We start from the raw sequence: 70,517 nt of genomic DNA on the forward strand, positions 1-70,517 counted from the left end.
ACTGATGACTGAATGGTTGAAGGAAAAGTACAAGGAGTCAGGTGCGTCTGGGGCAAGAGGAGGACCTGGTCATACCAAAGCAGCAGGTGATTCAAAATATCTGTTAGGGATCATACACGCGCACAAATGGCCTTTATCGCGATCCAGTGGACTCTTTTCTGTTGAAGAGAGACCACGATATTTTACGATATTGTCGTCTCAAATTGTTTGTTTATGACTGATTGAAGATTTCCCGAGGTAATTTACTTGATTCTTGCGATGAGAAACAAACATTCAACAAATTGTTCACAGGAAGGGCAAAGGGGTTGACTAAAACCCTAACTTTGAAAGGTAAGAGCGCAGTAATTTCATCGCAACAATCTCCTTTGGGGGTAAGTTTTCTTCAGTTTGAGGGTTAATAATTCTTACTTTTAAGGCGTTCGATTTCTTACGATTGGGGGTTAAGGATTCTTATGTTTAGGGGTTAGTTTTCCTAAGTTTGGGGTTAAGGATTCTTACATTTAGGGGTTAGTTTGGGGTTAGTAATTTTCAAGTTTGGGGGGTAGTTTTCTTACGTTTGGGGTGTTAAGGATTCTTACGCCGGTTTGGGTGTTAAGGATCCTTACGTTTAATGATTAGTTTTCTTACGTTTAAGAGTTTTTTTTTACGTTTGGGCGTTAGTTTTCTTAGCTTCGGGGGCTAAGGATTCTTACGTTTAGGGGTTAGCTTTCTTTCGTTTTGGGTGAAGGATTTTTACGTTTAGGGTTTAGTTTTCTTACGTTTAAGGGTTAGTAATTCTTACGTTTGGGGGTTAGTTTTTTTATGTTTAGGGGTTAGGGATTCTTACGTTCAGGGGACTGTTTTCTTACGTTTGGCGGTTAACTATGCTTACGTTTGGGAGTTAGTTTTTTATGTTTAATTGCTAAGGATTCCTACGTTTAAAGGGTTAGTTCTCTTACGTTTGGCGGCTAAGAATATTTACGTTTAGTTGTTAGTTTTTTTTTACTTTTAAGCATTAGCAATTCTTACTTTTGTGGGTTAGTTTTCTTTCGTTTGGGGGTTAATGATTCTCACGTTTGGGGGTTAAGGATTGAGACGTTTCGAGGTTAGTTTTATTACGTCTGGGAGTTATTAATTATTACGTTTGGGGGTTAGTTTTATTATGTTTGGGTGTTAAGGATTCTTACGTTTGGGGGTTAGTTTTCTTACGTGTGGGGGTTAGTATTTCTTACGTTTAGGGGTTAGTTTTCTTATGTTTGGGGGTTAAGGATTCTTACGTTTGGGGGTTAGTTTTCTTACGTTTGGAGGTTAAGGATTCTTACGTTGGGGGGTTAGTTTTCTTACGTTTGGAGGCTAGTGATTCTTACGTTTGGTGGTTAGTTTTCTGACGTTTGGAGGTTATGGATTCTTACGTTTGGCGGTTAGTTTTTTTACGTTTAGGGGTTAGTAATTATTACGTTTGGGGGTTAGTTTTCTTACGTTTAGGGGTTAGTAATTCTTAAGTTTGGGGGTTAGTTTTTTTACGTTTAGGGGTTAGTAGTGATTACGTTTGGCGGTTAGTTTTCTTACATTTGGGGGTTAAAAATTCTTACGTTTGAGGAATAAGTTTCTTACGTCTGGGGGTTAGTAATTAATACGTTTGGGGGTTAGTTTTCATACGTTAGGGAGTTAAGGATTCTTACGTTTGGGGGTTAGTTTTCTTACGTTTGGGGTTTAAGGATTCTTACGTTAAGGGGTTAGTTTTCTCACGTTTGGGCGCTAGTAATTCGTACGTTTGGCTTTTAGTTTTTTTACGTTTGGGGGTTAAGGTCTCTTACGTTTGGGGGTTAGTTTTCTTATGTTTGGGGCTAGTAATTCTTACGTTTGGCGGTTAGTTTTATTACGTTTGGGGGTTAGTTTTCTTACGTTTGGGGGCTAGTAATTCTTACGTTTGGTGGTTAAGGATTCTTAAGTTTCGGAGTTAGTGTTCTTACGTTTGGGGCTTAGTAATTCTTACGTTTAGCGATTAGTTTTCTTACGTTTAAGGGTTAAGAATTCTTACGTTTGGGGGTTAGTAATTATTACGTTTAAGGGTTATTTTTCTTACGTCTGGGGACTAGCAATTCTTATGTTTGGCGGTTAGTTTCCATACGTTTGGCGGTTAGTAATTCTTACGTTTGGGGGTTAGTTTTCTTACGTTTGGGGGTTTAGGATTGTTACGTTTGGGGGTTAGTTTTCTTACGTCTGGGGGTTAGTAATTATTACGTTTGGGGGTTAATTTCTTACGTTATTGCGTTCAGGATTCTTACGTTTGGGGGTTAGTTTTTTTTACTTTTGGGGGTTAGTAATTCTTATGTTTGAGAGTTTGTTGTCTTACGTTTGGGGATTAAGGATTCTCACGTTTGGCGGTTACTTTTCTTACGTTTGGGGGTTATGAGAGAATGTCCGTGAAGACCGCGTGATATCAGTAAAATGTGGCACATGCTGCAAAAATTCAAAATCTTCATATTTCGCTCAGAGATACCCTATGATAAGCCAACAAACGTGATATATTTTTTTTGTTCAAAGCTGGTTGTATTTTCAAGAAAATTCTCAAAAACTGTAACGGGCGCCGACCGTCATAAAATGGCGGAAATTAGTGCGTCGAGTAACAACACAAGAACTTCGCTCGTGCAAAGCGTAAAAGGAAGCACGGTTTTTTCAAATAGGTCTATTTGTGTAAGAGACATTGGCAAATGATTTAAGTCTAAAACCAGGATTGTTTACTTAACTGGGAATGCACGGCACGAGTTTGAAAATCACCAATATTTCATTGTTTAAAAATCTCATTTTGGAGCAGTTTTTCAATAAACGTTTTTTCCATGCGGTATAACTCAGAAGCGCTTGAGATTAAGATTGTCATTAGTGGACATGGTCTTCTTTTCAAGGATATAAAAATTAGTCTGGGGCTCTTAACTTTTGCATGGAAAAAACACGCTCTATGTCGAGAAAAATCACAAACTCCACTTGTCAACAAACACAAATCATCGAATTAGAGTCTGTTATCGAAGCCAATATTCCAAGCAAATCTTAGTGCTTAGCACCGTATTTGATTTGGAAGTCAACATTACAAGTTTACCTTGTAAAACTTGTGGCTGTAGATTGCTTTTCATCGCCACTCTCCCTTCAAAATTGTTATCTTCCCTTCGACCATGTTTACCAAAGCACAAGTAATCAACAACCATACGTATGACTCCTGCATGAAACATTACAGTTCCGATCCTGACAGATTCAACCATATTTGAGTCTCCACACGGCTCTGGCAAATAAGGTAACTCAATTGTACGATTAAGAACGATGATTCAATTATCTATAGCTACAGTCGCAGAAGAAGAAATTTTTCCGCCCGAAGACGCACACAAGAGGAATCGTCTGTAGAATGAGAATGTTTGTCACGCAATGAGACCGAGCGCGCAGGACACCCAATAAAACTAACAACCAGATTATATTTTTTCCGCGGCAGTTTGTCTGCGTCTACCGACTTCAAGCTTAAAATACCTTAGCTGACATGGTACTTAATCTGTTACCAGCTTTTTATCTTTTAGGATGGGATTTTTTTGTACAAATTTTTTACAAGCAGATGCTTTGTACATCGTGCACGTGCAGTGGACAGAATGGTACCACTGGTGTCAAATGGGCACACCATGTCCAGCTTAATAGCCCGGCCTTGCCTGACTTTATCGACGAGACTAAAACAACATAAGAGAACCGCATTTTAAGGCTGTGACAATTACTTCTTTAAGATAAGAAAGTTCGCGCCTTATGTAAGCTACGCTCAAATAAATCAATCATTTATTAAAATCATCTTTTACATTATTCAGATGTACACTACCCGCGTTTAGCGAAAGCTATTCAACGCGGGTAGAGTAACACGGGCCGGTGGTGTAAGTGTCGCCTGAAGGTTAGCCTAACAGTGGCATAAATGCCACCAATGCTTTTAGCACTCAGCTTGTAAGGCCAATGAAGAACATACTTAAAGCAAAAAGCAGATAAGAGCCCGGAAAACGAATCTTATTGCTGGCAGATGCAGCCTAGACAAAGTGACTGAATCTTTTTCATGTAAGGCTGTTTGCGATGAACTGATGTGTCAGTGACATGCTAAAAGACAAACAAATGTCCTTTAGAAGTACAACATTTTCAATGCCCTTTGTAACATCAGCTAGGCTTAGTTTGAGCTACACAGTCCCATATGGCCGATGAATCCGGATTAATTGCAATTTACAGTCACGGCATATTCCTACCCAAAGCAACGATAATTATTACACGTTATTAGGATAACTGTGCTCCTGAAAATAAAAAAAAACAAAAAGTTTCTAGAATAATATTAAGCACCGCAGGGTTCTAACCACGGCCGCACCCATACTCATGGTCAGAAATATTTAGAGAAGAAGGTTAGACCCTCAAATGGTTCGGATGGCCACGTTGAAATTTTTATGGCGGCCCCGTCTACGATTTGGAGATGTAAAATAACCACTGTAATGAGCCCTGAATATGACCACTCTCAGTACCAGCGATTAGTCTGAAGGGCTTCTGAGGGAATATAATGAGACTACAAAATTGTGTAACTGTCAGAGTTCAGTTTATTTGAGAGAACTTAACGGAGTTCTTCACAGATTAGTAGCTACAACTATAAAAAGTATCCATAATAATAATAATAATAATAATAATAATAATAATAATAATAATAATAATAAAAGCAGAAGCGTTGCATTTATAGTTGGGTTTCCAGGAAAATAAGCATGTTGGTTTCATTTACGGAAAAAAATTTAAGTTCGTGATAAACATTATAATTAAATTATCGCACACCAAAAACAGGCTAGTTTATTAAAAATGCGAGCTTCTTGTTGCAACTGTATGTTAATTTTGTTCCGACTTACGGCTTTTCGCTCAGTTTGAAAATAAGACACAACTCTTAAATTTCATATTGACCTTCCCCTAACATGAATTAGCAAAACTACGTTGCCTTACGGGAAAATTTGTACCTGTTGGCGCTGGTACGTCTTAGATAGTCTCCGAAAGCGCCTTGTTAATACCGCGGTCAGCCTTGCATGCGCGATTTCCCTTTGGCGTAGCTCGATAAGGTATCGTTGGGAACCTCTCCACCACCCAAAGCCCAAAGAGAAGGGATGAACTGGACAGATGGTCATGTCCGAAATGTCACAAGGTGCAGTGAAAATTGAAGCCCGTGCAAAAATTAAGTTTATCTCCGACTCAACATCACTTACGCCGACAGACTGTGTGTGTGCTGAGATGCTTTTTCCGCATGAAAGCAACGGGAGGATAAGGGCACTTTTTTTCTTTTGCTCGTCTTCGTTTATCTTGGGAGCACTGTCCCCCAGCTAACCTCTGAAAAGAGCAATTGATATCCATTTCATGTGTTATCCGGAAGGACAACGTGGCTGCGCGATCATCTGTTTGTTTAAAAATTTAGAATGACGCGATGGTCATTATATCATTAGGATTGGTTCACCTTATTAAATTTGGTTTTCTTTAGTGTTGAGCGCTCCCGCTTTTCCCTTCCCATTATTTTATTACTACTTTCCTTCTTCTAAATTTTACATTTGTTTATTTCCTTCATTTCTTCCTTTGTTTGCTTACAAGTTCGTTTTCTTTCTTTCTTTTTTCTTTCTATCGTTCGGGCTGCTTTTCTGTCTGTCGGTGGTTCTTTCTTCCTTAACCTATCTCGTTCTTTTTGGCGTTTTTTCCATTTGTTTTAAGAATTTTAGAGCACAGAGTGTCTTTTTTAACAAACCAAAATTATTTCCTTATCCGCAAAACTTGTGTAACACCTGAAGGAATATTGGTAACCAAGCCTTCCTTGTAAGGAGTGTGATATGTCATTGCGTGACATACAAATGATATGCATGGATTGAAGAAGTCAAAACGACAGTGTCGCTCAGTAATCGAAAATCTCGCTCAATGGTCATATTTTTACGATGAAACAAGCTCAGTTGTACGTTAGAGAAAGATAGCAGATATGGTGTATTTGAAACTGCGAAGAATAGCGCCGATGTTTGTACAAGAGCCACCCAGGTATCGTTCAGATAGTTGTTGATTTCGTAAACTCGCTGTCAGAGGGAAGATGGTAATTTTGAAGAGAAAGTAGGAATGAAAACCAATCTACAGCCACTGTTTTAGCAAGGTAAACTTGTAATGTTGACCTTCTAATCAAATAGGTGCTAAGCACTAAGATTTGCTTGGAATATTGGTTTCGATAACAGAGACTAATTCGATTATTTGTGTTTGTTGACAAGTGGAGTTTTCTCTACATAGAGCATGGTTTTTTCGTGCAGAAGTTAAAAGCCCCAGACTAATTTTTATATCCTTGAAAAGAAGACTATTTCCACTAATCACAACCTTAATCTCAAGCGCTTCTGAGTTATACCACATGGGAAAAACGTTTATTGAAAAACTGCTCCAAAATGAGATTTTTAAACAATGAAATATTGGTGATTTTCAAACTCGTGCCGTGCATTCCCAGTTAAGTAAACAATCCTTGTTTTAGACTTGAATCATTTGCCAATGACTCTTGCACAAATATACCAATTTGAAAAAACCGTGCTTCCTTTTGCGCTTTACACGAGCGAAGTTCTTGTGTTGTTACTCGACGCACTAATTTCCGCCATTTTGTGACGGTCAGCGCCCGTTACAGTTATTTGGTAAATTTCTGGAAAACAAAAGCAGAGCTGAACATAAGAAATACACCACGTTTATTAACATATGTCTGAGCAAAATATAAGGGTAGTCAATTTTTGAACCCTGTGCCATCACTCACTCGGTCATGAAAAAAAGGCGCTCTTAAGGATTCTCATGTTTGGAGGTTAAGTTTTTTACGATTGGGGGTTAAGGATTGTCACGTTTGGGGGTTATTTTTGTTACCTTTGGGGGCTAGTAATTCTTACGTTTGGGGGTTACTTCTCTTACGTTTGGGGATTAAAGATTTTTACGTTTAGGGGTTAGTTTTCTTGCGTTTGGAGGTTAAAAAATCTTACAATTGGTGGTTAGTTTTCTTGCCTTTAAAGGTTAAGGATTCTTACGTTTGGGGGTAAGTTTATTACTTTTGGGGGTTTGTAATTCTTACGTTGGGGGGTTAGATTTCTTACGTTTGGGGGTTAGTAATTCTTACTTTTGGGGGTTAGTTTTCTTACGTTTGGGGGTTAGATTTCTTACGTTTAAAAGTTAACAATTCTTATGTTTGGGGGTTAGCAATTCTTACGTTTGGAAGTTTGTTTTCTTATGTTTGAGGGTTACTTATTCTTACGTTTAGGGGTTAGCAATTTTTACGTTTGGCGGTTAGTTTAGTTAGGTTTGGGGATTAGTTTTTTACTTTTGGGGGTTAAAGATTCTTATCTTTAGGGGCAAGTTTTCTTCAGGTTTAGCGTTAATGATTCTTACGTTTGAGGGGTTCCTTTTCTTATGATTGGAGATTAAAGATCCTTATGTTTGGGAGCTAGTTTTTTTTAAGTTTGGGGGTTGAAAATTCTTATGTTCTGGGGTTAGTAATTCTTACGTTTGGAGGTTAATTTAGTTACGTTTGGGGTTTAGTTTTCTTTCTTTTGGAAGTTTATTATGCCTACTTTTAGGGGTAAGTTTTCTTCAGTTTGAGGGTTTATAATTCTTACATTTGAAGGGTTCGATTTCTTACCATTGGAGGTTAAGGATTCTTATGTTTGGTGGTTAGTTTTCTTACGTTTGAAGCCTATTAATTCTTACGTTTAGTCGTTAGTTTTCTTACGTTTGAAGGTTAAGGACTCTTACGTTTGGTGGTTAGTTTTCGTTTTTTTGGGGGTTAGTAAATATTACGTTTGGGGGTTAGTTTTCTTACGTTTGGGGGTTAGTAATTCTTGTGTTTGGTGGTTAGTTTTCTTACGTTTGGGGGTGAGTTTTCTTACGTTTGGGGGTTAGTTTTCTTACGTTTGGGGGCTAGTAATTCTAACGTTTGGTGGTTAATATTCTTAGTTTTGGGGATTAAGGATTCTTACGTTTGGGGGTTAGTTTTCTAACGTTCGAAGATTAAGGATCCTTACGTTTGGGGGTTAACTTTCTTACGTTTGGGGGTTAGTATTTCTTAAGTTTGGCGGTTAGTTTTCTTACGTGTTGGGGTTAGTATTTCTTACTTTTAAGGGTTAGTTATTATCACGTTTGGGGGTTAGTTATCTTACGGTTGGGAGCTAGTAATTCTTACGTTTGGCGGTAAGTTTTCTTATGTTTGGTAGTTAGGGATTCTTAAGTTCGGGGTTAGTTTTCTTACGTTTATGGGTTAGTAAATATTACGTTTGAGGGTTAGTTTTCTAACGTTTGGGGTTAAGGATTCTTACGTTTGGGGGTTACTTTTCTTACGTTTAGGGGTTAAGGAATTTTACGTTTCGGGGTTAGTAATTTTTACGTTTGGGGGTTAGTTTTCTTACGTTTAGGGGTTAGTTTTCTTGCGTTTAGGGGCTAGTAATTCTTTCGTTTGCGGGTTACCTTTCTTACGTTTGGGAGTTAAGGATTCTAACGTTGGGGGGTTAGTTTTCTTACGTTTGGGGGCTAGTAATTCTTACGTTTGGCGGTTAGTTTTCTGACGTTTGGGGCTTAAGGATTCTTACGTTTGACGGTTAGTTTTCTTACGTTTAAGGGTAGTTATTATTACGTTTGGGGGTTACTTATCTTACGTTAGGGGGTTAAAGATTCTTACGTTTGGGGGTTAGTTTTTTTACGTTTGGGGATTAGTTATTCTTAAGTTTGGGAGTTAGTTTTCTTACGTGTGGGGATAAGGATTCTTACGTTTAAGGATTAGTTTTCTTACGTTTGGGGGCTAGTAGTTCTTATGTTTGGCGGTTTGTTTTTTTACGTTTGGGGGTAAAGGATTCTTACGTTTGGGGGTTAAGGATTCTTACGTCTGGGGGTTAGTAATTCTTACGTTTTGGGGCTAGTAATTCTTACGTTTGGGGGTTATTTTTCTTACGTTTTGGGGCTAGTAATTCTTTCGTTTGGGGGTTACGGATTCTTACGTTTGGGGGTTAGTTTTCTAACGTTTTGGGGTTAAGGATTCTTACGTTTGGGGTTAGTTTTCTTGCGTTTAGGGGTTAGTTATTATTACTTTTGGAGGTTAGTTTTCTTACGTTTTGGGGTTAAGGATTCTTACGTTTGGGGGTTAGTGTTCTTACGTTTAGAAGTTAGAAACTCGTACGTTTGTGGGTTAGTTTTCTTATTTTTTGGGGTTAAGAATATTTACGTTCGGGGGTTAGTTTTCTTACGTTTGGGGGCTAGTAATTCTTACGTTTGGCAGTTAGTTTTCTTACGTTTGTTGGTTAGTAATTATTAGGTTTGGGGGTTAAGGATTCTTACGTTTGGGGGTTAGTAATTATTACGTTTGGGGGTTAATTTTTTTTTACGTTTGGGGTTTAAGGATTCTTACGTTTGGGGGTTAGATTTCTTTCGTTTAAAAGTTAGCAATTCTTATGTTTGGGGGTTAGCAATTCTTACGTTTGGAAGTTTGTTTTCTTATGTTTGAGGGTTATTTATTCTTCGGTTTAGGGGTTAGTAATTCTTACGTTTGGTGGTTAGTTTTCTTGCGTTTAAAGGTTAAGGATTCTTACGTTTGGGGGTTAGTTTATTACGTTTGGGGGTTTATAATTCTTACGTTAGGGGTTAGATTTCTTACGTTTGGGGGTTAGTAATTCTTAATTTTAGGGGTTAATTCTTTTACGTTTTGGGGTTAGATTTCTTACGTTTAAAAGTTAGGAATTCTTATGTTTGAGAGCTAACAATTATTACGTTTGGAAGTTTGTGTTCTTATGTTTGAGGGTTAATTATTGTTACGTTTAGGGATTAGTAATTCTTACGTGTGGCGGTTAGTCTAGTTACGTTTAGGGATTAGTTTTTTTACTTTTGGGGGTTAAAGATTCTTACCTTTGGAGGAAGTTTTCTTCAGTTTGAGAGTTAATAAATCTAACGTTTGAGGGGTTCGTTTTCTTAAGATTGGGGATTAAGGATTCTTATGTTTGGGGGCTACTTTTCATAAGTTTTGGGGTTAAAAATTCTTATGTTTGGGTGTTAGTAATTCTTACGTTTGAAGGTTAATTTAGTTATGTTTGGGGTTTAGTTTTCTTACTTTTGGGGGTTTATTATTCCTACGTTTGGGGGTAAGTTTTCTTCAGTTTGGGGTTAGTAATTTCTACGTTTGGGGGATAACGATTCTTACGTTTCATGGTTAGTTTTCTTACGTTTAAGGGTTAGTAATTTTTACGTTTGGGGGTTAATTGTCCTACGTTTGGGGTTAGTTTTTTTATGTTTAGGGGTTAAGGATTCTTACGTTTAGGGGTTAGTTTTCTTACATTTGGCGGTTAACTATAGTTACTTTTGGGGGATAGTAATACTTACGTTTGGGGTTAGTTTTTTTACGTTTGGCGGTTAAGAATACTTATGTTTAGTTGTTAATTTTTTTTTTCTTTTGGGCATTAGTAATTCTTACGTTTGTGGGTTAGTTTAATTTCGCTTGGGGGTTAAGGATTCTCACGTTTGTCGGTTTTTTTTTACGTTTGGGGGTTAAGGGTTGAGACGTTTGGGGGTTAGTTTTCTTACGTTTGGGGGTTAAGGATTCTTGCGTTGGGGGGTTAGTTTTTTTACGTTTGGGGGCTAGTAATTCTTACGTTTGACGGTTAGTTTTTTGACGTTTGGGGGTTAAGGATTCTTACGTTTGGCTGTTAGTTTTCTTACGTTTACGGGTTAGTTATTATTACGTTTGGGGGTTAGTTTTCTTACGTTAGGGGGTTAAGGATTCTTACGTTTGGGGGTTAGTTTTCTTACGTTTAGGGGTTAGTAATTCTTACGTTTGCGAGTTTGTTTTCTTACGTGTGGGGGTTAAGGATTCTTACGTTTGAGGATTAGTTTTCTTACATTTGGGCGCTAGTAATTCTTACGTTTGGCGGTTTGTGTTTTTACGTTTTGGGGTTAAGGATTCTTACGTTTGGGGGTTAGTTTTCTTACCTTTTGGGGTTATTAGTTATTACGTTTGGGGGTTAGTTTTCTTACTTTTGGGGGTTAAGGATTCTCACGTTTGGGGGTTAAGGATTCCTACGTTAAGGGCTTAGTTTTCTTACGTTTGGGGGTTAGCAATTATTACGTTTGGGGATTAGTTTTCTTACGTTTAGGGGTAAAGGATTCTTAGGTTGATGGGGTTAGGTTTCTTACGGTTAACGCTAGTAATTCTTACGTTTAGTCGTTAGTTTTCTTACATTTGGAGGTTAAGGATTCTTAAGTTTGGGGTTAGTTTTCGTACGTTTGGGGGTTAATTTTCTTACGTTTGGGGGTTAACGATTCTTACGTTTAGGGGTTAGTTTTCTTACGTTTAGGGGTTAAGGAATTTTTTCGTTTGGGGGTTAGTAATTCTTACGTTTGGGGGTTAGTTTTCTTACGTTAGGGAGTTGATGATTCCTACGTTTGGCGGTTAGTTTTCTGACGTTTGGGGGTTAAGGATTCTTACGTTTGGCTGTTAGTTTTCTTCCGTTTACGGGTTAGTTATTATTACGTTTGGGGGTTAGTTTTCTTACGTTAGGGGGTTAAGGATTCTTACGTTTGGGGGTTAGTTTTCTTACGTTTGGGGGTTAGTAATTCTTACGTTTGGGAGTTTGTTTTCTTACGTGTGGGGGTTAAGGATTCTTACGTTTGAGGATTAGTTTTCTTACATTTGGGGGCTAGTAATTCTTACGTTTGGCGGTTTGTTTTTTTACGTTTGGGGGTTAAGGATTCTTACGTTTATGGGTTAGTTTTCTTACGGTTGAGGGCTAGTAATTGTTACGTTTGACGGTTAGTTTTCTTACGTTTGGGGGTTAAGTTTTCTTACGTTTAGGGGTTAGTAATCATTACGTTTGGGGGTTAGTTTTCTTACGTTATGGGGTTAAGGATTCTTACGTTTGGGGGTTAGTTTCCTTACGTTTAGAGGTTTGTAACTCTTATGTTTGGGGGTTAGTTTTCTTACCTTTTGGGGTTAAGGATTCTTACGTTTGGGGGTTAGGAATTATTTTCTTTGGGGGTTAGTTTTTTTACGTTTGGGGGTTAGGAATTGTTACGATTGGAAGTTTGTTTTCTTATGTTTGAGGGTTAATTATTCTTAGCTTTAGGGGTTAGTAATTCTTACGTTTGGCGGTTAGTTTTTTTGCGTTTAAAGGTTAAGGATTCTTACGTTTGGGGGTTTTTAATTCTTACGTTGGGGGTTAGATTTCTTACGTTTGGGGGGGTAGTAATTCTTACTTTTGGGGGTTACTTTCTATTACGTTTGGGGGTAGATTTCTTACGTTTAAAAGTTAGCAATTCTTAGGTTGGGGGATTAGCAATTCTTACGTTTGGAAGTTTGTTTTCTTATGTTTGAGGGTTAATTATTCTTACGTTTAGGGGTTAGTAATTCTTACGTTTGGCGGTTAGTTTAGTTACGTTTAATGATTGTTTTTTTTACTTTTGGGGGTTAAAGATTCTTACCTTTGGGGGTAAGTTTTTTTCAGTTTGAGGGTTAATGATTCTTACGTTTGAGGGGTTCGTTTTCTTATGATTGGGGATTAAGGATTCTTATGTTTGGGGGCTCCTTTTTTTATGTTTGGGGGTTAAAAATTAATATGTTTTGGGGTTAGTAATTCTTACGTTTAGAGGTTAATTTAGTTATGTTTGGGGTTAAGTTTTCTTACTTTTGTAGGTTTATTATTCCTACCTTTGGGGGTAAGTTTTCTTCAGTTTGAGGGTTTATAATTCTTACATTTAAAGGGTTCGAGTTCTTACGATTGGAGGTTAAGGATTCTTATATTTGGGGTTTAGTTTTCTTAAGTTTGAGGTTAAGGATTCTTAAGTTTAATGGTTAGTTTTCGTACGTTTGGGGTTAGTAATTTCTACGTTTGGGGGTTAAGGATTCTTACGTTTGGAGGTTAAGGATTCTCACGTTTGATGGTTAGTTTTCTTACGTTTAAGGGTTAGTATTTTTTACGTTTGGGGGTCTATTTTCATTAGATTCAAGGGCTAAGTATTCTTACGTTTAGGGGTTAGCTTTCTTATGTTTTGGGGTTAAGGAGTTTTACGATTGGGGGTTAGTTTTCTTACGTTTAAGGGTTAGTAATTCTTACGTTTAGGGGTTAATTTCCCTACGTTTGACGGTTAGTTTTTTTATGTTTAGGGGTTAAGGATTCCTACGTTTGAGGGGTTGGTTTTCTTACGTTTGGCGGTTAAGAATACTTCTGTTTAGTTGTTAGTTTTTTTTACTTTTGGGTATTAGTAGTTCTTACGTTTGGGGGTAAGTTTCCTTTCGTTTATGGGTTAAGGATTCTCACCTTTGACGATTAGTTTTCTTAAGTTCGGGGGTTAAGGGTTGACACGTTTGGGGGTTATTTTTTGTTACGTTTGGGGGTTAAGGATTCTTACGTTTGGGAGTTAGTTTTCTTACGTGTTAAGGTTAGTATTTCTTACGTTTGGGGGCCAGTTTTCTTACGTTTGGGGGTTAAGTATTCTTACGTTTAGGGGTTAGTTCTCTTACGTTTAGGGGCTAGTAATTCTTACGTTTGCGGGTTAGTCTTCTTACGTTTGGGGGTTAAGGATTCTTACGTTGGGGAGTTAGTTTTTTCACGTTTGGAGGCTAGTAATTCTTACGTTTGGCGGTTAGTTTTCTGGCGTTTGGGGGTTAAGGATTCTTACGTTTAACTGTTAGTTTTCTTACGTTTACAGGTTAGTTATTATTACGTTTGGGGGTTAGTTTTTTTACGTTAGGGGGTTAAGGATTCTTACGTTTGGGGGATAGTTTTTTTATGTTTGGGGGTTAGTAATTCTTAAGTTTGGGAGCTAGTTTTCTTACGTGTGGTGGTTAAGGATTATTACGTTTGAGGATTAGTTTTCTTACGTTTTGGGGCTAGTAATTCTTACGTTTGGCGGTTTGTTTTTTTTTACGTTTGGGGGTTAGTTTTGTTACCTTTTGAGATTAGTACTTATTACTTTTGGGGGTTAGTTTTCTTACGTTTTGGGGTTAAGGATTCTTACGTCTGGGGGTAATTAATTCTTACGTTTGGGGGTTAGTTTTCTTACGTTTGGGGGATAAGGATTCTCACGTTTGGGGGTTAAGGATTCTTACGTTAAGGGCTTAGTTTTCTTACGTTTGGGGGTTAGCAAATTATTACGTTTGGGGATTAGTTTTCTTACGTTTAAGGGTAAAGGATTCTTAGGTTGATGGGGTTAGGTTTCTTACGGTTGACGCTAGTAATTCTTACGTTTGGTCGTTAGTTTTCTTACATTTGGAGGTTAAGGATTCTTAAGTTTGGGGTTAGTTTTCGTACGTTTGGGGGTTAAGGAGTTTTTTCGTTTGGGGGTTAGTAATTCTTACGTTTGGTGGTTAGTTTTCTGACGTTTGGGGGTTAAAGATTCTTACCTTTGGGGGTAAGTTTTTTTCAGTTTGAGGATTAATGATTCTTACGTTTGAGGGGTTCGTTTTCTTATGATTGGGGATTAAGGATTCTTATGTTTGGGGGCTCCTTTTTTTATGTTTGGGGGTTAAAAATTAATATGTTTTGGGGTTAGTAATTCTTACGTTTAGAGGTTAATTTAGTTATGTTTGGGGTTAAGTTTTCTTACTTTTGTAGGTTTATTATTCCTACCTTTGGGGGTAAGTTTTCTTCAGTTTGAGGGTTTATAATTCTTACATTTAAAGGGTTCGAGTTCTTACGATTGGAGGTTAAGGATTCTTATATTTGGGGTTTAGTTTTCTTAAGTTTGAGGTTAAGGATTCTTAAGTTTAATGGTTAGTTTTCGTACGTTTGGGGTTAGTAATTTCTACGTTTGGGGGTTAAGGATTCTTACGTTTGGAGGTTAAGGATTCTCACGTTTGATGGTTAGTTTTCTTACGTTTAAGGGTTAGTATTTTTTACGTTTGGGGGTCTATTTTCATTAGATTCAAGGGCTAAGTATTCTTACGTTTAGGGGTTAGCTTTCTTATGTTTTGGGGTTAAGGAGTTTTACGATTGGGGGTTAGTTTTCTTACGTTTAAGGGTTAGTAATTCTTACGTTTAGGGGTTAATTTCCCTACGTTTGACGGTTAGTTTTTTTATGTTTAGGGGTTAAGGATTCCTACGTTTGAGGGGTTGGTTTTCTTACGTTTGGCGGTTAAGAATACTTCTGTTTAGTTGTTAGTTTTTTTTACTTTTGGGTATTAGTAGTTCTTACGTTTGGGGGTTAGTTTCCTTTCGTTTATGGGTTAAGGATTCTCACCTTTGACGATTAGTTTTCTTACGTTCGGGGGTTAAGGGTTGACACGTTTGGGGGTTATTTTTTGTTACGTTTGGGGGTTAAGGATTCTTACGTTTGGGAGTTAGTTTTCTTACGTGTTGGGGTTAGTATTTCTTACGTTTGGGGGCCAGTTTTCTTACGTTTGGGGGTTAAGTATTCTTACGTTTGGGGGTTAGTTCTCTTACGTTTAGGGGCTAGTAATTCTTACGTTTGCGGGTTAGTTTTCTTACGTTTGGGGGTTAAGGATTCTTACGTTGGGGAGTTAGTTTTTTCACGTTTGGAGGCTAGTAATTCTTACGTTTGGCGGTTAGTTTTCTGGCGTTTGGGGGTTAAGGATTCTTACGTTTAACTGTTAGTTTTCTTACGTTTACAGGTTAGTTATTATTACGTTTGGGGGTTAGTTTTTTTACGTTAGGGGGTTAAGGATTCTTACGTTTGGGGGATAGTTTTTTTATGTTTGGGGGTTAGTAATTCTTAAGTTTGGGAGCTAGTTTTCTTACGTGTGGTGGTTAAGGATTATTACGTTTGAGGATTAGTTTTCTTACGTTTTGGGGCTAGTAATTCTTACGTTTGGCGGTTTGTTTTTTTTTACGTTTGGGGGTTAGTTTTGTTACCTTTTGAGATTAGTACTTATTACTTTTGGGGGTTAGTTTTCTTACGTTTTGGGGTTAAGGATTCTTACGTCTGGGGGTAATTAATTCTTACGTTTGGGGGTTAGTTTTCTTACGTTTGGGGGATAAGGATTCTCACGTTTGGGGGTTAAGGATTCTTACGTTAAGGGCTTAGTTTTCTTACGTTTGGGGGTTAGCAAATTATTACGTTTGGGGATTAGTTTTCTTACGTTTAAGGGTAAAGGATTCTTAGGTTGATGGGGTTAGGTTTCTTACGGTTTACGCTAGTAATTCTTACGTTTGGTCGTTAGTTTTCTTACATTTGGAGGTTAAGGATTCTTAAGTTTGGGGTTAGTTTTCGTACGTTTGGGGGTTAAGGAGTTTTTTCGTTTTGGGGTTAGTAATTCTTACGTTTGGTGGTTAGTTTTCTGACGTTTGGGGGTTAAAGATTCTTACCTTTGGGGGTAAGTTTTTTTCAGTTTGAGGGTTAATGATTCTTACGTTTGAGGGGTTCGTTTTCTTATGATTGGGGATTAAGGATTCTTATGTTTAGGGGCTCCTTTTTTTATGTTTGGGGGTTAAAAATTAATATGTTTTGGGGTTAGTAATTCTTACGTTTAGAGGTTAATTTAGTTATGTTTGGGGTTAAGTTTTCTTACTTTTGTAGGTTTATTATTCCTACCTTTGGGGGTAAGTTTTCTTCAGTTTGAGGGTTTATAATTCTTACATTTAAAGGGTTCGAGTTCTTACGATTGGAGGTTAAGGATTCTTATATTTGGGGTTTAGTTTTCGTAAGTTTGAGGTTAAGGATTCTTAAGTTTAATGGTTAGTTTTCGTACGTTTGGGGTTAGTAATTTCTACGTTTGGGGGTTAAGGATTCTTACGTTTGGAGGTTAAGGATTCTCACGTTTGATGGTTAGTCTTCTTACGTTTAAGGGTTAGTATTTTTTACGTTTGGGGGTCTATTTTCATTAGATTCAAGGGCTAAGTATTCTTACGTTTAGGGGTTAGCTTTCTTATGTTTTGGGGTTAAGGAGTTTTACGATTGGGGGTTAGTTTTCTTACGTTTAAGGGTTAGTAATTCTTACGTTTAGGGGTTAATTTCCCTACGTTTGACGGTTAGTTTTTTTATGTTTAGGGGTTAAGGATTCCTACGTTTGAGGGGTTGGTTTTCTTACGTTTGGCGGTTAAGAATACTTCTGTTTAGTTGTTAGTTTTTTTTACTTTTGGGTATTAGTAGTTCTTACGTTTGGGGGTTAGTTTCCTTTCGTTTATGGGTTAAGGATTCTCACCTTTGACGATTAGTTTTCTTACGTTCGGGGGTTAAGGGTTGACACGTTTGGGGGTTAAGGATTCTTACGTTTGGGAGTTAGTTTTCTTACGTGTTGGGGTTAGTATTTCTTACGTTTGGGGGCCAGTTTTCTTACGTTTGGGGGTTAAGTATTCTTACGTTTGGGGGTTAGTTCTCTTACGTTTAGGGGCTAGTAATTCTTACGTTTGCGGGTTAGTTTTCTTACGTTTGGGGGTTAAGGATTCTTACGTTGGGGAGTTAGTTTTTTCACGTTTGGAGGCTAGTAATTCTTACGTTTGGCGGTTAGTTTTCTGGCGTTTGGGGGTTAAGGATTCTTACGTTTAACTGTTAGTTTTCTTACGTTTACAGGTTAGTTATTATTACGTTTGGGGGTTAGTTTTTTTACGTTAGGGGGTTAAGGATTCTTACGTTTGGGGGATAGTTTTTTTATGTTTGGGGGTTAGTAATTCTTAAGTTTGGGAGCTAGTTTTCTTACGTGTGGTGGTTAAGGATTATTACGTTTGAGGATTAGTTTTCTTACGTTTTGGGGCTAGTAATTCTTACGTTTGGCGGTTTGTTTTTTTTTACGTTTGGGGGTTAGTTTTGTTACCTTTTGAGATTAGTACTTATTAATTTTGGGGGTTAGTTTTCTTACGTTTTGGGGTTAAGGATTCTTACGTCTGGGGGTAATTAATTCTTACGTTTGGGGGTTAGTTTTCTTACGTTTGGGGGATAAGGATTCTCACGTTTGGGGGTTAAGGATTCTTACGTTAAGGGCTTAGTTTTCTTACGTTTGGGGGTTAGCAAATTATTACGTTTGGGGATTAGTTTTCTTACGTTTAAGGGTAAAGGATTCTTAGGTTGATGGGGTTAGGTTTCTTACGGTTGACGCTAGTAATTCTTACGTTTGGTCGTTAGTTTTCTTACATTTGGAGGTTAAGGATTCTTAAGTTTGGGGTTAGTTTTCGTACGTTTGGGGGTTAAGGAGTTTTTTCGTTTGGGGGTTAGTAATTCTTACGTTTGGTGGTTAGTTTTCTGACGTTTGGGGGTTAAGGATTCTTACGTTTGTTGTTTAGTTTTCTTTTGTTTAGGGGTTAGTAATTATTACTTTTGGGGGTTAGTTTTTTTACGTTTGCGGGGTTAACGATTCCTACGTTTGGGGGTTAGTTTTAATACGTTATAGTGCTAGGGGTTAGTAATTGTTACGTTTGGGGGTTAGTTTTCTTACGTTTGGGTGTTGCTTTCTTACTTTTGTGGGTTAGTAATTCTTACGTTTGGGGGTTAGTTTTCTTACCTTTTGGGGTTATAGAGTCTTACGTTTTGGGGTTAGATTTCTTACGTTTGGGGGTTAACGATTATTACGTTTTTGGGTGTGTTTTCTTACGTTTTGGGTTAGTTATTATTACGTTTGGGGGTTAGTTTTCTTACGTTTGGGGGTTAATGATTCTTACGTTTTGGGGGCTAGTATTTCTTAGGTTTGGCGGTTAGTTTTCTTATGTTTGGGGGTTAGTTTTTCTACGTCTGGGGGTTAGTAATTATTACGTATGGGGGTAAGGATTTTTACGTTTGGGGATTAGTTTTCCTACGTTTGGAGGTTAGTAATTCTTTAGTTTGGGGATTTGTTTTCTTACGTTTGGGGTTTAGTTTTTGACATTTGGGGGCTAGTAATTCTTACGTTCTGCGGTTAGTTTTGTTACGTTTTGGGGTTAAGGATTCTTACGTTTTGGGGTTAGTTATATTTACGTTTGAGGGTAAGTTTTCTTACTTTTGGGGGTTAAGGATTCTTACGTTTAGGGGTTAGTTTTCTTACGTTTGGGGGCTAGTAATTCTTACATTTGGTGGTTAGTTTTCTTACGTTTGGGAGTAAGGATTGTTACCTTTTTGGGTTAGTTTTTTTACGTTTGTGGGATAATAGTTCTTATGTTTGGCGGTTGGTTTTCTCACGTTTTGGGGTCAAGGATTCTTACGTTTTGGGGTTATTTTTTTTACGTTTGGGGGTTAGTAATTCTTACGTTTAGGGGTTAGTTTTCTTTCGTTTGGGGGTTAAGGATTCTTACATTTGGGGGTTAGTTTTCTTACGTTTGGGGGTTAGGAATTCTTACCTTTGTGGGTTAGTTTTCTTACGTTTGGGAGTTAATGATTCTCACGTTTTGGGGGCTAGTATTTCTTACGTTTGGCGGTTAGTTTTCTTATGTTTGGGGGTTAGTTTTCCTACGTCTGGGGGTTAGTAATTATTACGTTTGAAGGTAAGGATTTTTACGTTTGGGGGTTAGTTTTATTACGTTTGGGGGTTAGTAATTATTAGGTTTTGGTGTTTGTATTCTTACGTTTAGAGATTAAGGATTTTTACTTTTAGTTGTTAAGGATTCTTACGTTTGGGGGTTAGTTTTCTTACGTTTGGAGGTTAGTTTTTTGACGTTTGGGGGCTAGTAATTCTTACGTTTGGGGGCTAGTTTTCTTACCTTTGGGGTTAGTTTTCTTACGTTTGTTTTTTAAGGATTCTTACCTTTAGGTGTTAGTTTTCTTACGTTTTGGGAGTTAGTAGTTCTTACGTTTGGCGGTTAGTTTTCTTACGTTTGGGGGTTAGTAATTATTACGTTTAGGAAATAGTTTTCTTATATTTGGGGGTTAAGGATTCCTACGTTTGGGTGTTAGTTTTCTTACATTTGCGGGTTAGTAATTCTTACGTTTGGGGGTATCTAATTCTTACGTTTATGGGTTAGTTCTCTTACGTTTTGGGGTTAAGGATTCTTACGTTTGCAGGTTAGTTTTCTTACGTTTGGGGGCTAGTATTTCATACGTTTGGTAATTAATTTTCTTACGTTTGGGGGTTAAGGCTTCTTACGTTTGCGGTTAAGTTTTTTTGCGTTTGGGGGTAAAGGATTCTTACGTTTAAAGGTTAGTTTTCTTACGTTTATGGGCTAGTCATTCTTACGTTTGGCAGTTAGTTTCCTTACCTTTCGGGGTTAAGGGTTCTTACGTTTGGGGGTTAAAGATTCTGACGTTTGGGGGTTAGTAATTCTTACGTTTGGGGGTTAGTTTTCTTATGGTTGGGGGTTAGTAATTCTTACGTTTGGGGGTTAAGGATTCTTACGTTTGGCGGTTTGTTTTCTTACGTTTGGGGGCTAGTTATTCTTACGTTTGTCGGTTAGTCTTCTTACGTTTGGAGGTTAGGAATTCTTACGCGTGGGGGTTAGTTTTTTTAGGTCTGGGCGTTAACAATTCTTACGTTTGGGGGTTAAGGATTCTTACTTTTTGGGGTTTGTTTTCTTACGTTTCGGGGCTAGTAATTCTTACGTTTGGTGGTTAGTTTTGTTACGTTTGGGGATTAGTTTTCTTACGTCTTGGGGTTAGTAATTATTATGTTTCTTGGCTAGTTTTCTTACGATCAAAAATTAACGATTCTTACGTTTGGGGGTTATTTTTCTTACGTTTTGGGGTTAGTAATTCGTACGTTTGGGGGGGTTAGTTTTCTTACGTTTGGTGGTTAAGGATTTTTACGTTTGGGGGTTAGTTGTCTTACGTTTGGGGGTTAGTAATTATTACGTTTTGGGGTTAGTTTTCTTACGTTTGAGTGTGAAGGATTCTGACGTTTGGGGGTTAGTAAATCTTACGTTTGGGGGTTAGTTTTCTTATGGTTGGGGGTCAGGGATTCTTACGTTTGGGGGTTAGTGTTCTTGGGTTTAAGGGCTGGTAATTCTTACGTTTTGAGGTTAGTTTTCTTACGGTTGGGGTTAAGGAATCTTACGTCTGGGGGTTAGTTTTCTTACGTTTTAAAGCTGGTAAGTCTTACATTTGGCGGTTAGCTTTCATACGTTTAAGTGTTATGGATGCTTACGTTTGGGGGTTAGTTTTCTTACGTTTGGGGTTAGTAATTATTACGTTTTGGGGTTATTTTTGTTACGTTTGAGGGTTAAGGATTCTTACGTTTAGGGGTTAGTTTTTTTACGTTTGGAGGTTAGTAATTCTTACGTTTGGCGGTTTGTTTTCTTACGTTTGGAAGTTAGTTTTCTTACGCTTTTGGGTTAGTAATTCTTACGTTTGGGGGTTAGTTTTCTTACGGTTAGGCGTTAAGGATTCATACGTTTGGGGGTTAGTTTTCTTACGTTTCAGGGCTGGTAATTTTTACGTTTGGGAGTTAGTTTTCATTCGGTTGGGGGTTAAGGAATCTTACGTTTGGGGGTTAGTTTTCTTGCGTTTGAAGGGTGGTAATTCTTTCGTTTGGCGGTTAGTTTTCTAACGTTTGAGGGTTAAAGATTCTTACGTTTGGGGGTTAGTTTTCTTTTGTTTTGGGGTTAGTAATTATTACATTTGGGGATTAGTTTTTTAAGTTTTGGGGTTATGGATTCCTACGTTTAGGGGTTAGTTTTCTTACGTTTGGGGGTTAAGGAATCTGACGTTTGGAGGTTAGTTTTCTTACGTTTAAGGGATAGTAATTCTAACGTTTGGTGGTTAGTTTTCTAACATTTGCGGGTTAAGGATTCTTATGTTTGGGGGTTAGTTTTCTTACGTTTTGGGGCTAGTAATTCTTACATTTGGCGGTTAGTTTTTATACGTTTGGGGGTTAAGGATTCTTACGTTTGGGGGTTAGTTTTCTTACGTTTGGAAGGTAAGAAATCATACGTTTGGGGGGTAACGATTGTTACGTTTGAGGGTTAGTTTTCTACGTCTGGGGGTTAGTAATTATTACGTTTGGGGGTTAGTTTTCTTACGTTTTGGGGTTAAGGATTCTTACGTTTGGGGGTTAGTAATTTCTACGTTTGGGGGTTAGTTTTCTTACGTTTGGGGGCTCGTAATTCTTACGTTTGGCGGTTAGGTTTCTTACGTTTGGGGCTTAAGGATTCTCACGTTTCGGGGTTAGTTTTCTTACGTCTGGGAGTTGGTAAACATTACATTTGGAGGTATTTTTTGTAAGGTTTGGGGGTTAGAGATTCTTACGTTTGGGGGTTAGTAATTCTTACGTTTGGGTGTTAGTTTTCTTACGTTTGGGGGTTAAGGAATCTTACGTTTGGGAGTTAGTTTTTTTACGTTTGGGGGCTAGCAATTCTTTTGTTTGGCGGTTAGTTTTCTTTTGTTTGGAGGTTAAGGATTCTTACCTTTGGGGGTTAGTTTTCTTACGTCTAGGGGTTATTAAATATCACGTTTAAGGGTTAGTTTTCTTTCGTTCGGGAGTTAAGGATTCTTTCGTTTGGAGGTTAGTTTTCTTACGTTTAAGGGTTAATAATTCTTACGTTTGGGGGTTAGTTTTCTTACGTTTGGGGGTTAAGGATTCTTAAGTTTCGGGGTTAGTTTTCTTCCGTTTGGAGGTTGGGGATTGTTATGTTTGGGGGTTAGTAAATCTTACGTTTAGCGGTTAGTTTTCTTACGTTTGAAGGTTAAGGACTCTTACGTTTGGTGGTTAGTTTTCGTTTTTTGGGGGGTTAGTAATTATTACGTTTGGGGGTTAGTTTTCTTACGTTTGGTGGTTAGTTTTCTTACGTTTGAAGGTTAAGGACTTTTACGTTTGGTGGTTAGTTTTCGTTTTTTGGGGGGTTAGTAAATATTACGTTTGAGGGTTAGTTTTCTTCCGTTTGGGGGTTGGGGATTCTTATGTTTGGGGGTTAGTAAATCTTACGTTTAGCGGTTAGTTTTCTTACGTTTGAAGGTTAAGGACTCTTACGTTTGGTGGTTAGTTTTCGTTTTTTGGGGGGTTAGTAATTATTACGTTTGGGGGTTAGTTTTCTTACGTTTGAAGGTTAAGGACTTTTACGTTTGGTGGTTAGTTTTCGTTTTTTGGGGGGTTAGTAAATATTACGTTTGAGGGTTAGTTTTCTTACGTTTGGGGGTTAGTAATTCTTGTGTTTGGTGGTTAGTTTTCTTACGTTTGGGGGTGAGTTTTCTTACGTTTGGGGGTTAGTTTTTCTTACGTTTGGGGGCTAGTAATTCTAACGTTTGGTGGTTAATTTTCTTAGTTTTGGGGATTAAGGATTCTTACGTTTGGGGGTTAGTTTTCTAACGTTCGAATATTAAGGATCCTTACGTTTGGGGGTTAACTTTCTTACGTTTGGGGGTTAGTATTTCTTACGTTTAGGGGTTAGTTTTCTGCCTTCTGCGGGTTAGTAATAATTACGTTTGGGGTTAGTCTTCTGACGTTTGGGGGTTAAGGATTCTTACGTTTGGGGGTTAGTTTTTTTACGTCTGGGGGTTAGTAATTGTTACGTTTTGGGGTTAGTTTTCTTACGTTTGGGGGCTAGTAATTCTAACGTTTGGTGGTTAATTTTCTTAGTTTTGGGGATTAAGGATTCTTACGTTTGGGGGTTAGTTTTCTAACGTTTGGGTCTTAATAATTATAACGTTTAGGGGTTAGTTTTCTTACGTGTAAGGGTTAAGGATTCTTACGTTTGGGGGGTATTTTTTTTACGTCTGGAGGTTAGTAGTTATGACGCTTGGGGGTTATATTTCTTACGTCTGGGGGTTAGTAATTATTACGTTTTCGGTTTAGTTTTTTTACGTTCGGGGGCTAGTTTTCTTACGTTTAGGGGTTAACGATTCTTACCTTTGGGGGCTAGTTGTCTTACGTTTGAAGGCTAGTAATTATTACGTTTGGGGTTAGTTTTCCTACGTTTTGGAGTTAAGAATTCTTACGTTTGGGGGATAGTAATGGTTACGTTTGGGGGTTAGTTTTCTTACGGTTGGGGGTTAGTAATTCTTACGTTTAGGGGTTAGTGTTTTTACGTTTAGGGGTTAGTTTTCTTACGTTTGGGGACTAGTAATTTTAACGTTTGGTGGTTAGTTTTCTTACATTTGGGGATTAAAGATTCTTACGTTTGGGGATTAGTTTTTTTGCGTTTGGGTCTTAGTAATTTATAACGTTTGGGGGTTAGTTGTCTTACGTTTCGGGGCTAGTAATTATTACGTTTGGGGTTAGTTTTTTTACGTTGTCTGGTTAACGATTCTTACTTTTTAGGGGTTAGTTTTCTTACGTTTGGGGGATAGTAATTCTTACGTTTGGGGGTTAATTTTCTTACGTTTGGGGGCTAGTTATTCTTACGTTTGTCGGTTAGTCTTCTTACGTTTTTTTTAGGTCTGGGCGTTAACAATTCTTACGTTTGGGGGTTAAGGATTCTTACGTTTTGGGGTTAGTTTTCTTACGTTTCGGGGCTAGTAATTCTTACGTTTGGCGGTTAGTTTTGTTACGTTTGGGGATTAGTTTTCTTACGTCTGGGGGTTAGTAATTATTATGTTTCTTGGCTAGTTTTCTTACGATCAAAAATTAACGATTCTTTCGTTTGGGGGTTAGTTTTTTTACGTTTGGGGGTTAGTAATTATTACGTTTAGGGGTTAGTTTTCTTACGTTCAAAGGTTAACGATTATTACGTTTGGGGGTTTGTTTTCTTACGTTTGGAGGTTAAGGATTCTTACGTTTGAGGGTTAGTTTTCTTACGTTTAAGGATAAGTAATTCTTAAGTTTCGGGGTTAGTTCCCTTACGTTTGGGGATTAAGGATTCTTACCTTTGCGGGTTAGTTTTCTTACGTTTGGGGGTTAGCAATTCTTTCGTTTGGGGATTAAGGATTCTTTCGTTTGGGGGTTAGTTTTCTTACGTTTAGGGGTTAAGGATTCTTACGTTTGGGGGTTAGTTTTCTTGCGTTTGAGGGTTAAGGATTCTTTCGTTTGGGGGTTTGTTTTCCAACGTCTATGGGTTAGTTTTTATTACGTTTGGGGGTTAGCTTTCTTACGTTCGGGGGTTAAGGAATCTTACGTTTGGGGGTTAGTTTTCTTACGTTTGGGGGCAAGTAATTCTTACGTTTGGCAGTTAGTTTTTGTACGTTTGGGGGTTAGTTTACTAACGTCTTGGTGTTAGTAATTATTACGTTTGGGGGTCATTTGTCATGTTCGGGGGTTAAGGATTCTTACGTTTGGGGGTTCGTTTTCTTACGTCTGGGGGTTAGTAATTTTTACGTCTAGGGGTTACTTTTCTTACGTTCGGGGGTTAGTTTTTTTACTTTTGGGGACAAGTAATTCTTACGTTTGGAAGTTTACTTAGTTTTCTTTCGTTTGGGGGTTAGTTTTACGTTTCGGGGGCTAGTAATTCTTAGGTTTTGCGGTTAGTTTTCTTACGTTTGCGGGTAAGTTTTGTTACGTCTTGGGGTTAGTAATTATTACGTTTGGGGGTTTGTTTTCTTATGTTTGAGGGTTAAGAATTCTTACGTTTTGGAGTTAGTTTTGTTACGTCTGGGGGTTAGTAATTTTTACGTTTGGGAGTTAGTTTTCTTACGTTCGGGGGTTAAGGATTCTTACGTTTTGGGGGTTACCGTTAGTAGTTCTTACGTTTGACGGTAAGTTTTCTTACGTCTGGAGGTTAGTAATTATTACGCTTGGGGGTTAGTTTACTTACGTTCGGGAGTTAATGATTCTTACGTTTTGGGGGTTAATTTTCTTACCCTTGGGGGTTAGTTTACTTACATTTGGGGGCTAGTAATTATTACGTTTAGGGGTTAGTTTTTTTACGTTTGCGGGTTAAGGATTCTTACGTTTGGGGGTTAGTTTCCTTAAATTTGGGGGCTAGTAATTCTTATGTTTGGTGGTTAGTTGTCTTACGTTTGGGGGTTAAGGATTCTTACGTTTGGGGATTAGTTTTTTTAAGTTTGGGGGTTAGTACCTGTTACGTTTGGGGTTTTGTTTTCTTTCGTTTGGGGGTTAGTAATTCTTACGTTTGAAGGTTAGCTTTCTCACACTTGGGGGTTAAAGATTCTTACATGTAGGGGTTAGTTTTCTTACGTTTGGGGGTTAGTAATTCTTACGTTTGGCGGTTAGTTTTATTACGTTTTGGGGGTAAAGGACACTTACGTTTGGGGGTTAGTTTTCTTATGTCTGGGGGTTAGTAAATATTACGTCTGGGGGTTAATTTTCTTACGTTTGGGTGTTGGTAATTCGTACGTTTGGGGGCTAGTAATTTCTTACGTTTGGCGGTTAGTTTTTTTACATTTGGGGAATAAGGATTCTTACGTCTGGGGGTTAGTTTTTTTACCTTTGGAGGCTAGTAATTCTTACGTTTTGTAGTTAGTTTTCTTATGTTTGGGGATTAAAGATTCCTACGTTTGGGGGTTAGTTTTCTTACCTTTGGGTCTTAGTAATTATAACGTTTGGGGGTTAGTTTTCTTACGTTTGGGGGCTTGTAATTCTTACGTTTGACGGTTAGTTTTCTTACGTCTGGAGGTTAGTAGTTATTACGCTTGGAGGTTAGTTTACTTACGTTCGGGAGCTAATGATTCTTACGTTTTGGGGGTTAATTTTCTTACGCTTGGGGGTTAAATTTCTTACGTCTGGATGTTAGTAATTATTACGTTTAGGGGTTAGTTTTCTTACGTTTGCGGGTTAAGGATTCTTACGGTTGGGGGTTAGTTTCCTTAAATTTGGGGGCTAGTAATTCTTATGTTTAGAGGTTAGTTTTTTTTACGTTTGGGTGTTAAGGATTCTTACGTTTGGGGGTTATTACGTTTGGAGATTGGTTGTCTTACATTAGGGGGTTGAGGATTCTTACGTTTGCGGGTTAGTTTTCTTACGTTTGCGGGCTGGTAACTCTTACTTTTGGCGGTTATGTTTCTTAGGTCTGGGGGTTAGTAATTATTACGTTTGGGGGTTTGTTTTCTTATGTTTGGGGGTGAAGAATTTTTACGTTTGGGAGTTAGTTTTGTTACGTCTGGGGGTTAGTAATTATTACGTTTGGGAGTTAGTTTTCTTACGTTCGGGGGTTAAGGATTCTTACGTTGAGGGGTTGGTTTTCTTACGTTTAGGGTTTAGTTTTCTTACGTTTGGGGGCTAGTAATTCCTACGTTTGGTAGTTAGTTTTTTTACGTGTGGGGGTTAAGGATTCTTACGCTTGGGGGTAAGTTTTCTTACGTTTGGGGGTTAGTAATTCTTACGTTTGGAGGTTAACGATTCTGATGTTTACGGGGTTAGTTTTCTTACGTTTGGGGGCTAGTCATTCTTACGCTTGGCGGTTAGATTTTTTACGTTTGGGGGTTAAGGATTTTTACGTTTGGGTGTTAGTTTTCTTACGTCTAGTTATTAGTAATTATTTTGTTTGGGGGTTACTTTTCTTACGTTTGTGGGTTAAGGATTCTTACGTTTGGGAGTTAGTTTTTTTTACGTTTGGGGGCTAGCAACTCTTACGTTTGGGGGTTAGTTTTCTTACGTTTGTGGGCTAGTAATTCTTACGTTTGGCGGTTATGTTTCTTAGGTCTGGGGGTTAGTAATTATTACGTCTGGGGGTTTGTTTTCCTATGTTTGGGGGTGAAGAATTCTTACGTTTGGGAGTTAGTTTTGTTACGTCTGGGGGTTAGTAATTATTACGTCTGGGGTTAATTTTCTTACGTTTGGGTGTTGGTAATTCGTACATTTGGGGGCTAGTAATTTCTTACGTTTGGCGGTTAGTTTTTTTACATTTGGGGAATAAGGATTCTTACGTCTGGGGGTTAGTTTTTTTACCTTTGGAGGCTAGTAATTCTTACGTTTTGTAGTTAGTTTTCTTATGTTTGGGGATTAAAGATTCCTACGTTTGGGGGTTAGTTTTCTTACCTTTGGGTCTTAGTAATTATAACGTTTGGGGGTTAGTTTTCTTACGTTTGGGGGCTTGTAATTCTTACGTTTGACGGTTAGTTTTCTTACGTCTCGAGGTTAGTAGTTATTACGCTTGGAGGTTAGTTTACTTACGTTCGGGAGTTAATGATTCTTACGTTTTGGGGGTTAATTTTCTTACGCTTGGTGGTTAAATTTCTTACGTCTGGATGTTAGTAATTATTACGTTTAGGGGTTAGTTTTCTTACGTTTGCGGGTTAAGGATTCTTACGGTTGGGGGTTAGTTTCCTTAAATTTGGGGGCTAGTAATTCTTATGTTTAGAGGTTAGTTTTTTTTACGTTTGGGTGTTAAGGATTCTTACGTTTGGGGGTTATTACGTTTGGAGATTGGTTGTCTTACATTAGGGGGTTGAGGATTCTTACGTTTGCGGGTTAGTTTTCTTACGTTTGCGGGCTGGTAACTCTTACTTTTGGCGGTTATGTTTCTTAGGTCTGGGGGTTAGTAATTATTACGTTTGGGGGTTTGTTTTCTTATGTTTGGGGGTGAAGAATTTTTACGTTTGGGAGTTAGTTTTGTTACGTCTGGGGGTTAGTAATTATTACGTTTGGGGGTTAGTTTTCTTACGTTCAGGGGTTAAGGATTCTTACGTTGAGGGGTTGGTTTTCTTACGTTTGGGGGTTAGTAATTCTAACGTTTGGGGGTTAGTTTTCTTACGTTTGGGGGCTGGTAATTCCTACGTTTGGTAATTAGTTTTTTTACGTGTGGGGGTTAAGGATTCTTACGCTTGGGGGTAAGTTTTCTTACGTTTGGGGGTTAGTAATTCTTACGTTTGGAGGTTAACGATTCTGATGTTTACGGGGTTAGTTTTCTTACGTTTGGGGGCCAGTCATTCTTACGCTTGGCGGTTAGATTTTTTACGTTTGGGGGTTAAGGATTTTTACGTTTGGGTGTTAGTTTTCTTACGTCTAGTTATTAGTAATTATTATGTTTGGGGGTTACTTTTCTTACGTTTGTGGGTTAAGGATTCTTACGTTTGGGAGTTAGTTTTTTTTACGTTTGGGGGCTAGCAACTCTTACGTTTGGGGGTTAGTTTTCTTACGTTTGTGGGCTAGTAATTCTTACGTTTGGCGGTTATGTTTCTTAGGTCTGGGGGGTAGTAATTATTACGTCTGGGGGTTTGTTTTCCTATGTTTGGGGGTGAAGAATTCTTACGTTTGGGAGTTAGTTTTGTTACGTCTGGGGGTTAGTAATTATTACGTTTGGGGGTTAGTTTTCTTACGTTCGGGGGTTAAGGATTCTTACGTTGAGGGGTTGGTTTTCTTACGTTTGGGGATTAGTAATTCTAACGTTTGGGGGTTAGTTTTCTTACGTTTGGGGGCTAGTAATTCCTACGTTTGGTAGTTAGTTTTTTTACGTTTGGGGGTTAAGGATTCTTACGTTTGGGGGTAAGTTTTCTTACGTTTAGGGGTTAGTAATTCTTACGTTTGGGGGTTAAGGATTCTGACGTTTACGGGGTTAGTTTTCTTACGTTTGGGGGTAGTCATTCTTACGCTTGGTGGTTAGATTTTTTACGTTTTGGGGGTTAAGGATTATTACGTGTGGCGGTTACTTTTCTTACGTATGGGGGTTATTTTTCTTACGTCTGGGGGTTAGTAAATATTTTGTCTGGGGGTTAGTTCTCATACGTTCGGGGATTATGAATTTTTACGTTTGGGGGTTAGTTTTCTTTCGTTTTGGGGTTAGTAATTCTTAAGTTTGGGGGTTTACTTAATTGTTTTTTCGTTTGGGGGTTAAGCATTCTTATTTTTGGGGGTTAGTTTTCTTACGTTTGGGGATTAAGCATTCTTACGTTTAAGGTTCAATTTTCTTACCTTTAGGGGTTAGTAATTCTTACGTTCGGAGGTTAAGGATCCTTACGTTTAGGGCTTAGTTTTCTTACGTTTGGGGGCTAGTAATTCTTATGTTTGGCAGTTAGTTTTCTTACGTTTGGGGATTAAGTATTCTTACGTTTGTGGGTTAAGGATTCCTACGTTTGGGGGCTAATAATTCTTACGTTTGGCGGTTAGTTTTCTTACGTTTAGGGGTTAAGGATGCTTACGTTTGGGGGTTACTTTTCTTTCGTCTGGGGGTTAGTAAGTATTACGTCTGGGGGTTAGTTCTCTTACCTTCGGGGGTTAAAAATTCTTATGTTTTGGGGCTAGTTTTCCTACGTTTAAGGTTTAGTATTTCTTTCGTTTGGGGGTTTACTTATTTTTTTTTTTATTGTTTGGGGGTTAAGGATTCTTATTTTTGGGGGTTAGTTTTCTTATGTTTGGTGGCTAGTAATTCTTACGTTTTTCGGTTAGTTTTCTTACGTTCGCGGTTTAGTTTTCTTACGTCTGGGGGTTAGTAATTATTACGTTTGGGGGTTTGATTTCTTTCAATTGGAGGTTAAGGACTCTTATGTTTAAGGGTTGGTTTTCTTACGTTTTGGGGGTTAGTAATTCTTACGTTTGGGGGTTAGTTCTCTTACGTTTGGGGGTAAGGATTCTTACGTTTGGGGGTGAGTTTTTTTTACGTTTTGGAGCTAGTAATTCTTACGTTTGGCGGTTAGTTTTCTTACGTTCGGGGATTAAGGATTCTTACGTTTGGGGGTTAGTTTTGTTACGTTTCGGGGTTTGTAATTCTTACGTTTGAAGGTTAGTTTTCTTACGTTAAGGGGTTAAAGATTCTTACCTTTGGGGGTTAGTTTTTGGACGTTCGGGGGCTAGTAATTCTTACGTTTGGGGGTTAGTTTATTTTACTTTTTGGGGGTTAGTCTTCTTTCGTCTGGGGGTTAATTTTTTTACATTTTGGGGTTGGTAATTGTTACGTTTTGGGGTTAGTTTTCCTTCGTTTAGGGGTTAAGAATTCTTACGTTTGGGGGCTAGTTCTCTTACATTTTAGGGGTAGTAATTCTTACGTTTGGACGTTTGTTTTCTTACGTTTCGGGGTTAAAGATTCTTACGTTTATAGGTTAGTATTCTTACGTTTGGGGGTTAAGGATTCTTAAATTTGGCGGTTAGATTTTTTACGTTTGGGGGCCAGTAATTATTACGTTTGGGTGTTAGTTTTCTTACGTTCGGGGGTTAAGGATTCTTACGTTTGGGGTTATTTTTTTACGTTTGGTGGTTAGTAATTCTTACTTTTAAAGGTTAGTTTTCTTACGTTTCAGGTTAGTTTTCGCACGTTTGGGGGCTAGTAATTCTTACGTTTGACAGTTAGTTTTCTTATTTTTAGGGGTGAGGGATTCTTACGTTTGGGGGTTAGTTTTCTTTCGTCTGGGGGTTAGTAATTATTACGTCTGGGGGTTAGTTTTTTTATGTTTGAGGGTTGGTAATTCTTACGTTTGGGGGTTAGTTTTCCTACATTTGGGGTTTAAGGATTCTTACATTTGGGGGCTAGTTCTCTTATGTTTGAGGGTTAAGGATTCTTACGTTTGGGGGTTAGTTTTCCTACGTCTCTGGGTTAGTAATTATTACGTTTTGGGGATTAGCTTTCTTACGTTCGGGGATTAAGGATTCTTACGTTTGGGGGTTAGTTTTCTTACGTTTGGGGACAAGTATGTCTTACGTTTGGCAGTTAGTTTTCGTACGTTTGGGGGTTAGTTTACTAACGTCTAGGGGTTAGTAATTATTACGTTTTGGGGGTTATTTTTCATGTTCGGGGGTTAAGGATTCTTACGTTTGGGAGTTAGTTTTGTTACGTCTGGGGGTTAGTAATTATTACGTTTGGGGGTTAGTTTTCTTACGTTGGGGGGTTAGTTTTCTTACGTTTGGGGGTTAGTAATTCTTACGTTTGGGGGTTAGTTTTCTTACGTTTGGGGGCTAGTAATTCTTACGTTTGGTGGTTAATTTTTTTTACGTTTGGGAGTTAAGGATTCTTACATTTGGGGGTTAGTTTTCTTACGTTTGGTGGTTTGTTTTCTTTCGTTTGGGGGTTAGTAATTCTTACGTTTGAAGGTTAGCTTTCTCACGTTTGGCGGTTAAAGATTCTTACCTGTGTGAGTTAGTTTTCGTACGTTTGGGGGTTAGTAATTCTTACGTTTGGCGGATAGTTTTCTTACTTTTGAGGGTGAAAGATTCTTACGTTTAGGGGTTAGTTTTCTTACGTTTGGGGGCTAGTAATTCTTGCGATTGGTGGTTAGTTTTCTTACGTTTGGGGGTAAGGATTGTTACGTTTTTGGGTTAGTTTTTTTATGTTTGGGGATTAGTAATTCTTACGTTTGGCGGTTGGTTTTCTCACGTTTTGAGGTCAAGGATTCTTACGTTTGGGGGTTAGTAATTCTTACATTTAGGGGTTACTTTTCTTTCATTTACGGGTTAAGGATTCTTACATTTGGGGGTTAGTTTTCTTACGTTTGGGGGTTAGGAATTCCTACCTTTGGGGGTTAGTTTTCTTACGTATGTTGGTTAATGATTCTTACGTTTTGGGGGCTAGTATTTCTTACGTTTGGCGGTTAGTTTTCTTATGTTTGGGGGTTAGTTTTCTTACGTCTGTGGGTAATAATTATTACTTTTGGGGGTAAGGATTTTTACGTTTGGGGGTTAGTTTTCTTACGTTTGGAGGTTAGTAATTATTAGGTTTTAGGGTTTGTTTTCTTACGTTTAGGGGTTAAGGATTCTTACTTTTAGGGGTTTGGGAAACTTACGTTTGGGGGTTAGTTTTCTTACGTTTGGAGGTTAGTAATTCTTTAGTTGGGGGGTTAGTGATTCTTACTTTTGGGGGTTAGTTTTTTGACGTTTGGGGGCTAGTAATTCTTACGTTCGGAGGCTAGTTTTCTTACGTTTGAGGGTTAGTTTTCTTACGTTTGTTTTTTAAGGATTCTTACCTTTGGGTGTTAGTTTTCTTACGTTTGGAAGTTAGTATTTCTTACGTTTGGGGGTTATTTTTTTATACGTTTGGGGGTTAGTAATTATTACGTTTAGGGAATAGTTTTTTTACATTTAGGGATTCTTACGTTTGGGTGTTAGTTTTCTTACGTTTGCGGGTTAGTAATTCTTACGATTCGGGGTTACTAATTCTTACGTTTATTGGTTAGTTTTTTTACGTTTCGGGGTCAAGGATTCTTACGTTTGCGGGTTAGTGTTCTTAACTTTGGGGGCTAGTGTTTCATACGTTTGGTAATTAATTTTCTTACGTTTGGGGGTTAAGGCTTCTTACGTTTGGGGTTAAATTTTCTTACGTTTGGGGGTTAAGGATTCTTACTTTTAAAGGTTAGTTTTCTTACGTTTATGGGCTAGTAAGTCTTACGTTTGGTAGTTAGTTTCCTTTCCTTTGGGGGTTAAGGGTTCTTACGTTTGGGGGTTAGTAATTATTACGTTCAAGGGTTAGTTTTCTTACGTTCGGGGGTTAAGGATTCTTACGTTTGGGGGTTAGTAATTATTACGTTTGGGGATTAGTTTTCTTACGTTTGGGGGCTAGTAATTCTTACGTTTAGCGGTTAGTTTACTTACTTTTGGGGGTTAGTAATTATTACGTTTGGGTTGTTAAGGATTCGTAGGTTTTGGAGTTAGTTTTCTTACGTTTGGGGGTTAGTAATTCTTACTTTTTGGGGGTTAGTTTTCTTACGTTTGGTGGTTAAGGATTCTTACGTTTGGGGGTTAGTTTTCTTACGTTTGGGGGTTAGTAATTATTACGTTTGCGGTTTAGTTTTCTAACGTTTGGGGGTAAAGGATTCTAACGTTTGTGGGTTAGTAATTCTTACGTTTGGTGGTTAGTTTTCTTATGGTTCGGGGTCAAGGAGTCTTACGTTTGGAGGTTAGTGTTCTTACAATTGAGGGCTTGTAATTCTTACGTTTTGAGGTAAGTTTTCGTACGGTTGAGGGTTAAGGAATCTTACGTCTGGGGGTTAGTTTTCTTACGTTTTAAAGCTGGTAATTCTTACATTTGGCGGTTAGCTTTCTTTCGTTTAAGTGTTAAGGATGCTTACTTTGGGGGGTTAGTACTTATTACGTTTTGGGGTTAGTTTTCTTACGTTTGGTGGTTAAGGATTCTTACGTTTGGGGGTTAGTTCTTTTACGTTTGGGGGTAGGTAATTCTAACGTTTGGCGATTAGTTTTCTTACGTTTGGGGGTTAGTTTTCTTTTGTTTAGGGATTAGTAATTATCACTTTTGGGGGTTAGTTTTTTAATGTTTTCGGGGTTAAGGATTCCTACGTTTGGGGGTTAGTTTTTATAAGTTAGAGTTCTAAAGGTTAGTAATTCTTACGTTTGAGGATCAATTTTCGTACGGTTGGGGGTTAGTTTTCTTACGTTTAAGGGCTGGTAATTCTTACATTTGGCGGTTAGCTTTCTTTTGTTTGGGGGTTAGTAATTATTCCGTTTGGGGTTTACTTTTCTTGCGTTTGGGGGTTAGGCTTCTTACGTTTAGGGGTTAGTTTTCTTACGTTTGGGGGTTAGTAATTCTTACGTTTGGAGGTTAAGGATTCTTACGTTTGGGGGTTAGTTTTCTAACGTTTGGGGGTTAGTAATTATTACTTTTGGGGGTGAAGGATTCCTACGTTTAGGGGTTAGTTTTCTAACGTTAGAGTGCTAGTAATTCTTACGTTTGGGGGTTAGTTTTCTCACGTTTGGGGGTTAAGGATTATTACGTTTGGGGGTTAGTTTTCTTACGTTCGGGAGTTAAGGATTCTTAAGTTTGGGGGTTAGTTTGCTTACGTTTGGGGGTTAGTAATTCTTACGTTTAGAGTTTAGTTTTCTTACGTTTGGAGGTTAAGGATTCTTACGTTTTGGGGTTAGTTTTGGTACGTTTGGGGGGATAAAAATTTATACGTTTGGCGGTTAGTTCTTTTAGGTTTGGGGGTTAGTTTTCTTACGTGTAGGGGTTAAGGATTCTTACGTTTGGGGGTTAGTTTTCTTACGTTTGGGGGTCAGTTCTCTTACGTTCGGGAGTTAAGGATTCTTACGTTTGGTTGTTAGTAATTGTTACGTTTAGAGTTTAGTTTACTTACGTTTGGTGGTTAAGGATTCTAACGTTTTGGAGTTAGTTTTTGTACGTTTGTGGGCTACTAATTCATACGTTTGGCGGTTAGTTTTTTTACGTTTGGGGGTTAGTTTTCTTACGTTTAGGGGTTAGTAATTATTACGTTTTGGGGGTTAGTTTTCTTACGTGTAGGGGTTAAGGATTTTTACGTTTAGAGGCTAGTAACTCCTACGATTGGGGTTAGTTTTTTTATCTTTCAGGGTTAAGGTTTGGGGGTTAGTTTTCTCACGTGTAGGGGTTAAGGATTCTTACGTTTGGGGGTTAGTTTTCTTACGCTTGGGGGTCAGTTCTCTTACGTTCGGGAGTTAAGGATTCTTACGTTTGGGGGTTAGTAATTGTTACGTTTAGAGTTTAGTTTACTTACGTTTGGTGGTTAAGGATTCTAACGTTTTGGAGTTAGTTTCTGTACGTTTGTGGGCTACTAATTCATACGTTTGGCGGTTAGTTTTTTTACGTTTGGGGGTTAGTTTTCTTACGTTTGGGTGCTAGTAATTCTTACGTTTGGTGGTTAGTTTTCTTACGTTTGGGGGTAAGGATTGTTACGTTTTTGGGTTAGTTTTTTTATGTTTGGGGGTTAGTAATTCTTACGTTTGGCGGTTGGTTTTCTCACGTTTTAAGGTCAAGGATTCCTACGTTTGGGGGTTAGTAATTCTTACGTTTAGGGGTTAGTTTTCTTTCATTTACGGGTTAAGGATTCTTACATTTGGGGGTTAGTTTTCTTACGTTTGGGGGTTAGTAATTCCTACGTTTGGGGGTTAGTTTTCTTACGTTTGGAGGTTAAGGATTCGTACGTTTGGGGGCTGGTAATTCTTACTTTTGAGAGTGATTGTTTATTCGGTTGGGGGTTAATAAAATCTTACGTTTGGGAGTCAGTTTTCTTGCGTTTGGGGGTTAGTATCTCTTACGTTTGAGGGTTAATTTTCTTACGTTTCGGGGTTACTTTTCTTACGGCTTGGGGTTAAGGATTCATACGTTTGGGGGTTAGTTTTCTTACGTTTAAGGTCTGGTAATTCTTAGGTTTAGGGGTTAGTTTTCATTCTGTTGGGGGTTAAGGAATCTTATGTTTGGAGGTTAGTTTTCTTGCGTTTGAAGGCTGGTAATTCTTACATTTGGCGGTTAGCTTTCTTACGTAGTAATTCTTACGTGTGGGGGTTAGTTTTCTTACGTTTGGGTGTCAGTAATTCATACGTTTGGGGGTTAGTTTTCTTACGTTTGAGGGCTGGTAATTCTTACATTTTGGGGGTGAGTTTTCATTCGGTTGGGGGTTAAGGAATCTTACGTTTGGGGGTTAGTTTTTTTGCGTTTGGGGGTTAGTAACTCTTACGTTTAGGGGTTAAGTTTCTTACGTTTGGGGGTCATTATTTCTTACGTTTCGGGGTTAGTTTTCTTACGGCTTGGGGTTAAGGATTCATACGTTTGTGGGTTAGTTTTCTTACATTTGGGGGTAAGTAATTACTACGTTTGGGGGTTACTTTTCTTACGTTTTGTGACTAGTAATTCTTACGTTTGAAGGTTAGTTTTCTTACGTTTGGGTGTTAAGGATGCTTACATTTGGGGGTTAGTAACAATTACGTTAAAGGATTAGTTTTCTGACGTTTGTGGGTTAAGGATTCTTGCGTTCGGGGGTTAGTTTTCTGACGTTTAAGGGCTAGTAATTCTTACGTTTGGCGGTTAGTTTTCTTACGTTTGGGGGTTAAGGATTCTTACGTTTCGAGTTTAGTTTTCTCAAGTTTAGGGATTAGAGATTTTTACGTTTAGGGGTTAGTTTTCTTACGTTTTGGGGTTAAGGATTTCTACGTTTGGGGGTTAGTTTTGTTACGTTTGGGAGTTAGTAATTCTTACGTTTGGCGGTTACTTTTCTTAGGTTTGGGGTTTAAGAAGTCTTACGTTTGAGGGTTAGTTTTCTTACATCTGGGGGTTAGTAATTACTACGTTTCGGGGTTAGTTTTCTTACGGCTTGGGGTTAAGGATTCATACGTTTGGGGGTTAGTTTTCTTACGTTTGAAAGCTGGCAATTCTTACGTTTGGAGGTTAGTTATTATTCGGTTGGGGGCCAAGGAATCTTACGTTTGGAGGTTAGTTTTCTTGCGTTTGAAGGCTGGTAATTCTTACATTTGGCGGTTACCTTTCTTACGTTTGGGGGTTAAGGATCCTCACATTTGAGCGTGAGTTTTCTTACGTTTGGGGGTTAGTAATTCTCACGTTAAAGGGTTAGTTTTCTGACGTTTGGGGATTAGAGATTCTTACGTTTGGGGGTTAGCTTTCTTACAGTTAATGGCTAGTAATTTTTTTTGTTTGGCGGTTAGTTTTCTTACGTTTGCGGGTTAAAGATTCTTACGTTTTGGGGTTAGTTTTCTTTTGTTTAGGGGTTAGTATTTATTACATTTGGGGATTAGTTTTTTTTTAACGTTTTGGGGTTACGGATTCTTACGTTTAAGGGTTAGTTTTCTTACGTTTGGAGGTTAAGTAATTCTTACGTTTGGTGGTTAGTTTTCTAACATTTTCGGTTTAAGGATTCTTACGTTTGAGGGTTAGTTTTCTTACGTTTGGGGGTTAGTAAATCTTACGTTTGGCGCTTAGTTTTTATACGTTTGGGTGTTAAGGATTCTTACGTTTGGGGGTTAGTTTTCTTACGGTTGGGGGTTAAGGATTTATACGTTTGGGAGTTAGTGTTTTTACGTTTCAGGGCTGGTAATTCTTACGTTTGGGGGTTAGTTTTCATTCGGTTGGGGGTTAAGGAATGTTAAGTTTGGGGGTTAGTTTTCTTGCGTTTGAACCCTGGTAATTCTTACATTTGGCGGTTAGCTTTCTTACGTTTGGGGGTTAAGGATGCTTACATTTGGGGGTTAGTTTTCTTACGTTTGAGGGTTAGTAATTGTTACGTTTAGGGGTTAGTAATTCTTACGTTAAAGGATTAGTTTTCTGACGTTTAGGAGTTAAGGATTCTTACGTTTGGGGGTTAATTTTCTTACGTTTGGCGGTTAGTTTTCTTACGTTTTGGGGTTAAGGATTCCTACGTTTAGACGTTAGTTTTCTTACGTTTGGCGGTTAGTAAATCTTACGTTTGGGGGTTAGTGTTCTTACGTTTGGGGGTTAAGGATTCTAACGTTTTGTGGTTGGTATTCTTACGTTTGGGGGCTAGTAATTCTTACGTTTGGCGGTTAGTTTTCTTATGTCTGGGGGTTAGTAATTATTACGTTTGTGGGTTAGTTTTCTTCGTTATTGCGTTAAGGATTCTTACGTTTGGAGGTTAGTAATTATTACGTTTGGCGGTTAGTTTCCTTACGTTTGGAGGTTAGTTTTCTTACGTTTGGGGGTTAGTAATTATTACCTTTAGGGGTTAGTTTTCTTACGTTTGGTGGTTAAGGATTCTTACGTTTTGGGTTTAGTTTTCTTACGTCTGGGTGTTGGTAATTTTTACGTTTGGTTGTTAGTTTTCTTACGTTCCAAGGTTAAGGATCCTTACGTTTGGGGGTTAGTATTTCTTACTTTTGTGGGTTAGTTTTCTGACCTCTGCGGGTTAGTAATTATTACGTTTGGGGGTTAGTTTTCTTACGTTTGGGGGTTAAGGATTCTTACGTTTGGAGGTTAGTTTCTTTACGTCTGGGGCTTAGTAATTGTTACGTTTTGGGGTTAGTTTTCTTACGTTTGGGGGTTAGTTTTCTTACGTTTAGGGGCTAGTAATTCTAACGTTTGGTGGTTAATTTTCTTACTTTTGGGGATTAAGGATTCTTACGTTTGGGGGTTAGTTTTCTAACGTTTGGGTCTTAAAAATTATAACATTTGAGGGTTAGTTTTCTTACGTGTAAGGGTTAAGGATTCTTATGTTTGGGGGGTAGTTTTCTTACGTCTGGAGGTTAGTAATTATTACGCTTGAGGGTTATATTTCTTACCTCTGGGGGGTTAGTAATTATTACGTTTTTGGTTTAGTTTTTTTACGTTCGGGGGTTAGTTTTCTTACGTTTGAAGGCTAGTAATTATTACGTTTGGGGTTAGTTTTCTTACGTTTTGGGGTTAAGGATTCTTACGTTTGGGGGTTAGTTTTCTTACGTTTGGGGGATAGTAATTGTTACGTTTAGGGGTTAGTTTTCTTACGGTTGGGGATTAAAGATTTTTACGTTTGGGGGTTAGTTTTCTTACGTTCGTGTCTTAGTAATTTATAACGTTTGGGGGTTAGTTTTTTATGTGTAAGGGTTAAGGGTTCTTACGTTTGGGGGTTAGTTTTCTTACGTCTGAGGGTTAGTATTTATTACGTTTCGGGGTTAGTTTTCTTACGTTTGGGGGTTTAGGATTCTTACGTTTGGGGGTTAGTTGTCTTACGTTTGGGGGCTAGTAATTATTACTTTTGGGGTTAGTTTTCTTACGTTTTGGGGTTAACGATTCCTACATTTGGGGTTTAGTTTTCTTACGTTTGGGGGATAGTAATTCTTACGTCTGGGGGTTAGTTTTCTTACGTTTGGGGTTAGTTTTCTTACGGTTGGGGACTAGTAATTTTAACGTTTGGTGGTTAGTTTTCTTAATTTTGGGGATTAAAGTTTCTTACGTTTGGGGGTTAGTTTTCTTACGTTTGGGTCTTAGTAAGTTATAACGTTTGGGGGTTAGTTTTTTTTATTTGTAAGGGTTAAGGGTTCTTACGTTTGGGGGTTAGTTTTCTTACGTCTGAGGGTTAGTATTTATCACGTTTCGGGGTAAGTTTTCTTACGTTTGGGGGTTTAGGATTCTTACGTTTGGGGGTTAGTTGTCTTACGTTTGGGGGCTAGTAATTATTACGTTTGGGGTTAGTTTTCTTACGTTTTAGGGTTAAGGATTCTTACGTTTGCGGGTTAGTTTTCTTACGTTTGGCGGTTTGTTTTCTTACGTTTGGGGGCTAGTTATTCTTACGTTTGGGGGTTAAGGAATCTTACGTTTTGCAGTTTGTTTTCTTACGTTTGGGGGCTAGTTGTTCTTACGTTTGTTGGTTAGTCTTCTTATGTTTGGTGGTTAGGAATTCTTACGCGTGGGGGTTAGTTTTTTTACGTCTGGGGTTTAGTAATTATTACGTTTAGGGGTTAGTTTTCTTACGTTCTGGGGCTAGTAATTCTTACGTTTGGCGGTTAGTTTTGTTACGTTTGGGGATTAGTTTTCTTACGTCTGGGGGTTAGTAATTATTATGTTTCTTGGCTAGTTTTCTAACGTTCAAAAATTAACGATTCTTACGTTTGGGGGTTAGTTTTTTTACGTTTGGGGGTTAGTAATTATTACGTTTAGGGGTTAGTTTTCTCAAGTTCGAAGGTTAACGATTCTTACGTTTGGTGGTTAAGGAATCTGACGCTGGGAGGTTAGTTTTCTTACGTTTAAGGGTTAGTAATTCTTACGTTTAGTGGTTAGTTTTCTAACATTTGCGGGTTAAGGATTCTTACGTTTGGGGGTTAGTTTTCTTACGTTGGAGGGCTAGTAATTCTTACGTTTGGCGGTTAGTTTTTATACGTTTGGGGGTTAAGGATTCTTACGTTTAGGGGTTAGTTTTCTTACGTTTAGGGGTTAGTTTTCTTTTGTTTGGGGGTTAAGGATTGTTACGTTTGGGGGTTAATAATTATTACGTTTGGGGGTTGGTTTTCTTACGTTTGGGGTTAAGGATTTTTACGTTTAAGGGTTAGTTGTTTTTTTCGTTTAGGGGTTAGTAATTATTACGTTTGGGGGTTACTTTTCTTACGTTTGTGGGTTAGGAATTCTTACGTTTCGTGGTTAGTTTTCTCACAGTTGGGGGTTACGATTCTTACGTTTGGTTGTTAGTTTTCTTACATTTAGGGGCTAGTAATTCTTACGTTTGGCGGTTAAGGATTCATACGTTTGGGGGTTAGTTTTCTTACGATTGAGGGCTGGTAATTCTTACGTTTGGGGGTTAATAATTATCACGTTTGGGGGTTGGTTTTCTTACGTTTGCGGATTAAGGATTCTTACGTTTTGCGGTTAGTTTTCTGACGTTTTGGGGTTAGTAATTCTTACGTTTGAGGGTTAAGGATTCTTACGTTTGGGGGTTTGTAATTCTTACGTTAAGGGGTTAGTTTTCTTATGTTTGGGGGTTGAGGATCCTTTTTTTCGTTTAGAAGTTAGTAATTATTACGTTTGGAGGTTACTTTTCTCACGTTTGTAGGTTAGGAATTCTTACGTTTCGTGGTTAGTTTTCTCACGTTTGGGGGTTACGATTCTTACGTTTGGTTGTTAGTTTTCTTACGTTTAGGCGCTAGTAATTCTTACGTTTGGCAGTTAGTTTTCTTACCTTTTATGGTTAAGGATTCTTACGTCTCGGAGTTATTTTTCTTACGTTTGGGGGTTAGGGATTCTTACGTTTGGGGGTTACTTTTTTTAAGTTTGGGGGCTAGTAATTCTTACGTTTGGGGGCTAGTTTTCTTACGTTTAGGGGTTAGTAATTATTACGTTTGGGGATTAGTTTTATACGTTTTAGGGGTTAAGGATTCTTACGTTTGGGGGTTAGTAATTATTATCTTTGGTTGTTAATTTTCTTACGTTTGGGGGCTAGTAATTCTTACGTTTGGCGGTTAGTTTTCTTACGTTTGGAGTTAAGGATATTTACGTTTAAGGGTTAGTTTTTTTTTTCGTTTGGGGGTTAGTAATTATTACGTTTGGGGGTTACTTTTCTTACGTTTGTGGGTTAGGAATTCTTGCGTCTCGGAGTTACTTTTCTTACGTTTGGGAGTTAAGGATTCTTACGTTTGGGGGTTACTTTTCTTAAGTTTCGGGGCTAGTAATTCTTACGTGTGGGGGTTAGTTTTCTTACGTTTGGGTGTTAGTAATTCATACGTTTGGGGGTTAGTTTTCCTACGTTTGAGGGCTGGTAATTCTTACATTTTGGGGGTGAGTTTTCATTCGGTTGGGGGTTAAGGAATCTTACGTTTGGGGGTTAGTTCTTTTGCGTTTGGGGGTTAGTAACTCTTACGTTTAGGGGTTAAGTTTCTTACGTTTGGGGGTCATTATATCTTACGTTTCGGGGTTAGTTTTCTTACGGCTTGGAGTTAAGGATTCATACGTTTGTGGGTTAGTTTTCTTACATCTGGGGATTAGTAATTACTACGTTTGGGGGTTACTTTTCTTACGTTTTGTGACTAGTAATTCTTACGTTTGAAGGTTAGTTTTCTTACGTTTGGGGGTTAGTTTTCTTACGTTTGGGTGTTAAGGATGCTTACATTTGGTAGTTAGTTTTCTTACGTTTGGGGGTTTGTAATTGTTACGTTTGGGGGTTAGTTTTCTTACGTTTTGGGGTTAAGGATTCCTACGTTTGGGGGTTAGTTTTGTTACGTTTGGGAGTTAGTAATTCTTACGTTTGGCGGTTACTTTTCTTAGGTTTGGGGTTTAAGAAGTCTTACGTTTGGGGGTTAGTTTTCTTACATCTGGGGGTAAGTAATTACTACGTTTCGGGGTTAGTTTTCTTACCTCTGGGGGTTAGTAATTATTACGTTTTTGGTTTAGTTTTTTTACTTTCGGGGGTTAGTTTTCTTACGTTTAGGGGTTAACGATTTTTACGTTTGGGGGTTAGTTGTCTTACGTTTGAAGGCTAGTAATTATTACGTTTGGGGTTAGTTTTCTTACGTTTTGGGGTTAAGGATTCTTACGTTTGGGGGTTAGTTTTCTTACGTTTGGGGGATAGTAATTGTTACGTTTGGGGGTTAGTTTTCTTACGGTTGGGGATTAAAGATTCTTACGTTTGGGGGTTAGTTTTCTTACGTTCGTGTCTTAGTAATTTATAACGTTTCGGGGTTAGTTTTTTTATGTGTAAGGGTTAAGGGTTCTTACGTTTGGGGGTTAGTTTTCTTACGTCTGAGGGTTAGTATTTATTACGTTTCGGGGTTAGTTTTCTTACGTTTGGGGGTTTAGGATTCTTACGTTTCGAGTTTAGTTTTCTCAAGTTTAGGGATTAGAGATTTTTACGTTTAGGGGTTAGTTTTCTTACGTTTTGGGGTTAAGGATTCCTACGTTTGGGGGTTAGTTTTGTTACGTTTGGGAGTTAGTAATTCTTACGTTTGGCGGTTACTTTTCTTAGGTTTGGGGTTTAAGAAGTCTTACGTTTGGGGGTTAGTTTTCTTACATCTGGGGGTAAGTAATTACTACGTTTCGGGGTTAGTTTTCTTACCTCTGGGGGTTAGTAATTATTACGTTTTTGGTTTAGTTTTTTTACTTTCGGGGGTTAGTTTTCTTACGTTTAGGGGTTAACGATTTTTACGTTTGGGGGTTAGTTGTCTTACGTTTGAAGGCTAGTAATTATTACGTTTGGGGTTAGTTTTCTTACGTTTTGGGGTTAAGGATTCTTACGTTTGGGGGTTAGTTTTCTTACGTTTGGGGGATAGTAATTGTTACGTTTGGGGGTTAGTTTTCTTACGGTTGGGGATTAAAGATTATTACGTTTGGGGGTTAGTTTTCTTACGTTCGTGTCTTAGTAATTTATAACGTTTCGGGGTTAGTTTTTTTATGTGTAAGGGTTAAGGGTTCTTACGTTTGGGGGTTAGTTTTCTTACGTCTGAGGGTTAGTATTTATTACGTTTCGGGGTTAGTTTTCTTACGTTTGGGGGTTTAGGATTCTTACGTTTGGGGGTTAGTTGTCTTACGTTTGGGGGCTAGTAATTATTACTTTTGGGGTTAGTTTTCTTACGTTTTGGGGTTAACGATTCCTACATTTGGGGTTTAGTTTTTTTACGTTTGGGGGATAGTAATTCTTACGTCTGGGGGTTAGTTTTCTTACGTTTGGGGGATAGTAATTGTTACGTTTGGGGTTAGTTTTCTTACGGTTGGGGACTAGTAATTTTAACGTTTGGTGGTTAGTTTTCTTAATTTTGGGGATTAAAGTTTCTTACGTTTGGGGGTTAGTTTTCTTACGTTTGGGTCTTAGTAAGTTATAACGTTTGGGGGTTAGTTTTTTTTATTTGTAAGGGTTAAGGGTTCTTACGTTTGGGGGTTAGTTTTCTTACGTCTGAGGGTTAGTATTTATCACGTTTCGGGGTAAGTTTTCTTACGTTTGGGGGTTTAGGATTCTTACGTTTGGGGGTTAGTTGTCTTACGTTTGGGGGCTAGTAATTATTACGTTTGGGGTTAGTTTTCTTACGTTTTAGGGTTAAGGATTCTTACGTTTGCGGGTTAGTTTTCTTACGTTTGGCGGTTTGTTTTCTTACGTTTTGGGGCTAGTTATTCTTACGTTTGGGGGTTAAGGAATCTTACGTTTTGCAGTTTGTTTTCTTACGTTTGGGGGCTAGTTGTTCTTACGTTTGTTGGTTAGTCTTCTTATGTTTGGTGGTTAGGAATTCTTACGCGTGGAGGTTAGTTTTTTTACGTCTGGGGTTTAGTAATTATTACGTTTAGGGGTTAGTTTTCTTACGTTTGGGGGCTAGTAATTCTTACGTTTGGCGGTTAGTTTTGTTACGTTTGGGGATTAGTTTTCTTACGTCTGGGGGTTAGTAATTATTATGTTTCTTGGCTAGATTTTTTACGTTCAAAAATTAACGATTCTTAGGTTTGGGGGTTAGTTTTTTTACGTTTGGGGGTTAGTAATTATTACGTTTAGGGGTTAGTTTTCTCAAGTTCGAAGGTTAACGATTCTTACGTTTGGTGGTTAAGGAATCTGACGCTGGGAGGTTAGTTTTCTTACGTTTAAGGGTTAGTAATTCTTACGTTTGGTGGTTAGTTTTCTAACATTTGCGGGTTAAGGATTCTTACGTTTGGGGGTTAGTTTTCTTACGTTGGGGGGCTAGTAATTCTTACGTTTGGCGGTTAGTTTTTATACGTTTGGGGGTTAAGGATTCTTACGTTTAGGGGCTAGTTTTCTCACGTTTAGGGGTTAGTTTTCTTTTGTTTGGGGGTTAAGGATTGTTACGTTTGGGGGTTAATAATTATTACGTTTGGGGGTTGGTTTTCTTACGTTTGCGGGTTAAGGACTCTTACATTTGGCTGTTAGTTTTCTTACGTTTTGGGGTTAGTAATTCTTACGTTTGGGGGTTAAGGATTCTTACGTTTGGGGGTTTGTAATTCTTACTTTAAGGGGTTAGTTTTCTTATGTTTGGGGGTTGAGGATTCTTACGTTTGGGGGTTAGTTTTCTTACGTGTGGGGGTTAAGGATTCTTACGTTAGGGGGTTAGTTATCTTACGTTTAGGCGTTAGTAATTATTACGTTTGGGGGTTAGTTATATATTTTTTAGGGGTTAAGGATTCTTACGTTTGGGGGTTTAGGATTCTTACCTTTTGGGGGTTAGTTGTCTTACGTTTGGGGGCTAGTAATTATTACGTTTGGGGTTATTTTTCTTACGTTTTGGGGTTAAGGATTCCTACATTTGGGGGTTAGTTTTCTTACGTTTGGGGGATAGTAATTGTTACGTTTGGGGTTAGTTTTCTTACGGTTGGGGGTTAGTAATTGATACGTTTGGGGGTTAGTGTTCTTAAAGGGACACAGTCACCTTTGTGACCGCGCTGACCTGGACGCTAGTTTTTGTCAATTTTGAAAAGCGTCCACCTCAACCCGAAATCAAAAGTACGCGTCGGCATCTAGAAATCCGCTTCAATCTTCCCAGTGTTTTGTTGGATTTTCAATCTTTTACTGGAAACCTGTTTCTGAGTATGCTTTTGCTCATCCTATGATATTATTTTATCATATTTGGTTAAAAACAGTATGGATCGCGTCTCCAACGGAACATGAAAAGAAGAGGTGGGAAACGTGAAGGCGCCGGGCCGAAGAAATCGCCTGCGTTGACTAAAATAACGAGAGAAATCAATCAAAAACATTGGAGAACAAATCAACATTATATATATTTGGAAAATTACATTTTCTGAACCTGGCGAAAGGTTCGTGCGGTGGGAATCTTCGTAAACGATTCGAACTACGCGTCATGGCTGCTTGGTTTGGAGCTCAGACGAAGACAAGCTTCGGTACACGGTCGATTATCTCCTCGACAAGGAAAACCTCCAGTAGGACCTTGTTTTCTACGGGTCGAGCAAGCGTTCTTGCAACGACATGGGTTCCTAAATTTAGATAACGGAGAAGTTGTAGAAACGAAATTATAAAAGCAAAATATATGATTGAAAGCAGAAATAAAGCTTACCGGTAGTTTCGCTACACTGCAGCTCAGTCGATTCGCTACGTCTTAAAATTGACATATTCTCTAATATTTGAACTCAATTTGCTTCTCATGCAAACACTGTGAAACGCAGAAACAGCTAAGATAATTTTTCACACGACCGGATACCGAAATAAACGATTTAATGATTCTTCGACTTCAGAGGTTTTCGTTGACGTTTGACTTTCCCTGGACAAGTCCATCAGAAAATTCTCCATGGTATCAAGAAAATGAATGTTCTAAAATGACATTAGGTCTATAATCACTATATATATAATAATTTTTGACTGGCAAATACTTCGACTCGACAAGGTTTGTTTACATTTTTCAAAGGATGCGCTTCTCAGGGCGAGACTTGTGATAAAGTGTGATATGCAAATCAGCTAAGAAATAGTATCTAATGCGCATGTGCACCAGGTGACTGTGTCCCTTTAAGTTTATGGGTTAGTTTTCCTACGTTTGGGGACTAGTAATTTTAACGTTTGGTGGTTAGTTTTCTTACTTTTGGGGATGAAAGATTCTTACGTTTGGGTCTTAGTAATTTATAACGTTTGGGGGTTAGTTTTTTTTATTTGTAAGGGTTAAGGGTTCTTACGTTTGGGGGTTAGTTTTCTTACGTCTGAGGGTTAGTATTTATCACGTTTCGGGGTTAGTTTTCTTACGTTTGGGGGTTTAGGATTCTTACGTTTGGGGGTTAGTTGTCTTACGTTTGCGGGCTAGTAATTATTACGTTTGGGGTTAGTTTTCTTACGTTTTGGGGTTAAGGATTCTTACGTTTGCGGGTTAGTTTTCTTACGTTTGGCGGTTTGTTTTCTTACGTTTGGGGGCTAGTTATTCTTACGTTTGGGGGTTAAGGATTCTTACGTTTTGCGGTTTGTTTTCTTACGTTTGGGGGCTAGTTGTTCTTACGTTTGTTGGTTAGTCTTCTTATGTTTGGGGGTTAGGAATTCTTACGCGTGGGGGTTAGTTTTTTTACGTCTGGGGTTTAGTAATTATTACGTTTAGGGGTTAGTTTTCTTACGTTTGGGGGCTAGTAATTCTTACGTTTGGCGGTTAGTTTTGTTACGTTTGGGGATTAGTTTTCTTACGTCTGGGGGTTAGTAATTATTATGTTTCTTGGCTAGTTTTCTAACGTTCAAAAATTAACGATTCTTACGTTTGGGGGTTAGTTTTTTTACGTTTAGGGGTTAGTAATTATTACGTTTAGGGGTTAGTTTTCTCACGTTCGAAGGTTAACGATTCTTACGTTTGGGGGTTAGTAATTCGTACGTTTGGCGGTTAGTTTTCTTAAGAGTCATTGTCTGAGAAAACCAGGCAGAGGTGAAAGATGGGGGTCAGCCGATTTCCTTCAAACTTTCACAATTTAATGTCTGTGCGAAATGATAATGAATGATTAATTAACAATTATCAACAACAGACTGACTCCAAGAGTTAATATAGTTTCAGGGAAATGCTTGTTGTTACAAAGTTTAAAATGCAAATGTAAAAAAAAAAGTGGGAAATCTGTTCTGTTTGTGATCACATTTGACAATTGTCAAATATCGTGACATGTCACGCTTAATCAAATCAAGTGTGAGCTAACACCAATTTGATGTTATTCCTGCCCAAAGCGTCAATCAACTAAATCTTCCAGGGAAGTTCTACCTCAAAGAGTTAGGATAGTTTCATCGAGCTTATCCAAAAACAAAAAAGTAAAAACCAAAAAAGAAGAAGATGAAATAAAGAAAAACCGAGAAAAACCCGTTGTGGAACTTTATTAGCAAAAATACCGAGTCATCTTTGACTTCGAGCGTGGCTCATGCAAACGCATTTTAATGGCTCAAGTTAGAGTTTACTGATTTTGGGAGAACAGATGTTTGGCTTAAAAAAATATCAAGAAATTTTTGGAAAGGAACGCCGCACCTCTGAGAAAAACAGTTTCGAAATTGCCTCACATTTGGCCCAAGACATTTTCGCGATCGCAAGGAAATTGCAAAATTCCATAAAAAATTAAGTTCTATGTTATGTCGGGATATTTGCCTTTAACAACGTTTTTTAGACGATAAACAATACAAGCAATCGATAAGAGTCCCCAGAAATGACGCGAAATATATTTTATTGAGCTTCAAATTCTGCATATATTTTGCGTGACATCAGGGTCAGTAAGGGTCAAAACCAGGGGCGGGGGGGGGGGGGGGGGGGGGGGTCAAACTACCAAACGCAACAGCAAGAGAATTCCTAAATAGAATCATTCATTATCATTTCGGACAGACATTAAATGGTGAAATGTTGAAGAAAATCAGCTGACCCCCATCTTTCGCCTCTGCCTGGTTTTCTCAGACAATGACTCTTAACTTGGGGGTTAAAGAATCTTAATTACGTTTGGCGGTTAGTTTTCTTACGTTTGGAGGTTAAGGATTCTTACGTTTGGGGGTTAGTTTTCTTACGTTCGTCGGTTAAGGATTCTTACGTTTAAGGGTTAGTTTTCTTACGTTTAAGGATTAGTAATTCTTAAGTTTCGGGGTTAGTTCTCTTACGTTTGGGGGTTAAGGATTCTTACGTTTGCGGGTTAGTTATCTTACGTTTTTGGGTTAGCAATTCTTACGTTTGGGGATTAAGGATTCCTTCGTTTGGGGGTTAGTTTTCTTACGTCTGGGGGTTAGTAATTATTACGTTTGGGGGTTTGCTTTCTTACGTTTTGGGGTTAGTATTTTTTACGTTTGGGGATTACTTTTCTTACGTTTGGTGGTTAAGGATTCTTACGTTTGGAGGTTAGTTTTCTTACGTATAGGGGCTAGTAATTCTTACGTTTGGCGGTGACTTTCCTTACGTTTGGGGGTTAAGGATTCTGACGTTTTGGGGTTAGTTTTCTTACGTCTAGGGTTAGTAATTATTACGTTTGAGGGTTAGTTTTCTTACGTTTGGGGGTTAAGGATTCTTACGTTTGGGGGTAAGTTTTCTTACGTTTGGTGGTTAGTAATTCTTACGTTTGGGGGTTAAGGATTCTTACGTTTACGGGGTTAGTTTTACGTTTGGGGGCTAGTAATTCTTACGCTTGGCGGATAGTTTTTTTACGTTTGGGGGTTAAGGATTTTTACGTTTGGGTGTTAGTTTTCTTACGTCTTGTTATTATTAATTATTATGTTTGGGGGTTACTTTTCTTACGTTTGGAGGTTAAGGATTCTTACGTTTGGGGGTTAGTTTTCTTACGTTTGTGGGCTAGTAATTCTTACGTTTGGTGGTTAGCTTTTTTTACGTTTGGGAGTTAAGGATTCTTACGTTTGGGGGTTAGTTTTCTTACGTCTGGGGGTTAGTACCTGTTACGTTTCGGGGTTAGTTTTCTTAAGTTTGGGGGTGTGTAATTCTTACGTTTGGAGGTTAGTTTTCTTACGTTTGGGGGTTTGTTTTCTTTCGTTTGGGGGTTAGTAATTCTTACGTTTGAAGGTTAGTTTTCTCACGTTTGGGGGTTAAAGATTCTTACCTGTGGGGGTTAGTTTTCGTAGGTTTGGGGGTTAGTAATTCCTACGTTTGGTGGATAAATTTCTTACGTTTGGGGGTTAGTTTTCTTTTGTCTGGGGGTTAGTAATTATTACGTCTTAGGGTTAATTTTCTTACGTTTGGGTGTTGGTAATTCTTACTTTTGGGAGTAAGTTTTTCCTACGTTTGGGGGTTAAAAATTCTTACGTTTCGGGGCTAGTTCTCGTACGTTTGGGGGCTAGTAATTTCTTACGTTTGGCGGTAAGTTCTCTTACGTTTGGGGGTTAAGGATTCTTACGTTTGGGGGTTAGTTTTCTTACGTCTGGGGGTTTGTAATTCTTACGTTTGGGGGTTAGTTTTCTTATGTTTAAGGGTTAAGGATTCTTACTTTTGGGGCCAGTAATTCTTACGTTTGGCGGTTAATTTTCTTACTTTTGGGGGATAAGGATTCTTACGTTTGGGGGTTAGTTTTCCTACGTTTGGGGGTTTGTTTTCTTTCGTTTGGGGGTTTTTAATTCTTACGTTTGAAGATTAGCTTTCTCACGTTTGGGGGTTAAAGATTCTTACCTGTGGGGGCTACTTTTCGTACGTTTGGGGGTTAGTAATTCTTACGTTTGGCGGATAGTTTTCTTACGTTTGGGGGTGAAGGACTCTTACGTTTGGGGTTAGTTTTCTTTTGTGTGGGGGTTAGTAATTATTACGTCTTGGGGTTAATTTTCTTACGTTTGGGTGTTGGTAATTCTTACGTTTGGGGGTAAGTTTTTACTACGTTTGGGGGTTAAGGATTCTTATGTTTAGGGGCTAGTTCTCGTACGTTTGGGGGCTAGTAATTTCTTACGTTTGGCGGTTAGTTCTCTTACGTTTGGGGGTTAAGGATTTTTACTTTTGGGGTTAGTTTTCTTACGTCTGGGGGTTAGTAATTATTACGCTTGGGGGTTAGTTTTCTTACGTTTGCTTGTTAAGGATTCTCACATTTTGGAGTTAGTTTTCTTAAATTTGGGGGCTAGTAATTCTTATGTTTGGAGGTTAGTTTTCTTACGTTTGGGTGTTAACGATTTTTACGTTTGGGGGTTAGTAATTATTACGTTTGGTGATTTGTTTTCTTACGTTAGGGGGTTAAGGATTCTTACGTTTGGGGGTTACTTTTCTTACGTTTGGGGGCAAGTAATTTTTACGTTTAGCAGTTAGTTTTCGTACGTTTGGGGGTTAGTTTACTAACGTCTAGGGGTTAGTAATTATTACGTTTGGGGGTGATTTTTCGTGTTCGGGGGTTAAGGATTCTTACGTTTGGGGTTAGTTTTCTTACGTTTAGGGGTTAGTAATTCCTACGTTTTTGGGTTAGTTTTCTTACGTTTGTGGGTTAAGGATTCCTACGTTTGGGGGCTAGTAATTCTTACGTTTGGCGGTTAGTTTTCTGACATTAAGGAAATAAGGATTCTTACGTTTGGGGGGGTTAAGGATTCTTACTTTTCGGGGCTAGTTCTCGTATGTTTGGGGGCTAGTAATTTCTTACGTTTGGCGGTTAGTTCTCTTACGTTTGGGGGTTAGTAATTTTTACGTTTGGGGGTTAGTTTTCTTATGTTTAAGGGTTAAGGATTTTCACGTTTGGGGGCTAGTAATTCTTACGTTTTGCGGTTAATTTTCTTACTTTTGGGGGATAAGGATTCTTACGTTTGGGGGTTAGTTTTTTTTACGTTTGTAGGCTAGTAATTCTTACGTTTGGAAGTTAGTTTTCTTATGTTTGGGGGTTAAGGATTCTTACGTTTGGGGGTTAGTTTTCTTAAGTTTGGGGGTTAGTAATGCTAACGTTTGGTGGTTAGTTTTCTTACTTTTGGGAATTAAAGATTCTTACGTTTAAGGGTTAGTTTTCTGACGTTTGGGTCTTAGTATTTATAACGTTTGGGAGTTAGTTTTCTTACGATTGGGGGCTTGTAATTCTTACGTTCGGCGGTTAGTTTTCTTACGTCTGGGGGTTAGTAATTATTACGCTTGGGGGTTAGTTTTCTTACCTTTGCGGGTTAAGAATTCTTACATTTTGGGGTTAGTTTTCTTAAATTTGGGGGCTAGTAATTCTTATGTTTGGAGGTTAGTTTTCTTACGTTTGGGTGTTAAGGATTCTTACGTTTGGGGGTTAGTAATTATTACGTTTGGCGGTTATGTTCCTTAGGTCTGGGGGTTAGTAATTATTACGTTTGGGAGTAAGTTTTCTTACGTTTGGGGGTTAGTTCTCTTAAATTTGAAGGTTAAAGATTCTTACGTTTGGGGCTTAATTTTCTTACGTTTGGGGGCTAGTAATTCTTATGTTTGGAGGTTAGTTTTCTTACGTTTGGGTGTTAAGGATCCTTACGTTTGGGGGTTAGTAATTATTACGTTTGGAGATTGGTTTTCTTACGTTAGGGGGTTAAGGATTCTTACGTTTGGGGGTTAGTTTTCTTACGTTTGCGGGCTAGTAATTCTTACGTTTGGCGGTTTTGTTTTTTAGGTCTGGGGGTTAGTAATTATTAGGTTTGGGAGTTAGTTTTCTTACATTTGGGGGTTAAGGATTTTTACGTTTTGTGGTTAGTTTTCTTACGTTTTGGGGCTAGTAATTCTTATGTTTGGAGTTTAGTTTTCTTAAGTTTTGGTGTTAAGGATTCTTACGTTTGGGGGTTAGTAATTATTACGGTCGGAGATTGGTTTTCTTACGTTAGGGGGTTAAGGATTCTTACCTTTGCGGGCTAGTAATTCTTATGTTTGGCGGTTATGTTTCTTAGGTCTGGGGGTTAGTAATTATTACGTTTGGGAGTAAGTTTTCTTACGTTTGGGGGCTAGTAGTTCTTACGTTTGGAGGGTAGTTTTCTTACGTTTGTGGGTTAAGGATTCTTACGTTTGGGGGTTAGTAATTATTACGTTTGGGGATTGGTTTTCTTACGTTCGGGGTTAAGGATTCTTACGTTTGGGGGTTAGTTTTCTTACTTTTGAAGGCTAGTAATTCTTAAGATTGGGGGTTATTTTTCTTAAGTCTCGGGTTTAGTAATTATTACGTTTGGGGGTTAATTTTCTTACGTTTGGGGGCTAGTAATTCTTACGTTTGAGGGTTAGTTTTCTTACGTTTGGGGGTTAAGGATTCTTACGTTTGGGAATTAGTTTTCTTATGTCTGGATGTTAGTAATTAGTACGTTTGGGGGTTAGTTTTCTTACTTTTGGGGGTTAAAGTGCCCCTAACCCTTCAATTTGTTTTCTTTTTGGTAGATTTCCATATCTGTGAAGAACTCTTTTTCGAAAAATAAATTGTTTTTAGAAATATTGAATTCTAGCGCTAAAAATTACTAAAATTTTTAAATTTTTGCGCGCTTTAAGCCCTGCTGGACAAATTTTGTTTGTCTTGTGGGCTCATTAGGAACGAGCCGATGAGAAGCGTCCGATATTTGACTCTTAGCTGTGACGTAAGAAAAGGACACCAGAAGGATTCAGAAGGAATCTTATGCATGCTGATTCCTTTCTCTACATTTCGAGAGTTGCTGCATCCAAAAACCACACCTTTTTTAACCATTTTTTCTGTTAACAATTGAAGCATTACTGCGAATCTTCGGATATTTTTGCACGATGTCCTTTTCTTACGTCACGCTTCATATTTGGCCGAGTAGGGGACTAATGCGAACGATAGGTGAAAATATCAAAAAGACTGTCTTCACTTCTAGCGCTCGTAAAAAGAAAAGGATTTAGAATTTCTAAAAAAAATTTTCGAAAATGAGTTCTTAAAAGATATGGAAATCTGCTAAAAGAAAACAAATTAAAGAGTTAGAAGCACTTTAAGGATTCTTACGTTTGGGGGTTAGTTTTCTTACGTTTGGGGGCTAATAATCCTTACGTTTGAAGGTTAGTTTTCTTACGTTTGGGGGTTAGTTTTCTTACGCTTGCGGGTTAAAGACTTTTACGTTTGGGGATTAGTTTTCTTACGTTTGAGGGATTAGTTTTCTTACGTTTGGGTTTTAGTTTTCTTACGTTTGAGTGTTAGTATTTTTTACTTTTTGGGGTTAGTTTTCTTACGTATGGGGGTTAAGGATTCTTACGTTTGCGGGGTAGTGTTCTTTCGTCTCGATGTTAGTAATTATTACGTTTGAGGGTTAGTTTTCTTATATTTGCGGGTTAAGGATTCTTACGTTTGAGGGTTTAGGATTCTTACGTTTGAGGGTTAGCTTTCTTACATTTGGAGGCTAGTAATTCTTACGTTTGGGGGTTATTTTTTTTACGTTTTCGGGTTAGTAATTATTACGTTTAGGAGTTACTTTTCCTACTTTCGGCGGTTAAGGATTCTTACGTTTTGGGGTTAATTTTCTTACGTTTTGGGGTTAGTTTTACTTGCGTTTGGGGGTTAGTTTTCTTACGTTTGGGGGTTAAGGATTCTTATGTTTTGGGGGTTAGTTTTCTTACGTTTGGGGGCTAGTAATTATAACGTTTGGCAGTAAGTCTTCTTACGTTTGGGGGATAAGTATTCTTACGTTTGGGGGTTAGTTTTCCCACGTCTAGGGGTTAGTAATTCTTACGTTTGGGGGTTAGTTTTCTTACGTTTTGGGGTTAAAAATTCTTACGTTTGGGGGTTTGTTTTCTTACGTTTGGGGACTACCAGTTTTTACGTTGGGCGGTTAGTTTTCTGACGTTTATGGGTTAGTATTTCTTACTTTTTGGGGTTAGTTTTCTTACGTTTGGGGGTTAAGGATTCTTACGTTTGGGGGTTAGTTTTCTTACTTTTGGGGGCTAGTAACTATTACGTTTGGCGGGTAGTCTTTTACGTTTGGGGGTTAAGGTTTCTTACGTTTGGGGGTTAGTTTTCTTACGTCTTGGGGTTAGTAATTATTACGTTTGGGGGTTAGTTATCTCACCTTTGGGGGTTAAGGATTCTTACCTTTGGGGGTTAGTAATTGTTACGTTTAAGGGTTAGTTTTGTTACTTTTTTGGGGTGAAGGATTCTTACGTTTGGGGGTTAGTTTTCTTTCGTTTTGGGGGTTAGTTTCCTTACGTCTGGATGTTAGTAATTATTACGTTTGGGGGTTAGTTTTCTTACGGTTGCGGGTTAAGGATTCTTACGTTTGAAGGTTAGTTTTCTTACATTTTGGGGCTAGTAATTCTTACGTTTGGGGGTAAGTTTTCTTACGTTTGCGGGTTAAGGATTCTTACGTTTGGGGGTTAGTTTTCTTACGTCTGGATGGTAGTAATTATTACGTTTGGTGGTTAGTTTTCTTACATTTGCGGGTTAAGGATTCTTACGTTTGGGGGTTAGTTTTCTTACATTTGGGGGCTAGTAATTCTTACGTTTGGTGGTTAGTTTTCTTACGTTTGGGGGTTAAGGCTTCTTACGTTTGGGGATTAGTTTTCTTACGTTTGGGGGCTAGTAATTCTTATGTGTCTGGGTTAGTTTTCTTACGTTTGTGGGTTATTTTTTTTACTTTTCGGGGTTAGTAATTATTACGTTTAGGAGTTAGTTTTCTTACGTTTGGGGGTTAAGGATTGTTACGTTTTGTGGTTAGTTTTCTTACGTTTGGGGGTTAAGGATTCGTACGTTTTGGGGGTTAGTAATTCTTACGTTTGGGGGCTAGTAATTATTACGTTTGGCGGTTAGTCTTCTAACGTTTGGGACAGTGGTGGTTGGACACGGTCCGCAAAGCATGCTGGGGTGAGTTGTCGGTTCGTGGTCAGTTGTAACAAACCTTCCTTCAGTGCAGATCTTAAGGAATGACAAATGTTCGCTTCAAAAAGGCAGAAAATCGGTTAATTCGGTAATTTATTCGATAAGTTTTCTCCGGTTACCGTAAGCGCACATCGACTGACTAATTTAACGCTCAAAACGTTGGGTTTACACGGCGATCCTAGCGATCGATCGATTGAAAGCCGGTACAGCCGAAACTGCTCCATGCCATGTAATCAGTGTAATTACCACTTCCATACAATTGCAAAACCAATCCTGTCGTCCTTATATGAAATCGTACCTTTGGAATTATAATGTACGATCACGGGCTCGATAATCTGGCAATGAAATATTCAGAGTTCATAACTACTGGAATCCAATTCTGGTGGAAATAGCCGAATATTATAAAACGAAATAAAGTAAACAAGGATTGTAGGGAAATGAAGATTTTCACGGCCTTACTGGATAGGAATCTCGTTTAACCATTCTGTATACTGGTTGCTAATGAGACTGGGACATGGAAAAAAGCTCTCACACAAGTTGAGCTTGCAAGAGTCATAAATTTTAGCCACACAGGAGTACTAAATTAGTAAATATATGTTTGACATAACAAGTTCTTCAATAATAGTTTGTTTTATTACATCACATGTTGCATGAGGGAAATGAAAACATCAAATTGATCTTGAATGAAATAAGGCAAAAAACCTTTTAAACAATGCCAAATACTCTACCTTCCTTTACTGGTCAGACCCTTACTTTGTATGGAAAGACAGTGTATTGGATCAAGGTGAGGGGCCCTGGGTGCATGCTCCCTCTTTAATTATATATTTAAAAGAAAATAAGGCCTTTTAATACAAACATCAATACACAAAACAATGTTATGGAGATTATGAACATTGGTACCCTCAAACATAGAGTGTGTGAAAGCCAAATATTAAGGTGGTAAGGAATCACAAATGAACAATAAAAATTCAGAGTAAGTACAAATAGCTGCTCAAAAATGATTACTTGTTTCCATAGTCCAACAAACTATGATAGCACACAATATAAAATATTGACTTCACAAAAGTTTTGCCCCCCCCCCCCCCCCCATTCCCCTTTCCCATTACTACAGTGGTTCAGCCTTATGAAAAACTCCAAAAAACCTGTGAGCAATATTCTCTTTGATCTTGGAAGATTTCTAATTCAGTACTAACAAGACAGACTACCAACTATCAAATCTATGTTTTTATTTTATTTCAATAATAACAATCACATTAATAATGAAAACTGCTGTACATATTGCACATGTAATTCATAACTTGGCAAAGGGTCACAGTATTATAGTCACACTAGATGTCCTCCTCTCCTTTACATGTACTAGTCACTTTAAATCTACAACATATTCATTATAATTATGTTATTGGATAATTTGGAGAAATACTGAAATACAAATCGAGGGGAACTCTGCTCACAAGGCATGCCCCCCACTCATAAACTTAGGGCCTGTTTGCATCGAAGTGTATTTTGTACACCAATGTGAAGCTGGATGACTCGACATAATTTGCAGAGCATACCAGAGATTTCAGCCACTGACAATAGTCAAGTGCAATTGAGATCAAACTTGGCAAAGGAGGACAGTATTATAGTCACATTAGATGTCCCCCTCTCTTTAACATGTACTTGTCACTTTAAAGCCTACAACATATCCAATAATTATGTAATTGGATTGGAGAAATATTGAAATACAAATTGAGGGGAACTCTGCTCACAAGGCATGCCCCCCCCTCATAAACTAAGGGCCTGTTTGCATCGAAGTGTATTTTGTCGCCAGTGTGAAGGTGGATGACTCGACATAGTTTGCAAAAAAAGCATACCAGAGATTTCAGCCACTGACAATAGTCAATTACAATAATTATTGAGATCAAACTTGGAAAAGGGGCACAGTATTATAGTCACACCAGATGTCTCCTTCTCCTTTACATGTACTTGTAACTTTAAATCTACAACAGATCCAATAATTATGAATTGGATTGGAGAAATATTGAAATACAAATTGAGGGGAACTCTGCTCACAAGGCATGCCCCCCCACTCATAAACTAAGGGCCTGTTTACATCAAAGTGTATCTTGTACACCAATGTGAAGGTGGATGACTCCACATAGTTTGCCGAGCATACCAGAGATTTCAGCCACTGACAATAGTCAAGTGCAATTGAGATCAAATTAGCATACATCTTCTTTGAAGGTCATCTTGCAAATCAGCTGTCAATCCCTTCTATTAACAACACAAATTACATACAATTTATACACAATTATATATTTATACAATAAGCACAGAGGTAACAAGCCAAATCATCAATAGAGATTTCATATATGCTTGACTTTTGATGTGAAATATATGCCTGAAGTGACCAAATATTTTCTTGTATGGGAATATATGGAAATATATACAGTCAGTTAATGCATAGAGTGTGTAAAATTATGTACAGCTCAGGCGTGCAAATTGTTGTACAAGCATACAAGATATACCTTAAAAGTATAAGTAGAATGTAATTTCTGCACAACTGATTCTTAATTTACGGAACTAAGTCGCAAGTGTTTCCCCTTTTTAGTTATTAATTTTTCTGTGGATCTGCGCTTGGGATAATAATATTTCTGATATTTTAGTCGACATCTACCAACAGTCCATAGCCCTGAAGCCTCAACATTTTTGTCCTGAGGTAAAATAGCAGGTCATTTAGAACAGCTGGCTAGAGCTTTCACTTGAGCTTTAATTGTAAACCTAGAGACAGATCAAGCAAAGAGGAAAACGTCACAATAAATCTTTGTGTTACATCGTGACTCGCTCATTGTTTGTTCCTCACAATTGCCAAACTTTAAACGCACATAGCAGAAAAACGGTGAGAGGTGCGATGGGGTGCGATCCCTTAAAATCCAAGAGCAACTCTTAATTAAACAAATGGTGTAACTTTTTTTCTTGGAACCCTGACGATATAGCGTCAAAAAGCAAACGCGTTCATTAATCATTGCACGTAGAGAAAAGCGACCATATTGGACAAGCTTGCGAGGAAGTCGAATATTGACGACAATAACTAAGGAAATTATGAGAAAATACAATCACTGGTCACCTACATACCTTGTCACTTGTTGAATCCTTTCATTTGGAAGAAAAGCCGTCTACACGGTGAATAAAACAGTAAATAAGACGAGGTAATTATTCGCGTGAAGATCCTTCCTAAAAACGCTGGTGACAGAATACGGTGATGTTATTGGCCAATTACTGCTACCATGATGCTCTTCGGACCGTGTCCAACCACCACTGCGTTTGGGGGTTAAGGATTCTTACGTTTGGCGGTTAGTTTTCCCACGTCTAGGGGTTAGTAATTCTTAGGTTTGGGGGTTAGTTTTCTTACGTTTTGGGGTTAAAGATTCTTACGTTTGGGGGTTTGTTTTCTTACGTTTGGGGGCTACTAGTTTTTACGTTTGGCGGTTAGTTTTCGTACGTTTAGGGGTTAAGGAATTTTACGTTTCGGGGTTTGTTTTCTTTCGTCTCTTGGTTAGTAATTATTGCGTTTGGGGGTTAGTTTTCTTACGTTCGAAAGTTAAGGATTCTTACGTTTGGGGGTTAGTTTTCTTTCGTTTGGGGGTTAGTAATTCCTACGTTTGGCGATTAGTTTTCTTACGTTTGGCGGTTAAGGATTTTTACGTCTGGGGGCTAATAATTATTACGTTTTGGGGTTAGTTCTCTTAGGTTTGGGGGTTAGTAATCTTACGGTTGTGGGTGAGTTTTCTTACGTTTGGGGGTTAGTAATTCTTACGTTTAGGGGTTAGTTTTCTTACGTTTTGGGGTTAACGATTCTTACGTTTGGGGTTAGTTTTCTTACGTTTGGGGGTTAGTTTTCTTACGTCTGGGATTAGTAATTATTACGTTTCATGGTTAGTTTTCTTACGTCTTAGGGTTAGTTTTCTTACTTCTGGGGGTTAGTAATTCTTACGTTTGGGGGTTAAGGTTTGTTACGTTTGGGGGTTAGTTGGCGGTAACTGATTCTAACGTCTGGGGGTTAATTTCCTTACGTTTGGGAGCTAGTAATTCTTACGTTTGGCGGTTAGTTTTCTTACGTTTGGTTGTTAGTTTTCTTACGTCTGGCGGTGAGTAATTAATACGTTTCGGGGTTAATTTTCTTACGTTCGGGGTTAAAATTTTTTAGGATTGGGGGTTAGTTTTCTTCCGTTTGGCGGCTAGTAATTCCTACGTTTAGTGGTTAGTTTTCTTACGTTTAAAGGTAGTTTTCCTCCGTTTGGAGGTTAAGGATTCTTAAGTTTGGTGGTTAGTTTTCTTACATCTAAGGGTAAGTAATTATTACGTTTAGGGGTTAGTTTTCTTACGTTTGAAGGTTAAAGATTCTTAGGTTTTTGGGTTAGTTTTCTTACGTTTGGGGGTTAAGAATTCTTACGTTTGGGGGTTAAGGATTCTTACGTTTGGGAGTTAGTTTTCTTACGTTTGGGAGCTAGTAATTCTTACGTTTGGCGGTTAGTTTTCTTACGTTTGGGGGCTAGTAATTATTATGTTTGGGAGTTAGTTTTCTTACGTTCGGGGGCTAGTTTTCTTACGTTTTGGGGGTTAAGGACTGTTACGTTTGGGGGTTAGTTTCCTTACGTTTAGGTGTTAGTATTTATTACGTTTGGGGGTTAGTTTTCTTACGTTTGCGGGTTAAGGATTCTTATGTTTGAGGGTTAGTTTTCTTACATTTGGGGGCTAGTAATTCTTACGTTTGGGGGTTAGTTTTCTTACGTTTGCAGGTTAAAGACCATTACGTTTGGGGTTTAGTTTTCTTACGTTCGAGGGTTAAGGATTCTTACGTTTGGGTGTTAGTTTTCTTACGTTTGAGGGTTAGTATTTCTTAATTTTTGGGGTTAGTTTTCTTACGTTTGGGGGTTAAGGATTCTTACGTTTGGGGGTTAGTTTTCTTACGTTTGGGGGCTAGTAACTATTACGTTTGGCGGTTAGTCTTCTTACGTTTGGGGGATAAGGTTTCTTACGTTTGGGGGTTGGTTTCCTTACGCCTTGGGGTTAGTAATTATTACGTTTGGGGGTTAGTTATCTTATCTTTGGGGGTTAAGGATTCTTACGTTTGGGGGTTAGTAATTGTTACGTTTGGGGGTTAGTTTTCTTACGTTTTGGGGGTTAAGGATTCTTACGTTTTGGGGGCTAGTTTTCTTACGTCTGGATGTTAGTAATTATTACGTTTAAGGGGTTAGTTTTCTAACATTTGCGGGTTAAGAATTCCTACGTTTGAGGGTTAGTTTTCTTACATTTGGGGGCTAGTAATTCTTACGTTTGGGGGTTAAGGCTTCTTACGTTTGGGGATTAGTTTTCTTACGTTTGGGAGCTAGTAATTCTTACGTTTGGGGGTTAGTTTTCTTACGTTTGTAGATTATTTTTTTTTATGTTTCGGGGTTAGTAATTATTACGTTTAGGAGTTGGTTTTCCTACGTTCGGGGGTTAAGGTTTCTTACGTTTTGGGGTTAGTTTCCTTACGTTTTGGGGTTAGTTTTACTTGCGTTTGGGAGTTAGTTTTCTTACGTTTAGGGGTTAAGGATTCTTACGTTTTGGGGGTTAGTTTTATTACGTTTGGAAGTTAAGGATTCTTACGTTTGGCGGTTACTTTTCTTACGTTTGGGGGCTAGTAATTATTATGTTTGGGAGTTAGTTTTCTTACGTTTGGGGGCTAGTAATTCTTACGTTTGGGGGTTAGTTTTCTTACGTTCGGGGGCTAGTTTTCTTACGTTTTGGGGGTTAAGGACTCTTACGTTTGGGGGTTAGTTTTCTTACGTTTGCGGGTTAAGGATTCTTACATTTGAGGGTTAGTTTTCTTACATTTGGGGGCTAGTAATTCTTACGTTTGGGAGTTAGTTTTCTTACGTTTAGGGGTTAAGGATTCTTACGTTTTGGGGGTTAGTTTTATTACGTTTGGAAGTTAAGGATTCTTACGTTTGGCGGTTACTTTTCTTACGTTTGGGGGCTAGTAATTATTATGTTTGGGAGTTAGTTTTCTTACGTTTGGGGGCTAGTAATTCTTACGTTTGGGGGTTAGTTTTCTTACGTTCGGGGGCTAGTTTTCTTACGTTTTGGGGGTTAAGGACTCTTACGTTTGGGGGTTAGTTTTCTTACGTTTGCGGGTTAAGGATTCTTACATTTGAGGGTTAGTTTTCTTACATTTGGGGGCTAGTAATTCTTACGTTTGGGGGTTAGTTTTCTTACGTTTGCGGGTTAAAGACTCTTACCTTTGGGGTTTAGTTTTCTTACGTTCGAGGGTTAAGGATTCTTACGTTTGGGTGTTAGTTTTCTTACGTTTGAGGGTTAGTATTTCTTAATTTTTGGGGTTAGTTTTCTTACGTTTTGGGGTTAAGGATTCTTACGTTTAGGGGTTAGTTTTCTTACGTTTGGAGGCTAGTAACTATTACCTTTGGCGGTTAGTCTTCTTACGTTTGGGGGTTAAGGTTTCTTACGTTTGGGGGTTGGTTTTCTTACGCCTTGGGGTTAGTAATTATTACGTTTGGGGGTTAGTTATCTTATCTTTGGGGGTTAAGGATTCTTACGTTTGGGGGTTAGTAATTGTTACGTTTGGGGGTTAGTTTTCTTACGTTTTGGGGCTTAAGGATTCTTACGTTTTGGGGGCTAGTTTTCTTACGTCTGGATGTTAGTAATTATTACGTTTAAGGGGTTAGTTTTCTAACATTTGCGGGTTAAGAATTCCTACGTTTGAGGGTTAGTTTTCTTACATTTGGGGGCTAGTAATTCTTACGTTTGGGGGTTAAGGCTTCTTACGTTTGGGGATTAGTTTTCTTACGTTTGGGAGCTAGTAATTCTTACGTTTGGAGGTTAGTTTTCTTACGTTTGTGGATTATTTTTTTTTATGTTTCGGGGTTAGTAATTATTACGTTTAGGAGTTGGTTTTGCTACGTTCGGGGGCTAAGGTTTCTTACGTTTTGGGGTTAGTTTCCTTACGTTTTGGGGTTAGTTTTACTTGCGTTTGGGAGTTAGTTTTCTTACGTTTGGGGGTTAAGGATTCTTACGTTTTGGGGGTTAGTTTTATAACGTTTAGAAGTTAAGGATTCTTACGTTTGGCGGTTAGTTTTCTTACGTTTGGGGGTCAAGGATTCTTACGTTTGGAGGTTAGATTTGTTACATCTAGAGGTAAGTAATTATTCCGTTTAGGGGTTAGTTCTCTTACGTTTGAGGGTTAAGGATTCTTACGTTTGGAGGTTAGTTTTCTTACATCTAGGGGTAAGTAAATATTACGTTTGGGGGTTAGTTTTCTTACGTTTGAAGGTTAAAGATTCGTAGGTTTTTGGGTTACTTTTCTTACGTTTCGGGGTTAAGAATTCTTACGTTTGGGGGTTAAGGATTCTTACGTTTGGGAGTTAGTTTTCTTACGTTTGGGGGCTAGTAATTCTTACGTTTGGCGGTTAGTTTTCTTACGTTTAAAGGTTAGTTTTCCTCCGTTTGGAGGTTAAGGATTCTTAAGTTTGGTGGTTAGTTTTCTTACATCTAAGGGTAAGTAATTATTACGTTTAGGGGTTAGTTTTCTTACGTTTGGGGGCTAGTTTTCCCACGTTTCGGGGTTAGTAATTATTACGTTTAGGAGTTAGTTTTCTTACGTTCAAGGGTTAAGGATTCTTACGTTTTGGGGTTAGTTTTCTTACGTTTTGGGGGTTAGTAATTCTTACGTTTGGGGGCTAGTAATTATTACCTTTGGCGGTTAGTCCTCTTACGTTTGGGGGCTAGTTTTCCCACGTCAAGGGGTTAGTAATTCTTAGGTTTGGGGGTTAGTTTTCATACGTTTTGGGGTTAAAGATTCTTACGTTTGGGGGCTACTAGTTTTTACGTTTGGCGGTTAGTTTTGGTACGTTTAGGGGTTAAGGATTTTTACATTTGGGGGTTAGTTTTCTTTCGTCTCTTGGTTAGTAATTATTGCGTTTGGGGGTTAGTTTTCTTACGTTCGAAAGTTAACCATTCTTACGTTTGGGGGTTAATAATTCCTACGTTTGGCGATTAGTTTTCTTACGTTTGGCGGTTAAGGATTTTTACGTTCGGGGGTTAGATTTTTTACGTCTTGGGGCTAATAATTATTACGTTTGGGGGTTAGTTCTCTTAGGTTTGGGGGTTAGTAATTCTTACGGTTGTGAGTGAGTTTTCTTACGTTTGAGGGTTAGTAATTCTTACGTTTGGTGGTTAGTTTTCTTACGTTTTGGGGTTAAGGATTCTTAAGTTTGGGGGTTAGTTTTCTTACGTTTGGGGGCTAGTAATTCTTACGTTTGGCGGTTAGATTTCTTACGTCTGGGGTTAGTAATTATTACGTTTGATGGTTAGTTTTCTTACGTCTTGGGGGTAGTTTTCTTAGTTTGGGGGTTAGTAATTCTTACGTTTGGGGGTTAGTAATTCTTACGTTTGGGGGTTAGTTTTCTTACGTTCGGGGGTTAAGGATTCTTACATGTGGGGGTTAGTTTTCTTACGTTTGGGGGTTAGTAATTCTAACGTTATGGGGTTAGTTTTCTTACGTTTGGGGGTTAAGGATTCTTACGGTTGAGGGTTAGTTTTCTTACGTTTGGGGGCTAGTAATTATTACTTTTGGGAGTTAGTTTTCTTACGTTTTGGGGGCTAGTAATTCTTACGCTTGGGGGTTAGTTTTCTTACGTTCGGGGGCTAGTTTTCTTACGTTTTGGGGGTTAAGGACTGTTACGTTTGGGGGTTAGTTTCCTTACGTTTAGATGTTAGTATTTATTACGTTTTGGGGTTAGTTTCTTACGTTTGCGGGTTAAGGATTCTTACGTTTGAGGGTTAGTTTTCTTACATTTGGGGGCTAGTAATTCTTACGTTTGGGGGTTAGTTTTCTTACGTTTGCGGGTTAAAGACTCTTACGTTTGGGGTTTAGTTTTCTTACGTTCGAGGGTTAAGTATTCCTACGTTTGGGTGTTAGTTTTCTTACGTTTGAGGGTTAGTATTTCTTACTTTTTGGGGTTAGTTTTCTTACGTTTGGGGGTTAAGGATTCTTACGTTTGGGGGTTAGTTTTCTTACTTTTGGGGGCTAGTAACTATTACGTTTGGCGGTTAGTCTTCTTACGTTTGCGGGTGAAGGTTTTTTACGTTTGGGGGTTGGTTTTCTTACATCCTTGGGGTTAGTAATTATTACGTTTGGGGTTTGTTATCTTATCTTTGGGGGTTAAGGATTCTTACGTTTGGGGGTTAGTAATTGTTACGTTTGGGGGTTAGTTTTCTTACGTTTTGGGGGTTAAGGATTCTTACGTTTTGGGGGCTAGTTTTCTTACGTCTGGATGTTAGTAATTATTACGTTTTGGGGTCAGTTTCCTTACGTTTTGGGGTTAATTTTACTTGCCTTTGGGAGTTAGAGTTCTTACGTTTGGGGGTTAAGGATTCTTACGTTTTGGGGGTTAGTTTTATTACGTTTGGGGGCTAGTAATTATTCCGTTTGGCAGTTAGTCTTCTTACGTTTGGGGGTTGAGGATTCTTACGTTTGGGGGTTCGTTTTCTTACGTTTGGGGGCTAGCAACTATTACCTTTGGCGGTTAGTCTTCTTACGTTTGGGGGTTAGTTTCCTTACGTTTTGGGGTTAGTTTTACTTGCGTTTGGGAGTTAGTTTTCTTACGTTTGGGGGTTAAGGATTCTTACGTTTTGGGGGTTAGTTTTATTACGTTTGGAAGTTAAGGATTCTTACGTTTGGCGGTTAGTTTTCTTACGTTTGGGGGTCAAGGATTCTTACGTTTGGAGGTTAGATTTGTTACATCTGGAGGTAAGTAATTATTACGTTTAGGGGTTAGTTCTCTTACGTTTGAGGGTTAAGGATTCTTACGTTTAGAGGTTAGTTTTCTTACATCTAGGGGTAAGTAAATATTACGTTTGGGGGTTAGTTTTCTTACGTTTGAAGGTTAAAGATTCTTAGGTTTTTGGGTTAGTTTTCTTACGTTTGGGGGTTAAGAATTCTTACGTTTGGGGGTTAAGGATTCTTACGTTTGGGAGTTAGTTTTCTTACGTTTGGGAGCTAGTAATTCTTACGTTTGGCGGTTAGTTTTCTTACGTTTGGGGGCTAGTGATTATTACTTTTGGGAGTTAGTTTTCTTACATTTTGGGGGCTAGTAATTCTTACGTTTGGGGGTTAGTTTTCTTACGTTCGGGGGCTAGTTTTTTTACGTTTTGGGGGTTAAGGACTGTTACGTTTTGGGGTTAGTTTCCTTACGTTTAGATGTTAGTATTTATTACGTTTGGGGGTTAGTTTTCTTACGTTTGCGGGTTAAGGATTCTTACGTTTGAGGGTTAGTTTTCTTACATTTGGGGGCTAGTAATTCTTACGTTTGGGGGTTAGTTTTCTTACGTTTGCGGGTTAAAGACTCTTACCTTTGGGGTTTAGTTTTCTTACGTTCGAGGGTTAAGGATTCTTACGTTTGGGTGTTAGTTTTCTTACGTTTGAGGGTTAGTATTTCTTAATTTTTGGGGTTAGTTTTCTTACGTTTGGGGGTTAAGGGTTCTTACGTTTTGGGGGTTAGTTTTCTTACGTTTGGGGGCTAGTAACTATTACGTTTGGCGGTTAGTCTTCTTACGTTTGGTGGTTAGTCTTCTTACGTTTGGGGGTTAAGGTTTCTTACGTTTGAGGGTTGGTTTTCTTACGCCTTGGGGTTAGTAATTATTACGTTTGGGGGTTAGTTATCTTATCTTTGGGGGTTAAGGATTCTTACGTTTGGGGGTTAGTAATTGTTACGTTTGGGGGTTAGTTTTCTTACGTTTTGGGGTTAAAGGATTCTTACGTTTTGGGGGCTAGTTTTGTTACGTCTGGACGTTAGAAATTATTACGTTTTGGGGTTAGTTTCCTTACGTTTTGGCGTTAGTTTTAGTTGCCTTTGGGAGTTAGTTTTCTTACGTTTGGGGGTTAAGGATTCTTACGTTTTGGGGGTTAGTTTTATTACATTTGGGGGCTAGTAATTATTTCGTTTGGCAGTTAGTCTTCTTACGTTTGGCGGTTAGTCTTTTTACGTTTGGGGGTTAAGGTTTCTTACGTTTGAGGGTTGGTTTTCTTATGCCTTGGGGTTAGTAATTCTTACGTTTGGGGGTTAGTTATCTTACCTTTGGGGGTTAAGGATTTTTACGTTTGGGGGTTAGTAATTGTTACGTTTAGGGGATAGTTTTCTTACTTTTTTGGGGTTAGGGATTCCTACGTTTGGGGGTTAGTTTTCTTACGTCTGGATGTTAGTATTTCTTACGTTTGGGGGTTAAGGCTTCTTACGTTTTGGGATTAGTTTTCTTACGTTTGGGAGCTAGTAATTCTTACGTTTGGGGGTTATTTTTTTTACGTTTCGGGGTTAGTAATTATTACGTTTAGGAGTTAGTTTTCTTACGTTCGGGGGTTAAGGATTCTTACGTTTTGGGGGTTAGTATTTCTTACGTTTGGGGGCTTGTTTTCCCACGTCTAGGGGTTAGTAATTCTTAGGTTTGGGGGTTAGTTTTCATACGTTTTGGGGTTAAAGATTCTTATGTTTGGGGGTTTGTTTTCGTACGTTTGGGGGCTACTAGTTTTTACGTTTGGCGGTTAGTTTTCGTACGTTTAGGGGTTAAGGATTTTTACGTTTGGGGGTTAGTTTTCTTTCGTCTCTTGGTTAGTAATTATTGCGTTTGGGGGTTAGTTTTCTTACGTTCGAAAGTTAACCATTCTTACGTTTTGGGGTTAGTTTTCTTACGTTTGATTTAATTTGTTGCCAATCGATTTTTGTTAGCATATTGCCATTTTTTTTCGAATAAGAGAGTCTACTTCTACGTCGGCATTTGATTAATATTGTCGCTGCATTAATTAAATATGGTGGATTTTCGCATTTTAATAGCGATTCAAATTCCCGTAAAATTAACATTGTTCCAATGCTCCGATTTTCGGTGACTTTTAGTATGTTATTCCCAATGGAATAAGCAGTGGAATGAGACCTATATAGCTTTTGTTGCAATTTGTGGTGGGTCATTCATTAACTTTACTGGACTAGCCAGTAATTCTTACGTTTGGGGGTTAGTTTTCTTACGTTTGAGGGTTAAGGCTTCTTACGTTTGGGGATTAGTTTTCTTACGTTTGGCGGCTAGTAATTCTTACGTTTGGGGGTTAGTTTTCTTACGTTTGGGGGTTAAGGATTGTTACGTTTGGGGGTTATTTTTTTTACGTTTCGGGGTTAGTAATTATTACGTTTAGGAGTTAGTTTTCTTACGTTCGGGGGTTAAGGATTCTTACGTTTTGGGGTTAGTTTTCTTACCTTTGGGGGTTAAGGATTCTTACGTTTTGGGGGTTAGTAATTCTTACGTTTGGGGGCTAGTAATTATTACCTTTGGCGGTTAGTCCTCTTACGTTTGGGGGCTAGTTTTCCCACGTCAAGGGGTTAGTAATTCTTAGGTTTGGGGGTTAGTTTTCATACGTTTTAGGGTTAAAGATTCTTACGTTTGGGGGCTACTAGTTTTTACGTTTGGCGGTTAGTTTTCGTACGTTTAGGGGTTAAGGATTTTTACATTTGGGGGTTAGTTTTCTTTCGTCTCTTGGTTAGTAATTATTGCGTTTGGGGGTTAGTTTTCTTACGTTCGAAAGTTAACCATTCTTACGTTTGGGGGTTAATAATTCCTACGTTTGGCGATTAGTTTTCTTACGTTTGGCGGTTAAGGATTTTTACGTTCGGGGGTTAGATTTTTTACGTCTTGGGGCTAATAATTATTACGTTTGGGGGTTAGTTCTCTTAGGTTTGGGGGTTAGTAATTCTTACGGTTGTGAGTGAGTTTTCTTACGTTTGAGGGTTAGTAATTCTTACGTTTGGTGGTTAGTTTTCGTACGTTTTGGGGTTAAGGATTCTTACGTTTGGGGGTTAGTTTTTTTACGTTTGGGGGCTAGTAATTCTTACGTTTGGCGGTTAGTTTTCTTACGTCTGGGGTTAGTAATTATTACGTTTGATGGTTAGTTTTCTTACGTCTTGGGGGTAGTTTTCTTAGTTTGGGGGTTAGTAATTCTTACGTTTGGGGGTTAAGGTTTGTTACGTTTGGGGGTTAGTTGGCGGTAACTGATTCTAACGTTTAGGGGTTAGTTTCCTTACGTTTGGGAGCTAGTAGTTCTTACGTTTGGCGGTTAGTTTTCTTACGTTTGGTTGTTAGTTTTCTTACGTCTGGCGGTTAGTAATTAATAAGTTTCGGGGTTAGTTTTCTTACGTTCGGGGTTAGAATTTATTAGGATTGGGGGTTAGTTTTCTTACGTTTGGGGGCTAGTAATTCCTACGTTCAGTGGTTAGTTTTCTTACGTTTATGAGTTAAGGATTCTTACGTTTGGGGGTTAATTTTCTTACGTTTGGGGGGTTAGTAATTCTAACGTTTAAAGGTTAGTTTTCCTACGTTAGGAGGTTAAGGATTCTTAAGTTTGGGGTTTAGCTTTCTTACGTTTGGGAGCTAGTAATTCTTACGTTTGGCGGTTAGTTTTCTTTCGTTTGGGGGTTAAGGATTCTTACGTTTTGGGGTTAGTCTTGCTATTTTTGGGGGCTAGTAATTCTTACGTTTGGCGGTTAGTTTTCTTACGTTCGGGGGTTAAGGATTCTTACATGTGGGGGTTAGTTTTCTTACGTTTGGTGGTTAGTAATTCTAACGTTATGGGGTTAGTTTTCTTACGTTTGGGGGTTAAGGATTCTTACGATTGAGGGTTAGTTTTCTTACTTTTGGGGGCTAGTAATTCTTACGTTTGGCGGATAGTTTCCTTACGTTTGGGGGTTAGTTTTCTTACGTTTGGGGGTTAGTAATGTTTACGTTTGGGGGTTACTTTTCTTACGCTTGGTGGTTAAAGATTTTTACTTTTAGGGGTTAGTTTTCTTACGTTTGGGGGTTAGTAATATTTACTTTTGGGGGTTAGTTTTCTTACGTTTGGGGGTTAAGGATTGTTACGTTTGGGGGTTATTTTTTTTACGTTTCGGGGTTAGTAATTATTACGTTTAGGAGTTAGTTTTCTTACGTTCGGGGGTTAAGGATTTCTACGTTTTGGGGTTAGTTTTCTTACGTTTGGGGGTTAACGATTCTTACGTTTTGGGGGTTAGTAATTCTTACGTTTGGGGGCTACTAGTTTTTACGTTTGGCGGTTAGTTTTCGTACGTTTACGGGTTAAGGATTTTTACATTTGGGGGTTAGTTTTCTTTCGTCTCTTGGTTAGTAATTCTAACGTTTGGGGGTTAGTTTTCTTACGTTTGGGGGTTAAGGATTCTTACGATTGAGGGTTAGTTTTCTTACTTTTGGGGGCTAGTAATTCTTACGTTTGGCGGATAGTTTCCTTACGTTTGGGGGTTAGTTTTTTTTACGTTTGGGGGATAGTAATTTTTACGTTTGGGGGTTAGTTTTCTTACGCTTGGGGGTTAACGATTTTTACTTTTAGGGGTTAGTTTTCTTACGTTTGGGGGTTAGTAATTCTTACATTTGGGGGTTAGTTTTCTTACGTTTGGAAGTTAAGGATTCTTACGTTTGGCGTTAGTTTTCTTACGTTTGGGGGTTCAGGATTCTTACGTTTGGAGGTTAGATTTGTTACATCTGGAGGTAAGTAATTATTACGTTTAGGGGTTAGTTTTCTTACGTTTGAGGGTTAAGGATTCTTACGTTTAGAGGTTATTTTTGTTACATCTAGGGGTAAGTAATTATTACGTTTCGGGGTTAGTTTTCTTACGTTTGGGGGTTAAGAATTCTTACGTTTGGGGGTTAAAGATTCTTATGTTTGGAGTTTTTTTTCTTACGTTTGGGAGCTAGTAATTCTTACGTTTAGTGGTTAGTTTTCTTACGTTTATGGGTTAAGGATTCTTACGTTTCTGGGTTAAAGATTCTTACGTTTGAGAGTTAGTTTTCTTACGTTTGGGAGCTAGTAATTCTTACGTTTGACGGTTAGTTTTCTTACGTTTGGTTTTTAGTTTTCCTACGTTTGGGGGCTAGTAATTATTGCGTTTGGCAGTTAATTTTCTTACGTTTGGGGGATAAGGATTCTTAAGTTTAGGCGTAAGTTTTCTAACTTCTGGTGGTTAGTAATTCTTACATTTGGAGGTTAGTTTTTTTACGTTTGGGGGCTATTAATTCTCACGTTTAGCGGTTAGTTTTCTTACGTTCGGGGGTTAAGGATTCTTACGTTTGGGGGTTAGTTTTCGTACGTTTGGGGCCTAGTAATGCTTACGTTTGGCGGATATTTTCTTTATGTTTAGGAGTAAGTTTTCTTACGTCTGGGGGTTAGTAATTGTTACGTTTAGGGGTTACTTTTCTTACCTTTGGGGGCTAGTAATTCTTACGTTTGGGGGTTAGTAATTCTTAGGTTGGGGGGTTAGTTTTCTTACGTTTGGGGGTTAGTAATTGTTTCGTTTGACGTTTAACTTTCTTACGTTTGGGGGTTAAGTATTCCTACGTTATTGGGTTAGTGTTCTTACGTTTGGGGGTTAGTAATTCTTACGTTTGGTGGTGAGTTTTCTTACGTTTGGGGGTTAGTAATTCTTACGTTTGGGGGTTAGTTTTTTTACGTTTTGGGGTTAAGGATTCTTACGTTTGGGGGTTAAGTTTCTTTTCTTTTGGGGTCAAGGATTTTTACGTTAG

The sequence above is a fragment of the Pavona decussata genome, unplaced genomic scaffold (assembly GCF_977016875.1).
Source record: "Pavona decussata unplaced genomic scaffold, jaPavDecu1.1 SCAFFOLD_139, whole genome shotgun sequence".
Taxonomy (NCBI): Eukaryota; Metazoa; Cnidaria; class Anthozoa; order Scleractinia; family Agariciidae; genus Pavona; species Pavona decussata.